The sequence below is a fragment of the Sipha flava genome, unplaced genomic scaffold, assembly GCF_003268045.1.
Source record: "Sipha flava isolate LNK unplaced genomic scaffold, YSA_version1 75_pilon_pilon, whole genome shotgun sequence".
Classification (NCBI taxonomy): Eukaryota; Metazoa; Arthropoda; class Insecta; order Hemiptera; family Aphididae; genus Sipha; species Sipha flava.
Window position 1 is genome coordinate 1074897 of NW_020273615.1, and position 72089 is coordinate 1146985.

Below are 72089 nucleotides of genomic sequence, written 5' to 3' on the forward strand. Positions count from 1 at the left end.
TAAACAAATATAAAAACAGTTAAAAATTTATCAAGACTAGACAACACAGTTTTTGAGTTAAGGGTCTGTAGAGGATGGAAGAACCATAACATCTTTTTAAAAAATTATCATAATAAATATTTTATAATACATGCACTCCAAGCACCCATAAAAATAAACATTAAATATTATTAAAGGTTATCAGATAACATTTTTTTTTTTTTTTTTATTATGAAATATATTTCATTCTGAAGCCCCTATTGATTAAAAAAATATAATTATTTTATCATTTGAACAAAACATTTATAGAAAGAAATGTAATAAAAATTATTATTATAACATTTTGTCTTAAAAAAAGTAGCATTATAACTTTTAAACAAGGAATTTTTTTTTTCATTTACTTATAAGGAAAAAACATGCAAAGTAAATAAATATTTTATTAAAATATGTGCATAATAAATCTTTGTAACTTTCAATATATTTTTTACTGGCAATCATTGAATAAATTATATGAACGATGATTATGAATTTAATTTTAAAATTTTAACTTTATTCATATAGTTATTTGTTCATAGAGATATAAATTAATATTTGTAAATTAATATTCTTCCACTCTCTTAAACCCTTAATAAGTATTTATTGTACTTAATTAATTGAAATGATATTTAACTCTAGAAAAATAACTTATACCTAATCAAATACAAATGTTTATACAAAATAGTAAATAATTTTATAATGTTCTATTGAAATCTACAAGCAAAACAATTCTAATTGATAATACAAAAACAGAAGTGGAAATTTTAAGTTATAAAATATGTTAAAACAAAAAAAATGCACATTATTAATAATGATATTTAAAACAAAAATAAAATCATAATAAATAACAAAGCCACCAAAATGAATATTAAGTACAAAAATGTAGAAAAATAGTGGTTTATATCAATAATAATAATAGTTATAATTCACATACATATTACAGTATTAATAAATATAAATGCATGTAAATTTTGTATTAAATAAAAATTATACTTGAAAAACAATAAAAGTCAAAAACTGAATTTCAAACCTATAATTTCTTTTTTTTTTTATTTTAAATTTTGGTTTCTAGAGATCACAAAAATAATTAAATTGGAATGTTTGGTAACTAGTACATAGTAGTCAATAGTATATCAATCGGCCGGACTGAATAACAGATGATATGTAGATTTTGGATGGAAAATATAGAATAACAATTGAAATTTACATATATCCTTAACACCAAAATCCAAAGATTGTATTACATTTTTATGAGCAAAAACCTTAATTTAATAACTATAATTTTAACCCAACACCAACTCTTCATCTTCGAGAACTTATTATTACGTATTATATATTATTATTAATTTATAATTAAGTACAATAGAAAAAGAATTTAACATATATTAAAAAATAAAACAATTATTATAAATATTATGATTCAAAATATATTTGAAAATTATTGTAGACTTAATCATCTACGATTAAACTTTAGGGAATGTTCATAAAGTAAGATTTAAATATGATAATAATTTTAAATTAAACTTTTTTAATAACTACCAAAGTGTTCTAGAAAAAAAGTATATATATATATATATATTAAAAATTAAAATTAATAACAGTGAAATCCTGTTTATAATAGGATAGGTCCTAAATAAATATCTATTATTCACTAGTTTGGGCATTAAAGTGTTAAAAACTAGAATTAATTTTAAATAACATTTAATAACCATGTAATTATGCATAACATAAAAATAATGAATAATAATTACAATAAAGTTAAAAAAAAAAATGTAATTTTCAGAAAGGCTACACCAAAACATGGATCTATAGATTAAAAGTATCAATCAGTATTCAATCCAATTTCATTAGATAAGATTTAACAAAATTAAATGAAAAATTGACTATTAACTAAAAGTATATTTTTAACACTAACTTAATTTCCAGAGTTAAGAAAATCTTAGCCAACCTGGATTTAAAGAACTTAAATTATTATTTTTTTATGCATTAAAGCCCGAAATAATAGAATATTCCTACTATTAAAAATATCATTTAAATAGATAATAATATCGGAATGTAATCTTTTATCAACTTTTAATCAATTTATATCAATGACTAACACACTAATTAAGAGTAGTTTCAGTAAATTAATGATTATAGGTATAAATCAACAATAGAAAAAAAAAACCAACAAAAATAAGTTTTTAATAGAAACATATAATATATATCATATTACCCAAAAATGACTAGTATTATTACTGTAAATTACTTACACCCTAAAGTAAATTTTAAAAATGTAAGCTAATTACTAAACTGCTTAACTGTTCACTGCTTAACTTATGTTTATATTTCATAAATAATATTTAGAATATTTAATATAAATAATGGTATGAAATTAAAATATTGTCAATATTTAAACAGAATTCAATTTCACACATGATAAACATAAAGAGGTAGAAACAAAAAATAGGTATAAACATAATTAAGTATTATGTTCACTCAAATATATAGAACTAATAAAAAAGGGAAAAGGTACATTTTGAGTGAATAGTTCTAAAAATGTATTATTCTCATACATTTTAATGAATATAATGAAATTCAACAATTATGAAAATTGCATTTGTTCGAATTTGAAAAATAATTAAGTGCTTAGGTACTTTTGGGACATATTTAAAATTAGCAACTTCACAATAAGTTTAAGCACCAATATTTATTAAAGTACCAAAACCAAAATGGATTTTTCACTAAAAAAAAAATTCGTATTAGTATATTATGCAAATTCATGCGGCACCTTCACATTTTATTAGAAAATGTTTTAAATACGATACAGCACATATACACTTAAAATTAAAACCAAAAGCTCTGTAACACATAAATATTAAACTAGTAGTAGTATAGTAAAAGCTCAATGATTATCATAAAATCACGCAAATCCTTGGAATGATTAGATTAAATAAATGCATTAATCTATGTGAATTATTTTGTATAAAAACATAAATGCTATGATTTGATCAAATTCTTGTTAAATGTTATTAAAATGTTGAGCACACGCACAGACGTTATATGTAAATAAATATGTTCAGTATTTAATAAACTCCATCACCTTACAATACACATATAAAAAAAGGTTTGAAATCCAAATCTAATTTTCCTACCCAAGAGTGTAAGCTATTAAAAAATGTGATTGAAAATGTTATTTTAAATATTAAAAAGTCTTAGACCTGATAAAACGCCTCATTAAAAATTCTTTGCCTGGTTCATAATAATTTTTTTTGAAATCAGCGATTTCTGGTGCTTTTCTAATGGTAGCAATAATATCAAAATCTGATTCTAGAAGAATGATTACAACCATAAGTATCATAAACAAAGCAAATACAATTGGTAGCAATGTTTGTCGTAGGATGGTTAAACTTGATCTACTGTTTTGATTTGCCATAGTTTCTAAATGTTTTTGTCCCGAATGTTGATTTGGAACTGATTGAATTAATGATGAACTGTCAGTTACTGTTGTGGTGAAGTCTAAAAAAAATATATATATATTGATACATTTTAATTAATATTATTGATAAGCATAACCAAATATTTATTATTTAAAAGCAGTAATAAATATAACTGTAAGCTGGTGTATTCGTACTCAAATATTAGTGGGTTACGTGATTTTGATACAGTTAAGATAAAATGAAACTATTTTTAATACTTATATTAATTAAATACAAATTTAATTTAGCTTTAAAGCTAAGTGAAATATAAGTATAATTTCAATAGTCTACTACGATTAAACATGTTCAAAATCTACAATAATTTATTGGTTGAACTCAATAACATTAATTTACTTTAGGACTTTAGTAAAAAAATGTAATTATAAAATAAGGAACTGAAAAATCAAATAAATAATATAATACAACTCAATTTACTATATTTATAAATACAAATTAGTCATTGAAAAATAATTAAATCAAAATGTTATAAATAAGTATAAATTTTTTTAATTTAACAATTTATATCCTTGAGTTAATAAAAATTATTAGTTAATACCAAATATAAAAATAACAGTTATTGAAACCTCATTGATTATTGATCAATTATACACATTTTTAAGATCTATATTTTAAAAATTGGTAACTGAGTTACCTCCTAAGTTGTATAAGTCTGATTTAATAGTTTATTTCATAAAAAAAAACTAATATAGTATTAACCATTTACAAGCTTTTGTTTATTTTTATTTTTTTACTATTTACGTAATACAAATTTTTTTTTTTTTTCATTTTGCTTTTGTTCCCACATTACAGCAATACAAAATGTTATTCAAACAGTTAAATAATGTTCATATTTTAAAGAAAAATAGATTACTAAAAATAGTAATACTTAGAAAATTGAAATTGAATTAAATTTCATAATGTATTAAATATTTATCATAAAACTTCAATGTACTTAAATCTTAATTCAAAGTATGGTTACACTTAGAACATCTAATATATAATAAATAATGAAATATAAACAAATCAGCGATCAAAGTGTAAAAAATCATGTGACTGGATAGAGAAATCAACATTAAATTATAAATAAAATGGATCTCATCTAAACCATTGTCTCAAGAAATGTTGATTCATCATACTTGTTTTTAATCTTAATTCAGTAGAATAACAAATCAAAGTAAATACAATACTTCAGATTTTTTTAGATTAATTATAAAATTAACTATAAAAACTTATTGTATTACATTTATTTTGATACTACAATGACCAATGGAATATTTTCAACATCATAAGTGAAACCTCTCATAGCAGATAACATAATCTTTCAATAAATAAAACTATCTTTATTTCATAACTTATAACCAGGTTTATAGAAGAAAAATCAAAAATCCTTTTTTATAATAAATATTTTTCTGAAATGAATGCAATAGTTTGGCTCTAAAAATAGTCATTATTTTACTATTTAAAAATAAATATAAGTATGTCACATTATGTACACACCATTAAATTATCTAATATCATAGATAAGTTATAAACAATAGATTATCAGGTATTTGATATACATGTGTAGAAAAATAAATTTAAGTTATACAATTTTGAATAAAACCATAAGTATAAAATTATCATTATTATTAACTATTAAATTAAAATAAAATAAAAATGTTGAATGTGGCTGAGAAGTATCTTGAAAGTATAAGTTTAGAAATAAAGACCCATAAAAACTAATTTTGGATCAATATAAATGGCAGAATATGTTGATAACAACAAAAGCTCTTGTAGAGTAATAATAGAAGAAAATAAAATAAAAAAACTTTTTTTCAAAATAAAAGAAAAGACTTTGAAATTAAAAATAATTAATTTTTGTGGTTTGAATGATGATACTTTTTATGTATACTATAAATATTAATATTTTTCTGTTCAGGTTATTCTCATGAAATTATACCTCTAAATATAAGTTACTATTAGATATTAATTTTATGAAATTTAGTATATTTAAATAATTCTCAAATGTAACTATTTAAATTCCGTAATTAATGTTGTTATAAATGTTTCCCTTATTATTGTATAATCAAATTACAATTTTAACTATTATATTATTATTTTGGATTAATTTTATAAATAAAATATTAATAATATGAGCCTTTGATTGTAAAAGTTTTTCTTTTTGATTTTTTCAAGGAGAAATAGCTTAATTTAATATTTGAATTAAACCCCATGTATATAATTATCTAAATGTATTACCAATTTTTATAAATAACAAATAAAACTTCTTAAACAAGGCTGACATAATTTAAGAATGATTCAATTCCTCAATAATTTTAATATCTAATTAGTAATTAAGCCAAAAACTAACAGTAACCCACATCAATTAATACAATAATGGGTTTTATTATAATTAAGGAGGTTTATTCTGATCTGAAACCCAGCCCCCATACAAGAGTTATCTAGCTGTTTGATTTACCAATGGTCATTGTGCTAATTTTACTTATTTATACAAAATAAAAAGTACTAATTAATCATTTCATCAAAACAAAAAATATTTGAACAATGGTTGATGTCAACTATGTATTTAATAATTATTAACTTTAATACTTGCAATAGTGAAAATACCAATTAAGTTACACAATAATTTAGAATGAAAAATAGGAAGGAGATCATTAGTTATTCTTCATTTATAATTTATAATATAAAATTTAACATAGAACTCAAAAATGTTTTGCAAAAAAATATACATACAAAATAGATATTTAGATGAAATATATTTTAAGTATTTTCTTATAATAAAATAATTTTTATATTTTATTACTAATTTTTTTATACTGGCTAGTATGAATATAATATAATAATATCAATAATAATAATTACTAACTATGCACTGTAACTAATGGATGAATAAACATAACATTGATATAAGGTGTTATAAATATATGTTCAGAAACCTAAAAGTCATTGTAATAACATATTTTAGCTATGTGAAAACACTTTCAGATATTTATTAAGAATAGAGGTATGGGTAAATACCTGAAAATTTTAACACAAAAAAGAAAAAGGAAAAAAATCATTGTAAAATTTAAAAAGATATTAATTTATAAAAGAAATTACTTTAATAAAAAAAACTTAAAAACGTGATAAATTTTAATAGATACTACCTAATCATCTAATGATTTTGCAAATTGAGAGATAATATCCATTTTTAATAACTTACTTATCATTTAAAACAAATTAATATTTTAAAAGAAAAGAGATATAAGATTCTACAATTATTTACAAGGCATTTTATAAAAATTAAAGTATTTTAAAATAGTTTAAGTGAATTTCAAATAAGCATTAAAATTGATAAAATTGATATGACTTTAATTTTGGTTAATTTTAAACAAACTAAACATTATTTATAAAATTAATTTAAATGATTACAATAAAAAGTATCAATGATTACATCACCTATTTCAGATTAATACTCAAACATATATATTCAATACTGATTAAACCATAGGTTTCCAAAGTGTGCGCCGCAGCGCCCCGGTGCGACGCAATGTCTGTATAAGGGCGCCGCGCCGTCATGAAATACTATTGGGTCTAACATTTTCCTTATGAATAGTCATGCTATGACTTAGAGAAGGGCACCTTGAAAAAACCTTAAATCAAAAAGGGCGCTGTGAGTCAAAAGTTTGGGAAGCACTGAATTAAACCTTTATTCATAATATAATTATATGCAGTAAAATGTTTTTGATGATCCATTTGATTATTTTATTGAACTTTCAATTTACAATAAAATGAATAAAACAATAAATAATCCATTTACTCTTAGTGGGTAATAGTTTGATTTGTATTTGAAACTTTGATTAAAGTTAAACCAAATACATAAATATGGATATATTATGTTAATAAAATAATTTTAAATTATTAAGCATTAATATTTTAATTTTAATACAAATTATTTATACAATACTATAAGGTAAATAAAAATTATGTTTTAAAGATGGGTTATAAACTAACAAAAAGCAAATTAAGAATACATTTCAAAAATTATTTTGGTAAAAATTATGCAATGCACTACTTATTCAAATCTGGTATATCAAATATATAATTAATAGTAAAAAAATTTGCATGAAAAAGCATGGAGATTATAATAATTCGAAAACCCATCATAATCAAATAATCAATAATCATATTTAACACTAATGAAATTGAATCATTGAAATGTAGAAAATGAATTAAAAATTTTTAAAAAAAATAACTATACTTAAATTTAATTGTAATTTTTCAATCAAAATTAACATATTTCTTTATTATTATTTTAGTAAAAATACTACGTAAAAAATTAAAAATTTGTTACATAATACAACATATTAAGTTTATAATAGAACAATCATACGAGTATTATATTTAAGAATTGTAAGATTTGTTGGTAAATGAGTTAATTATTTTTAATAATAATAGGAATATTTGATAATGACTATGTGCATCTAATGTAGTTACAATGAGTAAAAATATGAAGGTGAAATTGAACCAATTATGAGCAAAATACGACCCAATAGCTGACACTTACCAATCAGTAAATGATCATTCAAGATTTCTTCATGATTGACCTCTTCCTCAACTAAGAAATTATAATTCAAAATTTTTAATCCTGATAATTTATAAATCACTCTTCTTATATAATATTTTAACATAAAATGTTTAATATTTTTTCTATTTTTATTTAAGCTATCAACATTTTTAAGTAATAACAATAAATGTATTCAAATAATAAAAAATATATCTTACTTTTGGGTGTAGTTATCTCTTGGCCTTCTAATAAAGTCTCTAAAACAGAAGAATTATCGATTTGAGTGGATGAATCAATAGATGAATTATATTCTTCATTGGTATTTGTTAACAACCGAGGTAGACTGTTAAATCCTGCTGCAAATTAATAATTTACAATAATATAATTATTTAAAAATAATAAAAATATAAAATATATTCTAACGAAAATTATAAATTTTATATAAAATGAAATTTTTTAAGATACAGCTGAGATAGTTTATTTTATTTAAGTGAAATACTAAAACATTATTTAGTATGACTATATCACAGGACAATATTTTAAAATATTAAGTTGTGATGACAAATGGAAAGGAAAATATTTGAAAAAAAATGATCGAATTAAAAAAAAAGCCTACATATTTATTTATAGGCTTCATTTAAAAAAAAAAAAAGAAAAAATAAGAATATACATACCAACTTGATTGATCACAATATTAGAGGGAGTCACTGGTTCACTTGATGACTTTCGTCTAAGGCTACCTACTCGTGTAACAGATGGAGATTCTCTAGTGATTGTTAAATCCTCTAATATTTCACGTTCAACACGACCACTGTATTTAAATTTAGTACCCCATGAAAAGAAGCCTCCTCCAGAAACTACATTAGGAACATCGGAGCTTGAAGGAAATCTACAACATTTAAATTTACATTTTAGTCAAATTTCTTTATTCACAAATATTCAATGTAAAATATTTCACATAAATACTATTAGATACAATATATATTTTATAATATTTATCAGAATAACTTATAATAAAAATATAATTCTATACTATTAAAGAAAAGCTTACGTGAAAAATAGCATTTGTTCAACAGCACATTTCCATACATGACGACATGAAGAACCTCTAGGGCATTTGAAACCAATTGTTTGTTTTTTCTAAAATATTTGTACACATATTTTTATAACATTAAAAAACTTATATTTAAAACAAAATATTATATAATAAAATCAATTTTTTTTAATGAAAAAATTTAAATTTATTTATGGCAACAGTATGTATAAATATTGTTAAATTAAATAATAAATAAATTATTAAGGTTATGAAAGTGTACACTAATAATTAACATAATACAAAAATAGTATTATGTTATTTACAAATAAATATTAAAAAATAATATTGTTTTGAAAGTTAGAATCTTATTAAATATTATTACTATCAATAACTATCAATGATTCTAATTAATATAGACTTAATAGTTTGTTGACAGGATTAATTTATAATCTATGTATTGATTTAATAAGCTAAATTAGTAAATAAACTATTATAAATCTGTAAAAAAATCTTATGGTTTATTTAATGAATAATTTAGCAATAATTAAAAATAACAACAGCATAGAAATAATAATGAAAACAATAAATTTATTAACTGGCTTAAGATTCCTACTATTTGAAATAGAGACACACCTTATACAAATTTTCTACTGAAATTTGAAAAAGATGAACCCAAAAATTAGGGTCATTATTATTATTATTAATTATTATTATTTAGTTATTATTTACATTATAAAAATATAATTCATTTTAATAAATCATAAATATAAAAACTAAAATTGTTATTTAATTTTGGTTTTCAAATTATATTTAAATTAATGATATTCTTTAAATTTAATGTTTTTAATTTTCAATCAGTTACATTTTACAAGGAACCATACGGAAATTAGTTTGACGAGGTAACATAGCTATACTAATTTTAAATCTTATGTTGAGTGAAATAAAATAATACAACTAGATACACAACCATTAATATTAATATAAAGTAAATTACACATTTAATTAATATTCATATTAAACTACAGTAAAATGTTATTGATTATTTAGCAAACCAATAAATTAATGTCTAATAATCTTTATATTTAACTAAAATAAAGAATTTTTATAAACCAAAACTACATTTATTATGTAGGATTACAAATAAAGTTAGAAGGTTATTAATATAGTACAAGTTTATTTTACCAAATAGTGTAATAGTAAACCATGTACACATGAATGCAACAAAGCAACATAATAGTAAAAATGAAATATTAAGTAATTTTGATATTATGTAACAAAAACTATAAATAGTATTAGTATAACAATGAAACAAGAATCTAATTAATAATACTAAATGAAAGGTTGTAATATCTATAGCTTATTGGCATGTTGTTATTGCAACATTAGAAAACTAAAAGTCAAGCTAATTGACTGGTGATATAGTCAAATTGATGATAGCTACCTTATCCCACTTGAACATAGCTCACAATCCCTAACAATACTTTAAATTAAAGAATAAATATTATGTTTTCACATAGTAGAAATTTATACATTTAATTTAATACTAATTAAACTGATATATGATAATCATATGGAATAATGGAAAGTGATGTTAAATACATTTTCTTAACTATTCTAAAAATAATTATTTTACAGTAACTACCTTAATTCTCTGGTCCTAAGAAGCATGTAAATAGTAAATACATAAAAAAAAAAAAAATTAAATACAGTAAATAAACTAGGATACAATATTTTAAATAATAAATATTAAATACAAAATAAATTGAATGCAATTTAAAATAAAATACCTCATTAAGAATGACATGAATTATGAACATTTTACCCTCAAAGTTGATTTTTTGAACTTGAGACCAACTAAAATGATTCATTTTCTTACTGCCTTGGAATGTAAGTATTCCAGTATGATTAATACCCAAATAAAGTTGATTTCCTCTTTGATCCTAAAATAAAATAAAATAATTGTAAATCATAAATTAAAATAGATAAATTATATTTTATACCTTAACAGCATGAGGATCTACTCCATAAGTATCTAAAACGCATGCTTTTTTTAAAAATAAAGTTTCAACTTCAGCTGCAGTTTTTCCCTTTAAATCATTTTTATGAATCTCCATAATTTTTTCCTCTAGTTGCAATGTTTGTTTTAATAATATTTTTAATTCATTCACATAGTTATCTATATGTTCTTCTGGATTAAAATCACCAAGTTCAGCTAATGATAAAAATATTAATGTCATACAATATAATTATAATAGAATTATTATTTTAATCTTTGTAATATTGAAATTATTACCTTGTAATATATAGGCTCCTAATAGAGCTGCTTCAGATGTATTACAATAAAGTCGGCCATGTAATAAATCCCTTTTCAATTGAAGATAAATTTGATAACGAGTAATATCTTCTTTTAGACGAAATGGATTTGGTGGATAAAATTTTACACGGAAGCTAAATAATATATTGTCTGCTTCCATGTCTAAAAAGTAAATACATTTTAAAACAATACAATACAGATAAAAAATTATAAGTTATCGAACCTCTAATTTGTTTAAAAATTGATTTTGATGGTTCGAGCCAGTGCTGAAAAAATTAAAAAATAACTAATTAATAAAGGTTATAATTTATTATTAAGAAAATAATAGATACAGTATTTAATACAATTTTCTTTAATACATTACAATGAAAATTCTAATGTTAATTAAAATTGAATGGCATGAATGAAATGCATATATTTTTGCACCAACAACATTGCATTAAATAGTATATACTATAATAACAATTATCAAAATCTATATACCCTTTGGCGTTTACTATCAACATAGCGTAAACCAAAATAATCTTTCTCGATTAAATCCAATTGCTCGCACACACGATTTATCAAACTACTGCCTTTTTCATTTATCTACAAATTAAAAACAAAAACAAATATTTATTATTACTAACATGTATATATTCAAACAGCTGCACATAGATTATAACAAAATATTATTTGTATACGTTTAATAATTTATAACACTAGACCACTATAATTAAAGTTACTAATTTATTGCCCTGTTTATTGTTTATAATAATAATATAATAAATGTTATCATTAATTTTAAACTATGCAATAATGAATTAATAATGTATCTAATTATTTCCAATAATAATTGACTCTTAAAATTATTAAAAAATGGGTTGTAGGTACTTATAATATTTAAATAACAATTACAAATTACTTCTAAGATTATATACACATTTTTGATAAACAATATAAATTAAGAATCTTATTTTTTAGTCTGAATACAAACACTTCAAATTATAATTGAATATTTTTGTTTAAAATGTAGATATAAATATAAAAACTCGAAAATAATTTAAAGCTTAATTAATTTAATTTTGAAAACATTTAAAAGAAGTTATGATTTTCATAAAATATATGTTTAAAATAATTACTTTTCAAGTTAAATGAAAATAGTAACATCATCAATCAATTGTTCTAATATTATATAAGTAGTCTTATATAACTGAACCATAAATTGTAGTAGGTATATCATCATGTCGTGTTTTATAATATAGGTATTACAACTAGATATTTTGAACAGGGATTATGTATAAATAAAAATATAAAATAATCAATTTACAGGTATATATGTGGCATACAGGTTATTACTTATTCGGGACGTATAAACTTTGTAATAGAATCATTAAATAATTATAAAAACCTATTACACTAATAATGAAACCACATATTATGTTAAATTGTTAATCTTATGCATGTTATTAAAAATATTGAGCCTTCAAACTGATTAAATTAGTATGTTGATGTAATAACTGAATAAAATAAATACCTATACTTAAATTATTATCATAAATATTTAGCTACTCGTAAATAAAACTAATACATTTTAACTATGATAATCAATAATATACACATAGTTATCATGTAATACATGTAACTAAACATAACAATTTAGAGATAAGTAAAATTTAAAAGAAATATTTTTAATGATCAATTGATACAAATATAATAAAAAACTTATCTGAAACATATTTAGTGTTTTAATTAGATAAAATGTCGAAACATCATACACTCCTAATTGAATGACGATAAAATAATATCTATGATTATATTACTAAACTATTAACAAACCTACTTGCATTACACACATAAAGTTCAAACATTTTATTTATAAATAGAAATCATAATAAATGGATTCATTTGAACATAGATTAAATTATATTTAATAATGCATCTATTTAAATCTACGTTTTAAACAACACGATTTTGTGAAATCTTAAGGAAATAAATGCAATATCAACATAAAATTGACCATAATCAAGAATATTAACGAACTTGTAAATGCACGTAGGTAATAGATTTGGTATTCATAACGGATAACGGCTAATGAAATAACGATGGATACTGTGAATATCGAGTTATATCAAGTTGACCTTTAAGCAAAATGTAGGCGAATGGATGCCGAGAAAACACAAGTGTAAATGTCGGTCGTGAGCAGTTTAACGTGCTCTACGCTGTCGCGGCACACGATGCCCGTACCTGAAACTCGGTGTCCAGCAACTGTGTATCGTCCAGCAGACGGACGGTGCACTTGATGGGCGCGTTACCCGAGTGCTTGCTGCCGAACTTCATCATGGTATTGGGGGGACGGCGGAACAGAGGTCGCAAGCAATCCACCGCGGACGATCTGCGGGCAAACGAGAAAACGGGACGGAGTTAGCGGGAACCGCGACAGTGCCAGGGTCGGCGTGCAACGTTATCAGACGACGGAGCGACAATGGACGGACCGCGTAATGCGGTTGGCGGGCAGCGGCCGAGAAAACGTAGTAGTGCTGCCGGAACGGCGGCGGAGCAGGCGACCGGCGATAAATACACGAACGATTACACGGTGCCGTACGCGAATAATCGATGAGCGGACAACACACCAAGCGCGCGCCGCCCTACCCTCGGACCTCCGGCGGACACGGATACGGGAGGTACCGGCCGACTCGTGACGACATACCTGCACTACGGCGACCCCGGGGAACGCGAACGGTTGTCGACGAGAGGCGCGCGCGAAACGTTTACGGCCGGCAGACGAATAATGTTTTCGGTAATAGGATTTCGAATCGGGCCGGTTGCAAGGTCGCGGGCGCGGGCGACTACTGTTCCTCGGCTATTCGGCTGGGATCACGACGCGCACCGGAGATTACGTCAGCCTTATCTCTGGTCTCCCCCGCCCCTGTGCGATAGTGTTCCGATAATAGGGTTCCGTTTGCGCGCGCGAGAACGAGAAACGCTAAGGTAAGCGAGAAAAAAGGCGGTGAACCGAGTTTTTGGCGGTCACCAGTCGGCGACAAAATGACCGGCGGCCGGATTCCGAAAAAACCGATTCAAATACTCGATTCGACACGTTGTTTTCGGTACACCGACTAACCGCTGCGGATAAGAGTATCGGGTCAAGGATCGCGTTATCCGTTGCGATTATTTTTTATGCGGGGGCAGAGCGAAAATATGATTGTAGAGCCGACGTGCAACGAATTATTGTTCGACTCGGCGCGTGGTGATCGTGTTCCGGGACCGCAGTGGTCGTCAGAGACGTTCACGTGCGAAACGAACCGACCGACGATCGTACGCAAAACGGTTTACCAAAGCGTATTCGACGGGGCCTGCTATTGTGCACTGGACGCGTAAAGCACGCACGGACGCAATCCCGGTAGGCGGCGGCGGCGGCAGTGGAAATTAATAATAATAACAATAACAATATCGTCATTATTATTATTATTATTATTATTATTGCTGTTGTTGTTGTTGTCGGACAACAACGATAATCATAGTACTATAACGAGTCGGAGTGTTTTCCGGCGCGGCCAGGTGGCCGCACTGGAGCGTCGCCGATTGGCACCACTCGCTGGTGGTGGCGGCGCTCGCTGACGACTGATAACGGCGGGCCTCGGATCCGAGCGGCCTGGATTTCATTATCATTCCGTATCATTTGTGTTTCAACCGGCTTCCGCGATGGCTGCTTCAGTGTCCAGCGTAGTGGTGCTCGACAGAGGCAACAACACAACATGTACCATCAACTTGCACGGTAAATACCATGTCGGCAGTGTCGTCTCCGAATCAGTCCGACCGTCTTGACGTTGCCCCGACCTGGCTCGGCGATCGTACCGACTCCGGGCTTTGGTATCCTTTCTTAATAAATAAACGTACCCAATTATGATTGCGACACTTTCATCACGATTATGTGTGTGTGTGTGTGTGTGTGTGTATGTATGTAAGTGTATCTTGCCGACCAAAAATGTATTATGTACCTGCTACCTGAGTACGTATGTGAGATCCGTCACGTAATGTCTGCTCGATAATCCTTTCTGTTTATTTTCACTTTACACTTTCACCCCGTATGACCGTTCACTTTCGATTTTTTTTTAAAAAAAAATTTATCTTACAGGTGCCACCATAGTATCCTGGAGAGTTAACAATCAGGAACAATTGTTCGTCAGGTGAGTTTTATTTTATACACAGTATTGTGTTAAATACTTATACTTACGTTTTGCGTATCTAGATCTATAGTTTATATATACTTTTATATTTACTAGTTTATCAAATTATTTATGTTTGATATGTGTGACATCTTCGTAGACTCGCGGCTTATGTCTACATGTCAACTTTCTTAGACTCTAGAGTAGAATAATCGTAAAAGTTCGATCCGTGAACTAGCTCCGCACGAATTTATGCTCCTGCACTCCGTATTCATCGGTCAGTTAAATTTATGAAAATTCATAATAACTCGTAATAAGTTTTCGGCCTGTTAACAATTTATATCATTAGGTAAACGGTGTTTCAGGTCACCGCGTGACGAATATATTTTTCAGTTTGACTTGAGAATTTTTTGTTCCGTTGCTTAGTTGATAAAAGTTTAGGTACATAGAATTGTTTCTATTTCAATATTACGTAGGTCAGGTAAATCGTAATTCTACAGTGGTAGAATCAAATAATTATTTTTACTCGTTCAAAAATACTATTTTTCCGATCTTATCATCATACGTAATGAATTAAAACGGGTTTTTTTCAATTTAAATATTTTACATAATATTTGCATACTTACACTTTATCTGCTGAATATTATTTGTTACGTTTTCTATAACTGATATGCTTCGTAACGGTGGTTCGAATTCATCATTAAAATAATGGCCGTATTACCGGTTCCAACTTACCTTATCGATTGATTGTTGAGAAAAATTATGCCATTACCGTACGAGTCTTGTAAAACATCATAAAATACACAATGCATAATACACAAAAATGCACAATGTGAATTTAGCGATTGTACACATTTAATTGTGACTTATAATTTGTTTATGTTTTTATCATATAATTTGCTTTGCCCTGTCCAGAATCTTTCTTAAATGTAGTAGTTTATCTACTTATTAATTAATATTTTAAAACCGTTAATTTCGATTTTTATTTAATGAAAATAATTACCTAAATTCATATTCACTTGCTTAACATCCTTATAACTTAATTGTTACATTACTGTAATTACGTGTTTAAAAGTTAAAAAATAAACGTTTTTATTTATGCCAGCCAATAGAGAATTTAAATAAATAGATAGTCCGATATAACTATACATAATTTATGTCTACGTGTATTTTAAATAATGTCGATGACATATCGATCTTCGTTCGTCGATATTTACTTTTTTTGTTAGATTCAATTTCTTGAATTCAGCGAAACGCATTAAAGAGTGAAACTCCTAGGTCGGATCAGACTTCACGGTCGGGTTAAATACAACAGGTATGAGTGTATGATATTGCTGTATTGGTCTTTTAAATTTGAAACCAATGTATCATTTCACTCGACAAAATCATTCCAAGTGAAAGAGGATACGTTTATGTTTTAATCTTCATAAATAAAATTTCATGTAGGTAGGAAAGTAAATGACATTAAAATGTTATTATGTGTTCCTTTGTATTATCAAACAATAACTGATTTGGGAGAAATCGAAAATTTCAAGTGCCTATTAAAAAGCATTTTTTTCATTAAAATATTTCGAAACTATGACGTGTCTTTAAAATTCCGACATGAGTACTTTATAAATATTTCATGTCACTACAATTAATATTAATTGGATAACAATTAAATAGTTCAGAAATTCGTTGAAATGTCTGATTTTGTTAAAATTTCATTTTATAATATTTTTATAAAAACTTAACGTCTTTCTAGTAATTTTCTTTTCATTCACTACCTACATAGAAAATCTTATGAAAAATCTTGAATCCAATATTTTTGTCATCAGTATGAAAATTTAACGTTTATGAGCTGTATATTATAAATACAATAATGTAGCAGATTTTCTTGATTTTTATCGTAATGACACATAGCCAGGATTTTTTTTTTTTGGGGGGGGGGGGAAGTCTCAATAAATTTTAATACAATTTCCATACCGGATTGATATGTATAACCTTTTATTTATTTACTATAAACTAACAAATGTTTTATATTACAATACAATCTATTATTATTTTATGTTTTCAATTAATGTCTATAATATATATTTTTTGGTATTTTAAGCCATTATATCCGATACTTCGTCTGTAGAGGTAAACACTTCCAATCCCCTGACATAAGAGCACGTCCCGTTAAACGCTCATTTCCAGTTTTATTAAGATACAATATTTTTAAGTGTTAAGTGTTGAAAATGGTTATACAGCCAACATTTTTAATAAAAAATAAATGCTTGGATAATACTTTGCATCAAATGCACCCCAAATATCCATAATTTCAGTGGATTTTTTTCTACGTTTATCCATTTATCACACCATAATAAAAATTCAGACCTAACCACTTTTTCAGATATATGATCTTCGCAAAATATGTTAAGATTTTCTAACTTTCAAAACATCGGCTATCTGTGATAAAATAATATTCGAAATTCGACTGTTCTATTATGGTTAAATTTTGTATCACAATACAATAAAATATTTTTGAATAACACGTATTTAATAATAAATTATTTTATTTTTATTTAAATTTTAAGGATTATGATTTTATATGCCCACACACAAAAATTTCGAGGGGGGAAGCAAGACTCCATGGATTCCCCTTTGGATACGTGTTTGTTTATAGTGTTGTCAACATTTAAAATGTAAACGCCCATGAATTTTATTTTGAAATCTAGCTTAAATATTTTAATATTTTCGATATTTTTGAAAAAAAGGTAAGAAAGTATGACATTTTTAATATTCTTCAAATAACTCATAAAAATATTTTATAAATCATTTTTAGCAAGTGTTGGTTTAATTCAATGAAAATTTCAAGTTTATGATTATTATTTTTTAAGTTACGATATTAAATTTTCGTCATTTTTCGCAATTATTTAGAAATCTAATAAGAAATTTGTCAAATTATCTTCTTCAAAGTATTAAATAGAACTCATTTCCTATATTTTACTTTTTATTTTATGATGATGGTAGTAATCCTGGTCAAAATCAAATATACTGACAAAAAAAATTTCGCATGGTAAAACCAGTATATTTCTTGTTTCAATTAGGATTTTAAATATTTTAATTTAAATAATTGATATATATATATATATTTGCTTGTGCAATATACGTATACCATTTTGTCTACAAAAGTATTATCTAGATACTTATTAATGAACTCCATATAATCTCACAACTTTTAGCTATCCTATTTTTTCCACATTTTAAACAGAACATAAGTATATCCATCCGTAAATAATTTTGCCTGCTGCAGTTGTTAAGTGATAATAAAATAAAATGTAATTATAAATAATATTAACACTTGTAGAACTGATATGCTTTTGAGTACCTACTACTAGAGACCCTAAATGTACCTCTTATATGTTGCTATTATAGGCTAATTTGTTGTAAAATTCACTTCGCTCTGTTTAAACTAATTCAAAAATTAATTATAATCATTTCTTTGATTGTGAAAACTATGAAGAATTAATGTAAGCAATTAAAAAAGTAGAAGTAATGTATTTACAATAATTTAATTTTCTTAATAGATCCTTTTTAACTTAATAAAATATAAAAACTTTCTATTTGTATCATAGACTGTATAATAATAGCTGATAATGGTCACAAAATTGCATTTTATTATTATTTTGTTATTTTTAAATATTTTTATAAATAAATTATTGATGAAAAAAATAAAATATTATTAATTTCAATTTATTTAATGAAACATAACTTCAAAAAATAAATATATTTGAACTAATTCAATATTTATTTTTGATGTACGAACATTTTAATTAACGTCGAAATATCATCATTTTTCCAAATTATCTATCAGCAAATTATGGCATGGTGATGTCGATAACGCAAGTATATAATAAATTAATAAACAAATAACTTTCATATATTTGTTTAAAGTGGATCAAAACCGACTAAAGATAGAAACAAAATTATTTTTAAATTAGTTTTTTTTTAAATTTACCAGTTACTCTTCAGTACGTATGGAATAAGTTATTATTTCGACCTCCAAAATGATGTCCATACGTAAAAATGGAAAAGAATTGTTGTTGTACGAGTAAATCGGTGATTACCAGCATATTATATATTTTGAAAAGACCTTTTTAACAAACAAATCTGAACAAAATGTTAGAATTTCAAGGTTGGATAATTTTTTTCTCTTAGTCTCGTAATAAAGTTATAAAACGTGTCAAAAGACCAACAATGAGGACCGTGAAATTTGTCTGTTTCATTCTTGGGATGGTGCCTAACATAAAAGTATGTACCTTTTTTTCTTTACAAGTATGGCAATAAAATCGTAAAACATTTTTTCTTGTTGTACAAATATATTCAACTCATAAGTTATTATACTAGATGATGTCCGTTTAAGAAATAAACATACATATAACATTTAATTTTTTGTTAAACTTCTAGAAATTATGTTAAATGTTAAATTCTTCAAAATAATGTATTTACATTTTAAAAACTTCAATAATATATGTATAAATATACCAGTATTAGGTATTTTTTATAAATAATGATTTTCATAAAAAAAAACATGTTAAGACTTCGGTAAAAAATATGAATAGAACCTATAGTTCTTTTTTTTTTTAAATTAGAAAAAAATTAACTATAAAGATTATGTTGAAGATATTTTTCATTTAAATTTCCTGATTTTAATTTATTTTATTTGTTCAATCAAAGCATTATTTTTTTCTCTTAAGATTTTATTAAAAAATAAAATTCTTGTTTGATACTATTTTAAACTCCTCTCCATTATATTATCTTCTATCATGTATTCTTTAACACAGTGTTTACTATTTTTTATATTTTTATTTTAATTAAACAAAGTATATAACTTATTTAAATTAAAAGTTAATTAAATTAATCATTTTTTAATTTTTTTTTATGTATAGTATCAATTTTATTTTTTTTTCAAATACATCAGTTATATTAAGTTATATGTATTTGTTTTAATTATATGTTGAATTTAATTAACTCTTTAATAACTACTGTTCCTCAATAATCAAATTTAGTTGACATATTATAGTTAATTGTTAAAATGTTAAATATACTAATAAAATTGGTAAGTATTTTATCTAAATAGTTCTAACTGATGTTGTATTTTTTCTGAAAGTCTAAGGATTTAATTAAAATGATTACTCAAATGATCAAAGAAGGCTTGATTTCTGATAGGAAATGTTGTATAGTTATTTAATTTTTTGAATTTCTCAAACAATTGAAAAAACTGATCAATAATTACAATAAAACTGTATAATATAAGTAGTACCAAAAGGTAAAAAAAATAAGCATCTTGAAAACTTGATATTTTTACTGTATGCTTGTATTATCATTCTCTCAAGATAGTATAATTTTTAAAATATTTCAACTTCACATATGCTGTTAAGAGATATTGGTTATATTCATAGTTTTTAAGCTTTGGTGAACACAAAAAAAGTTTAACAGAAAGTAGCAAAATAATTGTAAATATGTAAGAAAATTTCATTTTTACTATATCTGGTATGTCAACGAATTTTAATAAACAATATTATTTAAATTATTGTTATTCTAAAAATGTAAATCGCAGTGTTTTGAAACATTCACTGAGTACTTAGGAGTTTACGAGTATAGGTACTAATTCGTCTAAAATAGTTTTAAACAATTTATTGAATTTTTTACTTGTATGTATAATATATATACTTTGATAACAATTTCAACTGTTTTAATATTTGAAAAGCTTTACAAGACTCTTCCGTATAAGTTGATCCTACTTCGATGTAATATTATCAAAAATATTTTAGCACAATTTATTTTCTAAGCATTTGAATGTTCAAATTTTGACAAAATCATGAAAGTCTGCATCATTTTTACTGTTTTTTTTAAATTTTTTTTTTGAATGAATGCATAACACTTTCAACTTTATTACTTCGTCCTCGATAATAGCATATAATATGTTTTACCAGCTGCTTACTATCCATTTAGAAATTATCCGAAATACCACAAAATATTTAATATTTGTTTTAAAATTAAATGTTTATGACAATATTTCAATTAAACCATTTTAGTTTAGAAAATATTATATTAATTTATTCTTTTTTATAGATAAATAATCAGCAGATAATAAGGATGTCCTAATAAAAAATTAGAAGTATTTTATTTGGAGTCTTGAAATTCGTAAAAAATAATGAAAAGTTTTTTTTATAGACAATTTAAAGCAAAATTTGTGCAGCTGGCAGATAAAGGGTTCTGTTGTTATTTTTTCACCCCTCTAAGGGTGTGGCAGTCTGGTAATGACTGATGAAGCATTTATCCCGTGTAAAGACCCTCTCTTGCTCTGTCCAAGTCATTGTCGTCCAACATCTTTTGACTGATAGCCTAGGCCCGGATCAACCCTTGAGCCTCGTTAATCAGATTATAACTCCTCCCTTTGTCCCTGAAATACTAGAAGACAAGCTCGCGAGCTTTTTAAAAGGTAATAAGGTAGAATTTTAAAAGACGCAAATCACCGGATTTTGATGGATGTGAACTAATTTCGTTATATTATCTAAGTGTAGAACTTATTAGATACTTTAATTTAAATATCACCTGAAAATAAAAACAGAACCTATAAAAAATTGTAACATATTCAAAATTGTTTACTCGTATATCATTAATTTTTATTTATATTAAATTAACTAAAAAAAGTTTTTAATATTTTTTTTACCTTTTTTTAAGTTAAAGGTTTTCATAATAATATAATAACTTTATATAATATTTAAAAATACAAGTTTCTATGTGAATTCAATAATTATTATTTTATCTATTATTGCTAAAAGCATTATTATTATAGTATATTATCAGATATTTTATATGTATCGATATCTTTTATACATCATATTTGATTATATATTTAATCATATTATTATTTATTTTAATTTAAATTATACTTTATTTACAAAATATGTTTTGGATAATTTTTTTTGTAATAATATCTCCCTAAATTAATTTATTCCATTTTTTTTTTTTGTTTAGTTTTTAATTTGTTATCTACTTGATCTTGAAATTAATATATTTATAAATCTACCTAATTGTTTAAGTATTTTTTATTTAAAATGTTGAACAAAATAAGTTTTTTTTTATATAATTCAAAATTGAACCATAAAATATCATAGGTATTCTTTTTAAATTCATACTGAATAAAATACTTTGCTAATGTAATGATACTGGATTGTGTGTTACATTTTTAAAAACGAAATGAAAAAAAATGTTGTGGAAAAACGAGGTTCCATGGGAGGTCAAGTGGCACTTGTGAATGTTTTTCCGAGTCGATAATTTCGTCTCGTCACAACTCTTTGATGTCTAAAAGCTTGAAATGACCCGGCTCGACTCTTGTTTAAATATACAGTGCTCCGACCTGAACATAATAAAGTTGAATAGCATTATCAGTGCGCATAGAACGAGATTACATTTAAGCTTTGACTTTGTTTAGTTGTTCAGTTCACCGTTTAATTACAATGATTAAATTATAGCATTGATGTTTAACATAATTTTACCTAACCTTTGTTTCCAACCATTTTTATATTCTACCCTATAAATATATATAAAAAAAATGTTAACATCATGATAATTATTTATATTTTATATTTTACTTAAAAAGATAATTTTTCAAAATTGTTTTATTATATAGTCTAATCGATTTGTTAAAACTACTAACCTTATAAATATAATGAATCTTTATTAATGATTAATATTCTTAGACTCCCTGTGACGAATAACACTTAATTTATATAGAACATAAATGGCAGTATAATCTGTAAGAATCTATTATGCTCGTTTAAAATGTTCTAAAGTTTGTTAAATCACATAACGAAAAACAAAAAAACAAAAACGCGTTTTTTCCCTAGAAATTAACATTTGAAATTTACTCCCACATCGATTCAACATTCCTGTTAAACCCTTTTTCTCTTGTGTATTCTTATTGTTCATCTGTATTGATCACTGCATTCATGTTACTATACGGTACCTAGTCGTGGTTAGCGCTTCGTGTGTGGCGATGGTTACACTTCCCTCATCCCAGTCTCTTTTCGGCCACCCCATAATGTCAGCATCGGCTAATAGCGTTAACAGCTATAATGGCTAGGTTTTTGCTTGTATCCGTTTTGTAATCACTAAGGCGGCTGTTAATGTCGTTCAGTGCACCAGTCGTATATTAATGGCCAGCGAGTAGGGAGTTTTCAGTAATTACACGGTCGCACACGGCCAAGCTAAGCGCCTTGTATATATATATAATAGTGACTAGGTTGGTGGCGGTGGTTAACGTTAACTAAGACCAGCGTGAAAAACAATCGGAGAAAACTTGACGCTGTACACAATTACTTTAGCAGGTCCCTTTGCCGCCCTCTTACCGCTTGATGATCCAAGTTTCCGAGACCCGAAACTGTTAGTTACATAAAATAAATTCACTGCTGTGTTTAGCTATGCTTTAAACTCTTAGTTGATAATTCATCGTCTTGTATGATAATCCACTTAGTAATATAGGTACTCCCAGTTGTAGATATTGAAAGGTTAAATAACTGAACTATTTTCAAATCAAATTCTCTTTTAGTGTTATAATTCCAGCATGAATCTAACTATAATTTTCGTCTTTCACGGCTGTTCGATATAATTTTATTTTATTATAAAAAAAAAAAAAATAATGTAACAAGCAAAAAGTTAAAATATTTTAATTATAATTTATTTGCTAGTATGTTCCCCTTTTTAAAATAATTTTAATTGTCCTTATATATTTAAAAATATCCGTATTTTATATTAATTGAATTATTGATTTAATCTTATTCTTATGTATAATTTATATAAATTTATATATATAATGTATACTATAAATCTTACTTCATTAAAATCATTAAGTCAAAAATAAACTGGAAGTAATAGGGATGTATTATAAGAAAATTGTAATAGTTTCATTATTTTGTTTTAATTCGTAAATTATACTAGTTAAAAAATATATTTCCCCTTGCATAACATAAAAAAATTGTAATTAAATACCTAATTTATTATTTTTTTTCTCGAGTAATATTCAATAAATATTTTAATTCTTCATTCTTTTTACTCATTAATTTAATGTAACAAATTTTTATGATAAGTTGAAGTTCATTTTTAAAATAAGATTTCTTTAGATTATATTTATGTGTGCAATATCCGAGACATTATCACTCATTCTATGAGTATAATATTTGTTTTAAAACAGTATCTGACATTTCACAATGTAAAGATACTCTGACTTAGGCATGTACATATTAGTTATAGTTTATGTATTTATATCAAACAAGTTCGATTTAGAGATGTATGTATACTCGTATAATAAATGTATTCTAAAAATAGATTTTAATCTAATTTAGTTGAAAAATAATAAATTCCAATTTATAATTTGTTATTTTTTGCAATAAAGTCATTCATATATGGTCATATTTTTACATAAATTTAGTTTTAATATATTTACTTTCATATAGAAATTGTCTTAATTATTGTGTGAATACGAGTATACTTTATATAATAACTTCAATAATTACCTATAATAAGATTTTCAATTATATTATTACTACTACGGATTCGAGCTTTGATTCAAAATAATATACATTTTATCACTGTATAATTTGAAGAAAAAAAATTAATTTCACCTATATTTAATTAGGTCGACGTAAATTTTAAAAATATCTACTAACAATTTAGGCATAATTAATATTTTGTTTTATAAATTAATTTTGACGTATTTTTTAATTAAGTCACTCTTTTTAATTACCATATTCATTACGGTCTTCTTTTTGTATGGTGTATTAAGTTAACATAAATACTAGAAAACCATTTTCTTAAATTATACTTTATACTTTAATATATAGTTTATTAAACGAATAATAAATCCTAATTTTATACTTCACATTATGTTCCAATCTTTTAAAAATGTAATTTAGTTTCAACATTCTTCAACTTCAAATAAATTCATTCTTTTGAAATATCGTATTTTTTAGTACAACAATGAAAAATAATTTGTTTTTCATTTTAATGTATTTAACAAAACTAACAGTTATATACTAATAAAAAAATAAAAAAATAAGTATCTTACTACGTTATAAAAGTTCTATAATTATCGATTATATTCATTTATTTTTTTTCGAAATCCTTATTGGCCTTTAACCCATTTACCTTTATAAATATTTTGAAAATAACTAATCCTTAGAATTACTAAAGTTTATCTTTAGTTATCACTTTAATGTCACTTTTAACTCATACAAGTTGTTTAAACTATTCTTTAATTTATTTTGAACTAATTGAATTTAAAAACTTAATAGTTTAATCAAAACCAAATTTCTAAATACATATCAATGAAAAAATACTTTATAAATGTAATATAATTTCTTATTAATACTGTCTTATACAAATATAAATAGTTACAATATACATTGTATTATATTTTACTATATTTCGTTTATTTTCTTGTAAACAAAAAATAGCTACTTGAAACATTTACCTTGAAATTATATTAACATTTTACAGGTATATTATAATTATTCTAGTAAAATGTGTGCTATTTATAAGCATATGATATCTTTGAGTTTTTACAATTTAAATCGATTATAACTTTATTAAATTTTTAATTTTTGGTTTTATTATTTAAAAATCATAACAAAACAAGAAGCAATAGCTAACTTAAATATAATAGTATTGAAAGTATATTAACCTTGGTTATACATTCTAATAATGATACATAAACAACACCTAACCTATATCAGTCACTTGTTCCAGTATCTCATTCAATGCCATACTGTATATCGAACCCGACTTTTTTAATTATGATGTATAATTTTATATTTTCAATCATTTATACCGGTCTGGTGGAAAAATGTCAAGGATTGCTTGGGGAGACTTAATGCCTCCCTCACACCAAAAAAATGCATAGCTTCTTAAAATTACTTTTTAAAATATAAGAAATTATAAGAAATAAACATAATATATTATATAATACCTGCGTATATTATAAAGTTTTGAAATTTTATATTTTGTTACTTGAAAATTTTATTTTGCAGTAAAAATAAAATAAATTTTACAATTCATTTTCTTGTTAAAACGAAAATATGTTTCGAAATATCAATACCAGTAACGCTATCCTTGCTTTGACTAATTATTACCGAGTACATAAAATAAACAAATACATTAATTGTACATATTGCCTATCACGTGTACCATATAATAACATTTATACATACTCTGTATCTATTCTAGACTGCTATTTTATTGCAATCGTAATATTCTCTTTACAATAATTTGTGTTGATTAGTATGCAAAATTAATGCTATATTATTGTTGTCTTCAAACTATAACCAATAGAAATAATATAGTAATACTTTCATAAGTATTAAGTATCCTATATTAGTTATCTCTGGCATGCTATCTCTTCACAATACCCATTTTACTTTACGACATGAATACTCCTGTATAATATATTCGTTCTACGTAATATTATCGTTATGATTTTCAGAATCTCGACGATAATTTATTACCGTAACTCGGTTGTAGTGCTACTTCTATGTCGTGTGTATATTTATATATATATATGTGTGTGTGTGTGTGAGTGAGTGTGTAATATAACGTTATATATGTGAGGGGCTGGTCGACCGCTACCCGCCCTCTTGTGAGTTGCAATGTGTCCGCGTTGTGTGTGGCAAGTTTTTTGTTGCAGTTGCCTTGGCGTGTCCAAACAGCAACAATATACCGGCGGCCACGATTGTAATTAGTGATAAAGGTCCTTTATGGATTAAAACGGGCGAGAACTTAGAGATGGTAGTGGTGGAAAAGGGAAAAGATCGATGGAATAGCAGCAAGGGATCGTGTGTAGTATGAAGAAAAGTACGCGTGAGGGTGCGAAGGCCGAGAACACTGTGGGGAGGAGTAGTTAAAGACATAGGAGGAAGAAGGGGGTCGCTGCCGTTCGACGGTTTTTGTCTCGAACGCTCATTTGTCAAGGCACACACCGAGGAAATGAAAAGGATGCTGCTTTCCTACGTGAGGCTGAGTGGACAAGGGTTAACACTTCTTTTGACCGACACCCTTAAGGTTCGAGGACAGATGCAAAAAACAATTGCGCGTGCACACAAATACTCGCACATGCCAGTGATGTAACGAAAAGAGCATATCCACAAATATTTTCTGTCTTTTTCAGTATATATTTACTTATAATATATTTCTCCTATACTGTATACCTTAAATATGCATCTTTATTCTATGACGATATGACATCATTGACGACTTATTTGCCTTTTTGTTCACCTTAAAATTAATTTAAATGTATTCTAAACTTAATTATGTATATAAAAATATAATACCTATATATGTAAATTTAAGTGACCCACTAAAAGCTAAATAAAAATAAATATATAAATTATAAACTATAAATATGATGTTTTCTATATTTCTGGAAAAACGTTGAAATAATATAATCGTTGAAATATTTATGTATTATTATTTTAATTTAATTTTTAATATTTTCATATTCTGTTGTGCATTAATACATAATTTAAAAAAAAAGTGTTACTTATAAATTAATCATTGATCGATTAATGAACAATATTTTAAAATAATTATTTTTACTGCTGTATAATATGATATTATTTGTTTTTGAGAAATTATTAATGCCAAACATTTTATTTTTATCTTACTGTATAACGTACAATATATTTTATATATTATTGATTGCTTCATTTATAAGTATTTATCCCTAGATTATAAATGTATTATCAACTGATTTGATAAATATTTTAATAATGTTTCACATCTGATTGAACATTTAATGACATTCTATAACTTAATAGAAACATAGTTATTTTATCATAATTTCAACTAAATTTTAAAAAAAATCTAAATTTAATATACTACGAGTACATTTAAATACTGAAAAACATAAGTCCTCATTTTATGAATTATAAGTGAAATACCTATATACAATAATCATTGTACTCAAAATTCAATAAAACAATTTTTGTTAAATAAGTTTTATGTGTATTTATTACTAGAATCATTTGTCTTAAAAATCTTAATTACATAACCAATAAAATACTTGCTTCCATTGAGTGAATAATATGTATTACTTTTATTCCTTGTTTAAAAAATATTATTTAAACATAAAAGCAACAAATTAATTAAATTGAAGTATAATATTATATAACTATTAAAGAGAATATTATCTTTAATTGTGTAATTTTTATTTTGTATTGATTATTTTTTAATAAATTTAATTTTGTATTATTTGGTATTATTATATAATAGTGAACATATATAACATATACTTTAAACAATCGTAACTCTCTTTTTAACCTTTTATAGACTTCAAATTAAGACATTATTGGTTTAAATTATACATAATATGTATATTAAATCACATTTTTTCTAAACCATCAATTGATGGTTTTTAGCTTTACTTCTCTATAAATCTATAAGTTTTTTTTTTTTTCATACCATTTTGATTTTTTGTGCCCCAATATTTTTTCTTTTTTTATAAATTATTAAATAGATTTAATGTCATTACAAAACTTGTGGACAAAATTCGACAATTTAAGAATTTGATATCTTCAAAGTATAAACTTCGAATAATTCTACTCTATAAATTAATTCTAAAATGTTAAGCTTTAATAAAACAATAGTAAAAATCAAAATAGAGAATTAATTTGCGGTAATTGTAGAACATTTAAGAATTGATTTATATTTTTCCCTCCCTCTCCATTCACCCAAAAAATTAATTAAAAATAAAACAGAAACTCAGAAGAAGTATTCGGTCTAAGTTCGTGAAAAAAATCTATAAAATATTAAATTGTGTTGTCAACTAAGTGGTACATCCAATTATAACATTCTAATTTTACTCCGTTATATTAGAAACAACAATGTTTTATTATTATTATTTACTCAATTAAAATAAGAGCTCTTATTAATATGTATTACAGACAATGATAATATGTAATTTTTAATTCGAACTAAATAGTTTTTAAATCAATCATTTTTTTATAAGAAATGATTTAATTATTTGGATACAATATTTATTATTAAAAGATTTACAAATTAAAAAAATTAACATTAATAGAGAAAGAAAGAAGATTTTTTTAATTTTTTATTAGAAATTATTTAATAACAACAAATTTTATAATTAATAAATTTTTTTGTACTTTATTGAACGTAAATCAATATTGTTTTAGCTCTGTGTATGAAATGCATAATTGGTATGTCTACTAAATATTTTAAAATTTATTTAATGTCTTAAAAAATATATTTACGTTAACTCAAAAAAACTTAATACGAAAAACCCAAAGCAAAGATTTAGAACGGAAATTAATTTAGGGCTAAACCTTCAAACTCTTTTTTAGCCCCTTAATTGTCATATTTTCTGTACCCATTGAACTATGTATGGTTTAGATGAATTACATTTTTGTTAATAATAATAATACCTAATAGTTCAAAATTAATTGGTTTGTTTATATTTTAATAAGATCCTTCATTATTTTTTAATTCATAGGTACATATATTTTTTATTTTATATTAAGGATTAAATTAAAATTATCTAAATTAATAGATATTCAAATTAAATGATCTAAATTATTTTTTAATGCCATATAATTATAAAAACTCTATCAAATATAACCGCTGGGTTATTTACTTTCTCGTGTAACTTAAATCATTATTTCATAGCACATATTCTTACTGTAAAAATATTGTACATGTTGTAAGTTTGTTAATGAAAAATATTTATGTATTAATAATATAAATATATATTAATTCACATTGTCCTCTTAAAACCGAGCTGGGTGGATACACTTTGCCCAGGCAATCTTGTACATTGCCCAGTCAATGTATGGCAATTTCAAATGTTGAGACGCTTGTTATTACATTACCCGAAATATTCGGACATTGTTTACAACTTGTGAAAACTATAATGAATTTATTTTATTTTTATTTTTAGTAAATTGGCTGTATTTGACGGGCAGAAATCAATTCGTGGAGGCATTCCTATAGTTTTTCGTAAGTAATAACAAACTAAATACATATCAATGCAGTATTTTATCTTTATACTATAAACAAATAGAAAAAAAATCCTATATTCGTTTGCTACCTAATGAATAATTTTTTTCAACTTTTTTTTTTTTTCTATATACAATTTGTAATTTTTTTTTTTTTACAACAAGCATGTTTGAGCAGTGTGATACAGGACGCGAAAATACGGAGTTAAAGTAGCCACCTATTAATGACGCTTTATATAGTGTATAATTTGTTAGTCGAGAACGTTACGATAACGTTCGTTTTAAATGCTTTCAGGGGTCAACTGGATTAGGGGAACTCGATGGTTTTGTATGTTAGTATTACATTTATAATTTTATTTCGGTATGTATTGTTCTATGTCGATGGAAAAGACATTATGGTAATTAATTTAAAATATAATACAGAGCTTTGGTGAATGACATTTGGATTGAAACATTTGAGTTTTAATAATATTTGAGGGCTTGGCAGCTCTGCATAACATAATGTCATAAGCTCAGATTGGTTTTTAAGAATATCTTATATAGGAGAAATTTCCTATTAAAATTAACGTGTTATGTTAATTTACAATTTTTTTTTAAGAAAATTAACAACTTCTACAGAAAAAATCTATTACTATTAGTAATTTCGATATTTACAAAATTCAAATTACATATGTATTTATCGTGTTGAGTAAAAAACTCATTGGTAACAACTCTTTGATTAATTTAATAAATCTCATCGTCATTACGCTTTAGTATAGTTTTTCGGGAAAGTGATGGTGGACATATGGGATATAAGTATGTTGCTATACGTTTCTAATTCCAGTAGAAACATTTGTACATTGCTTTGACTAGTCTGTAGTAGCACTTGATTTCAAGTCGTTGAGTAAGAAAGGGTTTGAAATTTATCATGTGACGTATGCTAGCAGTTAATTGAATTGGCCTGGTGTTTTATGATTTGACTGAACTTCAAATTAAATTTTATAAAAATTTAAATTATTGATTCAATTACCTATTTAACGCAAATTAAAATGAATTTTATGTAATCATTTAGTTATAAACACAAATAATTATAATTTTATCACAATAAATAAACGATTTCTGGACGAAATATAATACTATATTTCTAAGTTCGTTTTTAAATTAACTGCCGACGAATTTCAATAGTGATTCTCCTCGGGAATTAATTTTTCTATGCGTTGTCTTTCATCGATTTCAATACGACTCATAAAAAGATTTTTTTATATGTGCAATTTCCAGTTCAGGTTCTAAACATTCTCCACAGTTATAAATTTTAATTTTAATTTTAATATCTCATGACATTTGTGTTTTAAATGCTCTAGCTCATACAAAATCTCTTTAAGTTGCCTTTTGCAATTATTTTTAAAAAGTTCTTCAGGTTCTCCATCCAATCCCATAGCTTTATTGTATTTTTAGTTCCGAATTGGTTCCCGTTTTAATTTAAATTTTTAACACAATTTACCTAGGTACACTATTAAAAATTAAAATCCAGCGGGCCAGTGTATAGAGAGCAAAAACAAATTTTTAAAAGCTATATGTATGAAATATAGATACAATGATTATATCGATAAGATAGAGTATAGAAATATAATAGACTATAGATTACTAGAGACCTACAAATTACTAGCAAATAAGAAAGAAATAACAAATACTTGAAAATTTTATGACTGAGTACATTAATGAGAAAATTACAAGAATTGAATATATGAAGAAAGTTAGCTTTAAATTTACAAATCAGTGGTTTTAGATTGTATTTATTATATTTTACTAGCTGACCTGATAAACGTTGTTTTTTCATATAAATTATTTCTAGAGAATAATTTGCTAGAAAAAAAATAACCAATTTAATATAAGTGTATAAGGATGTGGTATATAAGTGGAAGAGGTATGGAGTGCTGTGATCGATGACGAAATCTAAAAATGAAAAAAATATTTAATAATTTATTAAAATTGATCCTTTAAAATGATATATATCACTAATTATGATAATATTAGTAAAAAACACTATCAAATCCTTAATGCAACAGAGTGTACAATATTTTTTGTTGTCCTATCTTTCGCCAACATATACAAATTGAATGGTTCTAGAGCACGTCACGTATAATTGTTCGTGTAAAAAACATGATTTTGATTGAATCGCAAGTATCAAAATCGTTTCCTCTCTATCTTTACATATAATTCGACCATGAATTGTTGACAAAGCTCACGACTTCGTAGAATATCGTTGTCCTGATTGCGTCTAATCATCAACCGATATGCATAATAATCCTTAAATCATTCTTGTTTATTTTGTCACCTGTTGTGGGATCTTGTTTTTTAATATTTTTGCAATATACGTCATTTAATACCAAAAATAAAAATAATAGTTTTTAATAGTTTTTTAATAGTTTCATTTAATAATTAATTTTCAATTGCGAAGTTATCGAACGGATTAAAAATTATTAAATTAAACTACGATTTATTAAACAATAGCACTTTTCCAAAAAAAATTTTCGTAAAAACCTTCTGGCAATTACGAACAATTAAAAAAAAATTGAGCCAAATCGGCCCAGCCGTTCTCAATTGATGAAATGTTATACATTTTTGGCTTCCTTTTTATATACATAGATTATTTTTATTTCGTACACCTAAGTGATAACTAGTTAACTTCCAAATCAACGATTTAAAATTGTATATATATTATAATTTTTTTTTTTTTTACCACAAATTAACGCACATTGTTAACTAAGCCCACTTTAAAGTTGACAGTCCTAAGCCTGTAAAATTGAGAAGAAAAATGTACGTAATTAAACGGGAACCAATTCGGCTATACCTAATAAAATACCTTTTTCAGTCGGGAACCGATTCGGTACGTGGGTTTAGAGCTCAGGAACCAATTTGGTACCAGCCGAAAACAATTGGAAAATTCGTAAAATGACCTTCCTCGAAGAACAAATTTGAACTCATTTGCTATATTTAAATTTTTATTGAATGATCAGAATAATCCTGTCAAAATTGTGTATACGAACACAAAAAATAAAAATTATAATCATATTGGTAAAACCAATATATTCGTTTCACTCAAAATCTATAATCTGAAGTTTATATTTAATTAAAATTGTAGTCTTTTGTCTGGAAGTAATACTCTCTATTCGTTTTTTATCTTATTTCCATCGTGTTTATTGATTTTATGTTTTGTAGATTATTTTAAGGTAAAATGAAATTTATTTATTAAAAAAAAAAAAAAAAAAAACTATAGCCCTATTAATTGATAAATTATTATTTCTGAATTTTCATAACATACAATAATTTTAGCCTAGCGATTCTCAAACTTTGCTGCTCCGTGGAACCCTAAGGCTCCACTAAAGGAGTCTAGGTGCTCTGTGAGCATATATTAATTATCTAAATTTAAGTATTATTAAATTTCTTAGTTATTGTGGAAAAACACTGGTAACCTGAATCGCGCAATGAGTTATACGTTTTAGTGACACCAATTTTATTTACAACTAAGACTTCTGATAATATTTTATTATTATGACTTATTATTACTAGTTATTATCATAACTTGGCTGGTATTTTCACAAAATTAAATGAAATAAATTTATCAATACAACTTAAAATGACCAAAGTTTTCATAGCGAATGACAAAATCCGAACTTTAAAAAAAATGAAATTTTGAACTGCGTGTTTTTTCTCAATATGAAATATTAATAATTATTGCTGTCTTGAAAATAAATTCCTGATTTTCGGGGCTCCGTGGACAAAAAAGTTTGATAACCACTGTTTTAGTCAAAATGATAAATATTTATATTTCTATGCTTAATATATATATATAATTTTTTTTAAATTTAGCTCATTTTGGTCAATGGGCTTATGGTCCTCAACATGGTTTCGCCAGGACGTCCAGATGGAGTGTTGAAAAACAACCAGAACCATTAGACAATGGTGACATAGAAGCTCTATTCTCATTAGTGGACAATCCAATTACCAAGCAAATGTGGAACTATAGGTAATTATTTTTTAATATACCAATTTTAATACATATCTAACTATTAAATTTATTTTCAGTTTCAAATTAGTGTTAAGAGTAATATTGAGGGAAAAAGAACTACAAGTCAGTTTCAACTTGTACAATACATCTGTTGAACCATTTCAATTTAATATGCTTTTCCATACGTATCTAAAAGTACCAGATGTACGAAAATGTAATATATCTGGTCTTCAAGGATGCATGTATGTGGATAAGGTATAAACAATACACTATACTCATAAATATGTATTTATATGTATTGAAAATTAATATGTAATATTAAATATATTGTTAAAAAATAGACAAAGGAAAATGGTATTTATCAAGAACCAAGAGAAATGGTCACTGTTAATCATTGGACCGATAGAATATATCAAAACACTCAACAGGAACATGTGATTTCAAATGTTGTGTCTGGAAGAAAAATGAAAATGATTAAATACAATATGCCTGACACTGGTAGGTGGACTATTTATCATTTCAAAATAACAAGTATATATCTTAGTACTGTTTTATTTTTCATTAGTCATATGGAATCCATGGGATGTAACATCAAATACTATGAGTGACTTTGGTGAAGACGAGTATCCTAACATGATATGTGTTGAGGCTGGTATAGTGATCACTCCTATTACATTAAATCCTAACAATACTTATGAAGGAACAATAGTCTTACAGGTTTATTATATAAAATAATAAATACATGTCATTGATTTTTCTAGTTAAAATATATCATTATATGTATTGTAGGTTATGTGAGTAGAGTCAGGAGCTGCCGTTGGCGGGGCGAGGTCTAAAGTACGTGGGGTCAATGCACGCCAACGTTGCTCGCCATTATCCGCAGACTTTAATAGGAACTCCGGCAGCTCCTATTTCCAATCCCAGACTTCACCTGTTTCAACAATGTTTAATAGACAACCAGCTGTCAATCATGGTTGGTTTACTTCTATGATGACTACAGCAGATATTTTTGGTCCCCAACGTTATCCATCGGATAATACTGTTCCACCAGTCCATCATAATTCCACATGTGGTCAACACTCATCATGCACTATATGTTCTCTCAATTTGTAAACAAAGTATTAAACATAATTTTGAAGTAAATAATTATTTTAATTATTCATTTTTTCCATTGATTATTTTTAGTTAATAGCCTTGAAAGTCTATTTTTTTTTTTTTATAGTATGTTTTAAATGTTAGTGATTTTTTTTTTTTTGTTTTTTAATTTGTATTTTATTTACAGTATTAACAATATTAAAATTTATAAACTAAAATATTTGTAATAGAAATCATAATTATAAATATGTTAAACATATTTTTGTTTTCTAATATAATAGTGTAAAGCTTCAATCATGAGGTGATTAGCTTTATAATTTTACAATGACAATATAAACCATAAATATATGTGAAAAGAAATAAAAAAAAAATCCAACTATGGGGTTCAAACCAGATTAATGTAAATGAAGTGGTGAATAAAATAGTTCATTACACTTTTGATGTTATGTTAAATATTATACAATAGATTACTTATTATTTAGTTTCAATAAAAATATTTTATTATAATAAAATATGTAAAATATGTCAATATTATTGAATCACTTGTTAAAAAAAAATCAAATATTAATGTCCTTATATTAATAGTTATATAATTATATTCTATACTTTTTTATACTTTTATTTTTGTTTATAATGAGATATTATTTTTGTTTCTTTTTTTAAACCAATTTTTAGTAAATTATGAGGAATAGAATATTTAATTATATTCTTTAAATGCTCAACACAATACAATATATTGTTTTACAAATAATAACAATAAGCTTATTTTCCATTTGAAATTATGATTATAGTGTTAGTTATAAGTAATTGTTAAGACAACAGTGTTTGAAAACATTCCATTTAAGATATTGTATTTAATTTTAGGAAAAATAAATTCTGATTTTATTTATATATTTGTCCATTATAAGCTATAATGTTCATACTCAAATTGTTTGTGGCAAAAAAATGTATTTTAAAAATTAAAATTGAATTATTATAATATTTCTGTCAGGATATTCTGACTTGTACATCTAATAACAATATCATTCCTATTAAATTCCATTAAAATGTATCGTAAATAAATCAATATGACATTAAAGACCCTTCTAACAATTTTAAACACAATAACAAATTAATGTTAGTTTAATGTTGTATTAATAATATTTTATTTATGCAAAAAACACACTAGCCTTAGCTGTCGAATAAGGACAAATGAACGTGGACGTGAGGACAAATAAACATCAAAAAAAAAAATATATATATGTATATAAGTTATAAAACCATTGATATTTTATGTTCATAATATAACTAATGGTATCGTATCATATCAAACCTTATCGAATTTTATCGTTTTGGCAATAGTAACCTTTTATATTAATATATATGACTTATTGGTTTTTACAACTTGTAATAGTTATCACACTTTATCGAAACACGGTGATACACATCTATAACCGTGTTAGTCGTGTACAAATTGCATTCAAGTGTACATGTAAGATGTCATTAATTAATTCAAATCGCGATGGTGAAGTTATTTTGAATTAATATTTTTAACATTAAAATGTACATATAATAAATTTAAATAACTTATTTATTTTATTTTTGTCCCCACGTCCAAACGGCTATATCCATTAATCCTAGATCGCTTAGCTGTAGTTGCTAATTGGTACCTCGGTTAAACTTCACTAACTCTTAAATGAATGATCACCTAGGTTTTTAATAACAAAGTAGTATGCTTTCGCAAAACAAATCATAAGTTCATATACTAAAAGACTTTTATTGCATCCTACAATTGCTGCTGGTTAAAGAAGAAAAAATAAAACATTTTCGTAAGCTATTTTGTAGTTTTTTTGTAGTTTTCATTTTATATTCATTGTAAGTCTTCCAATATAGAAAACTGTAGCCATAAAAAACTATGATAAATTGATATATGTATATAAATAAAGAAAGAATACCCATTTACCATTTAAGTAATAAATGTATGCCTATATATTGGTATTGTTTCTTGATATTAGAATACTATTTTAATGAATTTAAGTTTAGATTATAACAATTATTATATTGTGATTGTACAGTGACTACCTACATAATGTTATAGAAATTATTTGTTACTTTTAGAAATAAGTAAATTTATGTTTTATTTTAATTTTCTATGTAAATAAAAAAAAATGATAGAAACTTAAATAAATATATTTATTGTATCATAATAAATATTTCTAAAACCTGAATCAAAACTATTATGAAAGGTTTTATCACTTAATATTTTTATTAATAACAGAAATATCCTAGTTTCATTAAAATTTATGTCCCCTCCTTTAAATTCTCCAGGAGTTAAAAAAAATGTTAATACTTCCTACAATATATTGTCGCATAATATAAAATAATTACTTATAATCTTTAAATAATATAGACTTAATTGATTTATTCATCAAATCAATAGGTCTTCAGGGTGAGTAATCAGATCTTAGAATAATAAGTAACAAGTGGTTCAGGTTTTTTAAGAAAAATGTAATGATTAATCAGACAGACAATTGACAAAGTTGAATCGCAGGCCTTCTTTCCTTAATATCTGAAAAAAAATTAATAAAAATATGCATCTTACCTATATAAAACATTCATATATTTATCAGAGAGACCATAGCTAAACAATATACTAATATTAACAACATTTTTAATTGACCCATATATGATCCAATATTTAAACTACTTATAAATTTTAAATTTTTTTATTTTTAATATATTTTTTTTTAATTATATTCTAAGTATTCAAATTATTATTTATTGCCTAATAATATAGTGTTTTAATTTTTATTAACAATAATATTTGACATGAATATATTGATTATATGTTATAATTAAAGATCATAAAAAAAATAAAAAATATAATTAATAAATTGAAAATTAAGGTAGTTTTTAAATATCTAAAATATCTAGGGGAGGCTTTAGCTTTCATATCCCTCCCTTGTATCCGTGCCTGATTATATGTGCTTTATAAATAAAAATATTTTTTAAAATTTTTAGTATAGTGAAATCAGCAATTTTTATATAATTTAGTCAAAAAAATAAAATCTGTGTCAACTTTGGAAACCATCAAAACAAAATAAATAAATTTATGTAAATATGATAACAATAATATTAGTAATAAATAAACAGGTATTGTAGTTATCCTAATAAATATATAATAAAGTAAATAATTAATAATAATTTCTATTATATAAAATGAAGAATGATTAATAAATTTAAGTCACGTATCCAGAGGATCAAGTGTAGAAAATATTATTAAAACAAAATTCGAATGATTCGACTCTACTATGAAATTTTCCATGGACAAAGATCGTCTTAAATCCTCAATCTCTTCTCAAGTCAACGGGATAGTCCCGATGCTACTGTTGGCTACGTCTGCTTCAGAACTAATTTAACTAAATTAAAATAAAAATATAAACATACAACATCTGGGCCATAGCAAAGGGGAGGGTGGATCAGACGTCCCGTTTAAAACGGGATTTTCCCTTTTTTGATCATCACGTCCCGTAGTCCTGACAAACTTCGAATGGGACACTTTTTATCCCGTTTTTAGAAGATTGTTCCGTTTTAAATCCCGTTACTGCCATATTATTTATTATATAAGTTATTAATGCTTGTAAATAAAATATCTATGTATAAACAAATATAAAACAGTTTTACTCGTATATTTAAAATGTGAAACCTAAGTTAAAAGTAACAGATAAAAGTTTTCGTGGAATGAGTGTCAAGTCCCGATGCCGACGAACTATAAAATTACCGATTTAATAATTTAATAATAATTAAAAGAAGATATTTTGTTACTTAGGTTATTTTAACTAAGAAAGGGTAAAGTAAAAATAAAATAATTGTTTATGATATGACAGAGATTTGAACTTTAACTCTCGAGATTTTTGTACATATGAGTGAATATATATTGATGAGGTTTTTTATTTGGGGGGGGGAGGAAGTAACAGCTGTCCCATTTTTTTATTTTCTTAATATGGTCACCCTAGATTAGCGGTGTCCAGAGACGGATTAGGGGGCAGGCTAAAAGGCTTATAGCCTAGGGATGCTTTTTTTTTATAGAATTAATGGTTATTATTGAATTTTTAGGTATATTTATTTTTTATATTTGTCATATAAACACGAATAAAAATAATTTAAAAAAAAAGTGATTATTATTATTAAATTATCAAAAAGATTTGTTGCATTGAATTATTACAATATCTTGTAAATTATCAAATGTTAAATGTCGCCTATTAGGTATCAAAATATTTTTAAAACGGCTAAATTATCGTTTCACATCAACCGATGTATTAAAAGCATATTTCAAGTGCATACTATCAGAAGGCGATAATTCCAAATTTTTTAAAGGTTGTCTGCCATTCATTATGTCATTGATTGTTTTAAAATCAATATTGCCTGGAATTTTTTTCTGTAACAGCATGAATTTTCTTTTTTACGACATCTATCTACGAGTTTTAATCGCTGATTCAAAAAATTTGCATACTATCATTTGGGGACATATTTTTTATCAATAATTTTGTTAAATTATTTTTAATTAAAATTAAATTATTTTCAATGTTTCATTTTGCATAATATATTGAGCTTTTCCAATAGCGATAAAAATTTCTGAAACTAATTTTGAAATAATTTCTTGTATTTTCGTACGAAGAAGACGTATGAATGATGAAATGATAAAAATATGTTTAAAAATATTTAAAAATTAGTGAAATATGTAAAAATATGTAAAATAAAAGTATCATAATTTTAATAGGAATGATTTAAATCATAAACATTTCTTATCGAATCTTAAATATCTCGTTTTAATAAAAATATGCATTTACATATAAATCCGTTCCCTTGTTATAATAATATATTAATATGTAAATTGTATGATGTCTACCTATAGGTTATAGCAGCGGTTCTTAACCATAGGGTCGTGACCCAATTTTGGGTCGCCAATAATAAAAATTTTAAACGTTGGTATAATATTTTTATTTTTAAGTCTTATAAATAATAAATGAAACCTCATGTACATTGGTTATTACGGGGAAAAGTTTTAACGAGATTTTTTGAATTAAGAACTGAAATAGAAGTATTTTTAAGAGAAAAAAATTCACTGTTATCCGACCATTTTCAAGATGTAATTTGGTTGACAAAAGTTACGTACCTATCAGATATATTTTCGTTATTAAATGAGTTAAATTTGAGTATGCAAAGGCCATTAACTAATATTTTTAAATGTTATAATAAAGATATTAACTACACTGAAACCTGTATATAACGGACAGTCACTGGACCAAAATAATTGTCCGTTATAGACAGGTTTCAATGTTTTAAAAATTACAATTTTTACGTTCATTTGTATTATTTTATATTTTATAATATGTATTAGATATAATTTATTAATATTATATACACATATTCACATACATTATAAATTTAATTTTAATTATTATTTTTATATTACATTCATACATATTATAAATTTGTTATACTATACTAAATATATATATTTATATCAATTTATTAATTATTTCTTAAAAAATGATTCTATTAATGGTTGTTTTTTGAACTTCGATTTGGTAATTTCCAACTCGTAATGAATGAGTAATTCGCTCACGGGAGGTGGCATTGCTAAGGAAAAGATGTACAACTATGACTGCTAACCCATAGAAACTGAATAAAAACGTTTGATATTCATGGTTATCATTTATACGTATTGCAATTTATATCTGGATATATTTCTGTACAAATTTCAACTTTATAAATTTTATAAACTTTATAACTTATAACTTTATAAATTAATAGGTACTTGCAATTAGCGTTATCGTAATCGACGATAATGTAATTGGTCGTAATCCGTGTTTTCACTGAATGACCTAATATGTATTTTTGTCCGTTATGAAATTGTCGGGTTAAATATTAGTGTTCGTGTCCGTAATAGGAGTCCGTTATAGACAGGTCGAAATACATTAGAATGCCTATCTTTTTGTCGGGACCTGGTCATTTTGTCCGTTAAGAGAGGTGTCCGTTAAGTCAGATTTCACTGTACAATCAAAACCAAATCAAGAAACAAGCTTGATGTCGAACCGACGATGCGTATTTCACTCACTAACTCCATAGAAGCTCAAATTGATTCATTGGTAAAGCAAAATCAAGACCAAGGAAGTCATTAAATTAAAAATTATTTAAAAAATATGTGCAATAAAATTATTAAAAGAAATGTTTATTTTTAAATATAATTTAATTAATATTATGACTTGTTATAAATACAAGTAATATGAGCAAAAAATTTTATTAAATTAAGAGTACCAAATAGTTATTTTTTATTCTGCCATTGAATATTATTTATAAAAAGATCGCAGGAAAAATTTGGTAAATATTTTGGATCGCCACTACACAAGGTTAAGAACCACTGGGTTATAGTAAGAATATTACAATTATTATTAAAATTTGAAAATATTTCATTTTTAATAAAATAATTACAGTTATTTATTAATTATTATTAATAACTTATTACTACCTACCTATGTACTTAATGGGAACATTCGACTATCTGAGTATAGGTATTTTCACATCTGGCTATTTATATTTCCGTTATGTAACTGTATAAGCATTGTTCATTTGTATTAGTAATAATGGTATATGAAATAAAATAATAGACATGAAATATTTTATTTTTAGAAGTTTTATATTTAATATTTTTGCTTTTTGATAAAAAAACTGAATAAAATTTGAAGAGAAGGATTTAAGCCAAATATTGTTGGTTCTTTAGTAGAGTGATAGGGGGGGGGGGGCAGAGTGATTAAGCATAGGGGCGCCAAAACGCTAAATCCGCCACTGGAGGTGTCTATGTTCCGGACGCTAATCCCGGGAGGGCGCAAAAATGAAAAATTTCCGATTTAATTGTTACTTATAAGTAAAGGCAATATTATGTATTTATGTAATTACTTATACCTATAACTTATAAATATTAACCTATGAACCTACTTATAATTATAATGTATATTAATATTTTAATAGGTTATTGATTTAAATAAAATTAAATAACGCTTACATAATTATAAGGAAAAATTATTATTTATATTACATATATAAAAAATATTCAGTTTTTTTATAAGTTTTTTTATAAATTAAAATACTTAAAGGTGTATTATGAAGTTTCGCCCCGGCGCAATATTTGGTTGCTACGGCCCTGTAGAACATACATTTTTGATTTGTACGAAAAAATTTGGCATTCGTTTTGCACAATTACAAATTTAACCCGATCCCACATATCTATGGTATTTTATAAAAACGAAGTATGTTGAAAGAGCTTAGAAAATATATTTATTTATTAAACGTTAAACACATACGAAAACAAAGGCGTAGCCCGTTTCACCCAAATTTTGATTTTATAAGATGCATGTTCAGACTAGTTTAAATACATTTAAAATTAAGTTGGCAATAGTTATTTTAAATTATATAATATTGTAATATTTGGGTATCAGAAAACACTTCGAGGAGGTGATTATTATTTAGGACTTAATACAACATTTTTATTATAATACAAAACTAAAATTGGTTGGGTGGAGTACAGGAGTACTTTATTTACGATATTATAGTCTGTGATGATATCAACCAAAACGTAATGTCAAAAATACCCCTAGTACTGCAATTTCGGAGAATTTCGCAATTGCTATAGGTAAATTTATAACTACAAGGTGGGCCACTGAAACGGTCGATTTTCAAAGATAAATTTCAGCATTAAAAAAGAATCCTGTACGAAAAAAAAAGCCGATCGCTATCTGGGCCGTATTTAGGGAGGAGCTACAGGGTGCTACTGCCTTGGGCGGCTGAATATGAGAGGGCGGCTAATTTTTATATTTTCAATATTTAATGATCTAATATTTTTGAAGTGAAACTTCTTTACAAAATAAAAAGTGTATCTCAAAAAAAAATCACGACGTTACAACAAACGCACACACACACACACATACATGCTCGGTAACGGTTGAGTATTGTCGATACATCCAAAGATTTACAAACAATCTATCCTTATGTAGACATTGCACTTTTTGTGTGCACCAGCAACAAATTGTTCTTCAGAAAGATCTTTTTTAAAACCCGCAGAAATTTGTATTTGGTATAATGAAGCGTTTTTTATTATTGCCCCCTGGTGTCAAATTCCTAAATACGGCCCTAGTCGCTATGTAAAATCCGACGTAGACTTCTTCTGGACAAGTTTAACGACAACCCATGTTTTCGTGCAGAACGTTTTGGATTCTTTATGAAAGCGGTCCATAGGCGCAATTAGGGGGGCTTGAGGGGGCTTAGCCCCCTCAGTTTAATCCATAGCCCCCCCAGTTTTAGAAAAAAAAATTTACTTGGGAACTTATTAAAGTTATTAAGACCATTTAATAACTAGGAATTCTATAAGTATATACATATCTACTAAAAACAAAATAATATGTGTTGATGTTTTTATAAGCCGTCAGCGTGCCCATTGGCAATTACAGATTGTCAGTTTTAATTTTCAATATTATATTTATTTTTAGTTCTACACCCAAAATACAGATAAATCAAAATAGGTTTATGATCAGTTTATGCAATAAACAATTTTATCGAAAAGAACATCTACATCAACAGCTTTGTAGAATGGGAAAACCCCAGTTTAAATCGGACAACGTAGATAAAAGTTATATGGATAAAACGAATTGTATAAAATGTAATGTGCATTATTCATTTGTATTATTTACTGTCAATTGACAATTATTGAATTGTACTGTGTAATAAGTTTTTTTTTTTTATAATGAATAAAATAAAAGTATTTGATATTTTTAAATCCCGTCAAGTCAATAAAAAAGAAGATTTTCCACTTGCAAACAATAGAAATATTTAAGATCAAAATGATTAACTAGTTGATGATCCAGATCCATGTTGTACTCAAATAGAAAATGTTGAAAACAAACTTGTTGGTAAACCTTTATCAGTTAAAAACTCAACATTTTCAAGTAGTTTAGAATGTTTAGATTCAGATCTTGGGGATATAAACTCTGATATCTACCTAGGGTTACCATACGTCCGGATTTCGTCCGGACAGTCCGAATTTCAAACATCTGTCCGGATTGGCGTCCGGATTTTACAAAGATAATCGTTTAACATGGTTATATTGATACAAAATGTTATATCAGGTGATAGATTTTCGTGTTTACTCTGTATAAATGTACAATATATAATTTTTTTTTTTTTTATATATCATATTTGTATTGGTTTAACATATTTAACCTAATAACTCTTATGTAGACATTTTATTCATAGATTTAAGTAAAATTGTATTAATGAAATAACAATATTGTTTATTTTCAATTTTTACCCCCCTCCTCCTCCTCCCCCGCGAATCGGAACTGATGTCCGGATTTCGTATAAAAATATTATGGTAACCCTATATCTACCCCAATTTGTACAAGTTGTTACAAATTGCTATGACCATTCCAATAAGTTTAGCTACGTGCGAACGCTAATTTTCCTCGATGAGGCGTATTAAAAATTGGCTGAGAAATAGTATGGGAGAAGAAAGATTTAATTATTTATCTATTTTAAATATGGAAAGAGTTATTAGTAATTTGATTGATACTCAGGGTATTGTTGATAGGTTTTCAAAAATGAATGGACGTATTACATTAATATAAATTAGTAATTATGCGTATTATTCCATTATGTATATAATATATTAAGAACAAAAAATAAAATATAAAAATCTGTAAATCTACTTATATTATTGTTTTGGGCTTTGGTCTCATCTCTCTTTAAAGAAATCCTTTATAAGTCACTACTAGACAATGAAGGGAGGGGGTAGAATATTGTTTGATTTCATATAAGACTTGTAAAAGTTTTAAGTCCCCCCCACATTTTTGACCCTAGTTGCGCCTATGGAGCAGTACCGCAACTAGAATTTTTGAGCCCTAGGACAAAAGATTATTTAGGGGCCACTATCTAGCATCACTACACCAGGGTTTAAATTAGTGAACACATTTATTGGAGTCAGATAAAATTCAACAAACAAACATAATCTTTATTAAAAAGTATTTCATACATGTAAAACATAATTTTTAGTAAAGAACAACACTTTTTAATATCCATCATATTAATTTATTATAAATAAAAACACATGAACAAATAAGTTCATTATAATAGAATAAAGTTATACAATTTATAAAAATAATATGATGTTAATATTTTAAACAAATTTCATCTTTCTTGCTTTCAAATTAGAGAAATCTTTAATTAATTTGTCTGTTTTTAATTTTGAAGTCCGCTTTTGTTCTATTTTGAGTATAGCAATGTTTGAAAGTCGATTTTGGCTACAAGAATTTCTTAAATAATTTTTTATAATTTTTAATTTCGAGAATGACCTTTCAGCCGTTGCTACTGTAACTGGCAGTGTTAAAAATATTGTACAAGCTACTAAGATTTCCGAGTAACTTGTTGCTATATCATTGGTAAGTATAAAATTGGCCATTTCATTTATAGTTTTTAAATTTTTATTTTTTATTAATTCTTTTAATGATAAAATCTGACCAGTAAAATCAGAACTAATGTCATCTTTATACATTTGAATAAAATCATATGACTCCTTTACAATATTATCTTCTCTTAAACATAAGAGATTATTTGGATTAAGAAAATCAAATGTAGTACATACATTGTCCATTGCTTTAAAACGAATATTAAGTTGCATTAAAACAGTATCTATAATAGGATAAAATACTTTGATTTTAAAGTTTTCTGTTGTTATAGTTAATCGCCTATCTCCATCGACTTCATCAAAATGTTTTTTTGCATATATCTGACGAGGTTCAGTATATGTAACAGGTAAGCTCCATCTCAAACACAATGACTTGGCATTATTTACTATATCTTCATAATTATTTCTCAATTCATTTATAAAATAATAAACATCTTTTAATCTGTCTCGTGCATTTTGTAGATTCATATCTCGTTGTTGTAACATTTTTGAAACACCATGAAGTGGTCGTAATATGTTTTCCCAAACACTCAACATCAACACAAATTGAAAAGATTTCATTTTTTTTTTTTGTAAAGATTGAGCTTCACTTCGTTCGTCAGACTTCTTACTGATTAAACTTATGTTAATCAATGACTTAAGTACATCAATATATCGTTGTTTAAGAGCTGAGACTGATTCGTGTCTGGCTTCCCACCGAGTTGGACATATTTTTTTCAATACTTTCTTTCTAATTTTGCAAGCAAAGTCTTCACTGAAAGCTAACGTGGCTCACCGAGGAGCGCTAGAACTAAAAAAGTTAAAAATAGCTTGAACAGTGGCAAAGAAATGATTTGCTACTTGAGTGCTTTTGGCTGCATCAGAAATCACCAAATTCAAATTATGTGCGCAGCAATGAACAAATGATGCATTTGGTGCCACTGACATGATACGTTTTTGGACTCCACTATTACTGCCACTCATAACAGATGCACATCGTATCCTTGTCCACGACAGTTTTTCATGTTTAGATCATAAGATTCCAAAATACTAAACAACAGATTTTCATAGTCAGCAGCACCATGTTTTTTTAATTCAAAAAAACCTGAAAAAGATTCTTTTATTTCAATAAATTTTTTATGGTAATCAATCACTATATAACGTAATACAACACTTAATTGATCTTTTTTTGTAATGTCTAAAGTAGAATCCATTATAATAGAAAACAATTTTGAATCTTTTATTTCTTTACATAATAAACGGCGAAGTTCAACAGCTAATAAATCTATAATTTTGTTTTGAATTTTCCAACTTAAATATTTTGTTTTTAGACTCTCATTATTTAACAATTCATATAAAATTGGATCAAATTCAGACATCAGTTTGACAGTTCTTATAAAATTACCTTCACTATTGGATTTATTTTTTCCACTACCTTCGTTTCCCCTGAGTGCTGTATTACCTTCAGTCAAGTACAAAATTATTTTGATTATTCGGGTTAGTACATTTTTCAAAAAATCTGCTTCTTTGGAAATTTGTTCTTCCGTATGTCTATTTATAGTTTTATTCTCTGACCAATGAAGTCGAACACTACTGGCATAAATATGTGTTTGGGATTTTTCATGATCATTAATTTTGTCATTCATGTGATGCCAGTCATTTATCCCTACAATCCAATTGTTTTTGAATCCTTTTTGGTTTCTGTTTGCAAACAACCAACACGTCTCACAATACACACGGTTTAATAAAATAGAATAACAAAGCCATAATCGAGGAATTTGTAAACCTGATTTTGTTGTCATATTGTAATAACTGGCTGAAAATTTTCTTAAAACTCCACTACCATCTGGTGGTGAGTAAGGAAAGTTAATAATAGGTCTGCATGGACCATAACTCATTATACTGTATTTCATATCACTGCTTATAATATCTTCAAAATGTCCACGATCAGTAGGATATTCAGTTGAAAAATCTAATCCTAAAAAATTATTAGTTTATTTATCATATTCTGAGGATAGTGGATTTGTATCTAAATGCATATTTTTATAAGTGTAAGAGAGGCCCGGAACAATTGTAACATTTTTCATAAAATTGCTTATATCTGCAAGAATTTTAAGTATTTTTTATTTATTTTACTTTTAATATTTAAAACAAGTTGTTACCTTTATAAATATGTAAGTATTAAACCTAAAATTTTTCAAGTTTTTACATAAATGAAGAATAAAAAAAAAAAAGTTGTTACAATTGTACCCCGAAGAGGGACAATTGTAACAGAGCTAGGGACAAATGTAACATATTTATATTTTACTTTTTTATTATTATAAAACTATTATAATTACCTTTAAATAATATGAAATATATCTTTGGTAACATTATGGTTTAGTAACATAATTGTTGACTTTTTTTATAGCTCTTATAACATAACTAGGTATATATAACAAACATGAAAATGACTTTTTTTAATTTAAAATTTAAATAAAAACATAACATAATATCATTGAATAAAATGAAATATAACATTATAACTTAGTTTACATAATGGTTTAAAACATAATTGTTGACTTTTTTATAGCTTTTATAACATAACTAGGTAGGTAGGCACAGACCTATACCTAAACCTAATATAAAATGTTACAATTGTACCCAGATAAACTGTTACATTTGTACCCAATCAATATTTGTCTAAATACTTAATTCTTAAAAAAATTACTGATCATTAAATACAATATAATTATTGAATATATTAAATAAAAATATAAATAAATAAAATATAAATATTTTGAGAATATTAAAAATAGTATTAACTATCTCATGGTGACCATCAATAATTATGTATTTCTTACTAACCTATGATATAAATTTCTATATTAATTATAGTTCATTAAATACAGCCATATAATTACCTTGGGTTGACGTTGACTCAAGTTGGTAAGAACTATCTTCGAATTCTACAGATATCGAGTTTGAAATAACAGTTTCAGAAACTGGAGATTGAATAAATGACAAAATACTTCTATTCCCTTTAATAGATTTTTCTTTCTGTTTCAACATTTTTCTTGCTCCACCGGACAATCTAATTTTTTTCAACGGTTGTTGAGAAGATTCCATTATTATTATTATTAATGTACAAGTGTACAACATACAATAATAGTGAAGAACAGAAGTCAAACTAGTCACTAAGTAAATAACTAAATAACTAATAATAATAAATAATAAGTTATATAGGTAATCGCACAGTCGCACCTCGCAATGCTCGCTGTACGCAAATGCCAAAGAAAGAACGCGATGATTTTGTTTAATACTATTCCGAGTGTTCCTACAATGCTAGCCACACTTGCAGTCGTCATATTATTCATTTATAGTATTTATACACAGTATGTCGTATGAATAGTTCTTATATAGTTATATAGGATTATCAGCGCGTGGCGTACTGGCGTGTCACAGTCAAAACAAACAAATCGCTAGATAGTCCGTCGTGGTGACGTAAATAGCGGGATTCCCGTTAAAATTCCAACAAACGATAATAATAAATCAATGCCGGACTATAATAATTTTCAGTCATCAATATTTTGATAATTACTGTAATAGTGTAATAGAACAAACATTTTTAAAATTAATTTTATCTTACACAGTATACACAGTTGTCACAAATTCTCACAATTCAGTAGGTATTGCTGGATATATAAAAATTAAAAATTGTGAAAATTATAAATAGGGGCCACAAAATAGGAATGGAGGCCGTTCCCCGGGGCATTGCCCCGGCTGCCCGGGTGGATGTTGCGGCACTGCTATGGAGCGGTCCTAACAGCAACGACGTTTTCAGGTGTGCGAATGCTTTTTTTCGTACATGTTTCTTTTACTGAACCCGTTTCTTCAAAGTTGATTATCCATATTTGAATAGCCTAGTCGATCGTACCGAATTATAGCATTTAAGATTAAAATGAAGAAATGAACGCTGTGCAGCTACGTAACAGCCATTATTTTTGTAAAATGGTTTTATCGCATAAGCACGTTGACAACCACTCCACTGTTCCATGTTTACTAAATGGCATTAGTCTTGCAACTAATAATATTTAGTGAGAATTCTCATATTAATTACTAGTGAGAAAATTTATCTTTGAAAATCAGCCATTTCAGTGCCCCACCCTGTACTATGATTACTCCATTTTAAAGAAATTATAATTTATCCATCATAGCAAATTAAAAATGTTTATATTTATATTTGCGTTGTGTATCAAATATTGTAAGCTAATATAATGTGAACACCCCCGAAATGAAAATTTCTCGGAAACTGGTTACAAATTGTTTGATGTCGGTTACAGTTAGTCACCAAAAGGTTACTAAATTTAGTTCGGATTCGATTGGACATAGTCGGAGGGCTAACTTCGCGTACATAAATATGGCGTTCGTGGAAAACCCGAAGACGCCAAAGGTTCGGTAGTTGCTTTGATCATTACAAACCGTGTTCGTTCGTCTGGGATCGTTCGTCCGTGTTCGTCGAAGATGAATTGTTTTGATACGCGTTCGACAGAGTCCAAAACAGTTGTGAGCTATTCCCTATAGTTACGGTCTCGTAAGACCAAATCCCGTTAACTGGCCACGGAACGAGCAGACATTTTTCGATCGAGCAGTGTAGCCGTGTTTGCGCGTATGATAGTTGAAGGAGAAAAATAAGGAGAAAAAAGAAAATTGATAATCGTAAATCTATGGTGTGCACCAACGGTTAGCAGTTTATTGATGAACACATTTTCATAACAATCGATAAAAACGAACATTTTAACAACAATCGCAGTAAGTACACAATAAAATACATTTCTCCCCCCCCCCCCAGACCCGCTTGCGTTTATTTTTTATTTTTATCTTCCGGTGGAAATTACCCGCTTTATGCATTACATGCAATATACGTCTCTACGAACCGTAATAGTATCGCGTTGTTCGAATGTCTACAGTACAGCGGCGTTATTTTCTTTGAATTTCTATCATTTGTACACCTATACCCAAGGCCGGATTAAACACTTATTGAGCCCCGAGGTTAAAATTTTATATGGGCCCTTTTGACAAAACATGCTTCACAAAGCTGCTCGTTACGCTCGCAGTACAATACATTTTTTTTAACTATTTCACAAATTGTCAATTGCATTATAAAATTATAAAATAAATAAGTATATAAAATTTATGTCTATAAAACTACTAATTTAAGTATGATAAAAAATGTGTATCGACTTAAAATTTTAGGCCCCTTCCACTTGAGTACTTGAGAGGGCTCCGGGGCTACCACCCCGGCTAGACCCCCCTTAATCCGGCCTTGCCTATACCGGTGATTCTTGCGAGTCCTATCGGACTGTATATCGTTCGCGATGTGCACATGGTTGCTGGATCATTGGAAAAGTATGCGTGCGAAATTAAAAAACCATCTGAATCGTCTTTTTAACTTACATAAATTAATACTATTTACACTTTATTTCATACAAATCTGAAATAAACTAGAATCAATTGATTATCGGGTATTGAATCTAAATTTAGCATCAGTTTATAAATGTACTTCTTTGGAGACGATGCTAGTTTAAAAATATTCAAAGTATATGTATAATAAATTATAAAACTAAATTATTTATAGTATTATTTAAACTAATTTACATAAGTTTCTCTCAATGTGACATGAAACATATTATTAAATATAGATATATTTTTTAATAAATATTTAACAAAATCAGTTAGTTCCATTTCAAGCTTAATTAAACATATTTAAATAATGAGGTAAATTATACGTTAAAAATGAAGTCAAATATAAAAAAATGTAGAGGAAGGGGCGTCAAATATTGTTGTCTTAGAAGTCTTAAAAATTGTTATTATTGGTAGTTAGATTGGCACTGCGTACTTATGTTATAATTTACGAAATTATTTTGTGATTAATATTATTACAGCCAGTGCCGTATATAGGTTTTCATTTCAGAGGGGGGCCGATTATGTATTTGATTTTTGGGTGGAAGGGAAGGAGGAAGCACACTATTACAAAAAAATTACTTTAATACTATAAGACTTCTCGACTGTCTTTACACTATCAGAGAAATAAGAAACTGAATTTTTTTAATGATTTATTATTTTTTTAAAGTATAAAAACTACATTGTAATAAACAAATTTTTTATTGGAGTCACTCAAAACTCACATCATATTTTCTTAAAAGAATAATATTTTATAAACATAAAATTTGAAATCATCGCATAAACAACATTCTCAGTGTCGCGATAAATTTTCGGAAACCCCCAGCATTAAGACACATTCATGTTAAAAATAACAATCTTTAAAAATGGTGTTTTTCATTTCGGAGGGGTCCCCTATTAATACGCCCCTGATTACAATGACTGAAATATTGACGTATACAATAATTCAGTTATTTAAAAATTTCAATTTCTATACAATATGCCATTTTAAACACATTATAGTTACTCATGAACAACATCTTTGGAATGGGTACCAAATTAGTTTTTTCGATAAAGTTTCGGTTTTTAGAAAAATTAACATTATAGCAGTAAAGCCAATAGCTATTTAAGATTTAACCTGTGCGGAATCTTGGAAAGGAAAAAATCATATTACCTCGTGTCTAGTTATAATGAAAAGAAAAATTGTTGACAATACGATTTACGGGCAGGGCCGGATTTAGAACAAGTGCCGCCCTAGGCCCTTTTAAATATGCAGCCCCTACCCAAAGAAAAAAAAAATCTTGTAATTATTTCTAATAAATTTATTTAATTTTAAAGAAATTAGATCAATAGTCGTTATAAACAAAACAAATAATTATCAAATTATCAATTCTAATTCGTCCTGTGCGATGTGGATACACAATATCTCTAACCAACTTCTATGTATATTATATTATTATCGCAATTACTTTTGGAAACAACTTACATTATGTACTTCGGTAGGTATCTTATCTTTATAGCTCACATTATGAGAAAATTGATTTCGTGTTATTGACATTTTCAGTGTCATGCGCCCGTATATTTTACACACAGATATCTATACTATAATATTAAATATTATTTATATTAGTATTAAATATTATATAAAATTAATTTACGCGGTTACATAAATGCATAAAATATTTAAATGATTTTTTTTTATTTCTTACAAAATTTGCAGCACTAGGCCCGGGCCTCACGGGCCTAGGCATAAATACGGCCCTGTTCACGGGTAATAATAAAAAAAATATATATAAAAATAAAACGTGTAATAAAATTTACGAATATGTAATATACATTGATTATATTGTATTTAACTCGTGTATGCATTATAATAACGGCCATTACTAGGGTTGTCATACATTTATAAGGCGAAACCGGGACAAAATAAACACAATATTGAGTAATATACTTTTTATATAATTTTTAATATATAGAGTGGGCGTATAAAAGGGGGGGGATGTGGAGGTCAGATCCCTCTAGGCCTTTTTTTAAATGTTATAAAATAATGTCCTAAGTGTGAGGACGGTAGAAATGTAGAAAAAAAAAATAATGATAAAATAAACATAATGATTTGTTTGCAAATGATTCCCCCCCCCCCCATACAAAAGTTATGTATACGCCACTGAAGAGGACCATTAATAGCTGGCAATATAATATTTATAAATATTTTTGTAAAATAAAATATACAAATAATAATTTAATAACATAATTTAATTTTGTTTTTATTATATATTGTTAATCGATTACGATTAAAAATGTACTTTGAGATATAATGATCCAAATTAAAAATTAAACAATATTACATTTCTTCTAAACATCTAAGCCAGGACATATGGACGTCCCGAAAATATTTTTCGGGACACCGGGAAGTGAAGTCCAAAACTGGTGACAATCCCGGTTTTCCGGGACGTATGACAACCCTAGCCATTACTAACACATAAGTAACAGTTTTCAATGTATGGAATCATGGAATCACTAGAGTGCGCGGTGTATACCGCATGACGAATTAATTAACTGATTCGTGTTTGTAATGATTAAATACCAGATTTTTATACACACATTTATGTTCACGAAAATTCAAAAATACGGCAAAAATATTCTTTATTATATGCTAAAAAAAATCATTTCAGATATATTACATTGTATAAACTATTACAATTTACTATTGTTTACATATTACGAAATAAGTAATAATAATAATAATTTATATAAATTCAGAATAACAACAAAAATATTAATTTTGGAACTAATACCAACACGAGATATTCTTTAACTAAGCATAAACGATCGTCACATAATATAGATTTAAATATTCAGAAAAACTTATTTCTAAGTCACTATTAGCACACAATTAAAACAAGATTCAGGTGACAATTCTAAAATACCTTAATTTTTGTCATTTATTTCTTTGGTTTTATTCCACAAATTGTTTTAATTTGATAATACCCAGGATTTTTTGGACAAAACTTGCGTTAGTTTAAATTTAACAAATTTTATGCATATTTTTCCTTTTTTTAAATAGATACAATTAAAATATTTTTTTACTTCTTATTTATAAAATATTCATTTTTTTTGGCAATTACATAGGAATATGCAAAATATGCAAAATCATAAACTATCCATAGGAATATATACAGTACGAGAGGTTTACAATTAATGAAAATCATTCTAGGTGCATTGTAGAAGAATATGTATTGCATAAAAATTTGGGCCATAGTAATGAAGTTCGAGTACTGTAAATACTTTAAGACAGCGGTTTTTAACCTGTGGTCCGCGGCCCTCTAGGGGTCCGCGATACTTATGTCGGGGGTCCGCGGCAGCCCTAACACATAACGTATGTACATCAATACTTGACATGAGTGCATTATTATAATATTGTTGGATTAATATTATTAATATTTTTCTTCTTAATTTTTTTATTTTATAATAGATAGATTTTATCATTATACGATGTTATAAGACTTGTGTCCCAACCATTGTATTAAGCTAATAAAAATTAAATTTTAAGATTATTAATAAAAAAGAAATGAAAACTAAAATAATTTAATTTAATTTAACTGAAAAATTAAGTGAAATAAAAAAAATTATAAAAATGTATGTTTTGTTATGTCTATTAATGTAATTTATTATAAAAAATAATTATTATAATTTTGATTTCAATAACATGAGATATTTTGTAAAAAAAAGTATTCGAAAAAAAAATTAGTCAAATTAGTTAAAATAAAAAAAAGGGGGTCTGCAATTTCTAAAAATCTCCCATCAGGGGTCCGTGATCTAAAAAAGATTAAGAACCGCTGCTTTAAGATATTATTATTTTGAAAATGCTGTCATATCTTTTAATCTTTTAACTATAATGAGATCATTATATTAAAAAAAAGTTGATGAAATTCTATACTGCCTTATTTAAATATGAAGAGAATAGTTATAATAGTAAATACTTAGTATAATAGAAATATTTTAATGACATATGACATTTGTGATATTTATAAACACTTGAAAAATTCGATTTTTTTATAAAGTATAATCGGTTATGGTTTGATAACATTTTTAAAATTTGGTTTGAAAATATAAAAAAGTTATAAGAAATTCACCATAAGTTTATCACATTTTAATGAAAAAACCACGGTAGAATTTTTCTTATTAGTATTTAAATGTCTGAATTTCGACTAAATTCAACTAAAATCAAGAAAATTTAAATTTAAACATCTAAAATTTGAACATTTAATAAAATATTCTTCAAAAGTGGTTCATAATAATAAATATTCAATAAAAAAACAAAAAACAACGAAAAGTGAATATATTTTATTGAGCATTAATAACCTTATTTATGAACAAAAAGTGTATAACTTTTACTATTTTGCACGTATGAAAGATGAAAGAAACATACATCGGTATCGAATTTTCTATTAAATTAGTTCAATCATTATCCAAAGGATGTAGGTATTAATACCAATTTGATTTTTTTTTTTTTTATAAGAGTTGGCCTTAAAAAAAATATTAATTATATTAATATAAACACTATAATTATAGCTTATACTTACATTGTCATGTAACTATAGTTGTACAAAAAGGATATATCTTTTAAAAATGTATAATTATGATTGTGTAACATATTATGTTATTTATTACCGTTTAATATGATTTCTCGTTATAATATAAATCAATCTAACCTTACGCACTTAAATAGAGCAACAAAAAAAAACAAATCAAAGTAGTGTTTAAAATTTTGCTCGTATCACTTTCATCCTTAGGTATATAGTGTTTATAAAATCATTTTTTGCCCGATATAGAAAAAATTAAATGATCTTGACTCCTGTTGGCCCTTACCAAGTTGCGTATACAATTTGTTATATAGTATAAGTGCATATTGTTAGTCTATTACGATTTTTTCGTCTATCTTTATCTGTTTTGAGTACACACTGATGTCGGTCAAAATTCAAAAGATAAAAAAAAAAGTGGAAACATAAATAATGGGAACATAATATAATTCTTATACTCGGTGATGATAATGATGTCGGACTGAAGAAATTCGTTTAATCTGATAACAAGTGTATACTATTTTATGTATGTGTGTCAGCCTTTCTGCCAGAAACCTACTCGCGCGATAACACTTAAAATATAAAAAATATAATAATAGTAGCAGTACCTTCGTATAAAATAAATAATCCCGTATTTATGATAATAACTATTATTATTATATAGCGTACGCACGCACTCATACAGAATCGTTTTATATTTTACCAAATTTAATAAGCAGTCTAAAGGTTTCAATGTTAAATATACTATAATTGTGTTTACATAATAGTTTATAGTACAATAAATTGATGTTTATTGAGTGCTTTAATTTGTTTAAAATCATTGATATTTGAACAGTGGATGGTAAAATACAATAAAACCTAGTAGGTATGCTACGAGCCACAACACATTTGTGTGCATTACAATCGATTTTTTAAAATCACAAATAAATACGTTAGTTATTCTAATCAATATTCATTATTTAGAAATAAAAAGGAAAAATTAGATCTATTTCACTTGTTAAAATTACTTAATAATTTAATTGAATGTCCTGAATTATTATGTATAATTAGTTTTAATGTACCTAAATTTAATTTAAGAAATGTCAAATTATTTTATTCGTCTTTAAAAAGCACTCTTCTAATAGTATAAAATGCACCAATTAATCGATTTATGAGTATAGCTAATAAATGTAATGTTAATATGTACAATATTGATCTTTTTGTTAATAGTTTTCGTGAATTTAGCTCTTAGCTGTGGGATAATTAATCTACGGGTGAATTATAGGATAAAAAATTTTTATTGTAATTGGACCTAGTGTCTGTATGAATTGTATAAATAAATAATTTAGCAAACCTTTTTGTCACGATAATCATCTACATAAAACTACCGTTTTTTCGCGTTAAAATGGATTACAATAAATAATATTATTATGCTTGATCCGTCTCGCTTTATAATGATTATTGTAGTACCACATATATATATATTAAACTAGATAGCCGACTCCTTTCAATCATTGAAGTCTGGCAGCCATATGCAGTTTGGGCAATGTTTACACTTTGTTATCATTATTGATCATAGTGATAAATAACTAATTATAAAAAATCGAATTTCAAATATTTAATTTTTAATATTCTATTGGTCAAAAATTAATATTTATTATTGTATAACACTCAAGTACCATTACTGATTAATTATTTTCTTATTGAATCTACGTTCTGTAGATTTTTTACCTCTATTTTTAACAATATTTTAGAATATTTCCAAAGTTGTACCATCAAATTTTTCCATTAGTAACTCATCTGCTTCTCTTTCAATAATTAATAATTAATTTCTTATTTTTCGATACTTTTAATAAATCTTTTAAATTTTTGATTGAATTTTCTTGCCATTTAACTCGTTGTAATGGTTTAATTTTTTGTTCAATTCAGCTTTAGATGGAGAAAAACTAGGGCGCTTTGGTAGATTTATATTAAAGATGAACGGGCACATGATACTTTAGATGGAATGATTAATAACAATGGTACTGATGAATTTTGAGTTAATAAGATACATTCTTAAATATTTGAGGTTGATTTAAGCGGTGATATTATTTTGACTGAAGTAGTATCATCATCAATAACAGAATCACTATCATTACGTATTTCTAAAAAAACATGATGTAAAATCTTAAATAATTTCAAATAGGTATCAATAAACATTTTTAAATTATATAAAAGTATTTATAAATTACCTGATTCATTAATTTCAGTACAAGGAATATTAGCATCCACCTACTTTAAATGGGTCAATCTCACTACATTTTAGCTTTTGTTATAATGTCTGAGTAGTTTGAGAAAATTGAAAGGACAGCTGTTATCTTGAGTTTTAGCAAATAACTACAACCAAAATTTTGTTCAAAATTATTTTGATGGAAATGATCACTACATACTTTGCTATATTTGGTCTGAATAAACTCTTTGCGGCCAACTGCACTAACCCATTGTTACGTTCTTTCTGCATTTTTCAGTGGGAACCTATTTACATATTTACAAAAATCCCCTTAACAAATGCTAATTTGATATGTATAACATAATATTTTGTTTTAATTGAAATAACAAATTACTGAGAATAGTTCAGCCACTAACTTCAAATGAAAGATAATTAATTAAATAATTTACTTTGATGAAAATATACCTAAAACTATATGTTTTGTATAACACTTGTTTAATAAGTTCCATATTATATATTAAATAAATAAAATTTCTATCGTATACCTAAAATAACTAATGATTACTTACGAGAAAAAGTATAGTTTTGACCGATGTGTACACAAATGTACACTGCAGGTGCACACCATAATGTGTTTGGATATAAAAACTGTACAATAAATATAATTCAGTAAAGTTACAGCAAAACAAGACGACTCTCGAGTCACGAAAGTTTACCGTTAAACAAAAAAGCAATTTGAATTTTGATTAATTGATATCACGAGGATTGATAACATCCTTATTTTGTAAATATTACCCAACCTGCATATGGCGATTAGGCCTCATATTTGTATGCATAGTCTATATATAGCCGGCTATCTAGTTTAATATATATATATATATATATATATATATATATATATATGTGTGTGTGTAGTACGCAGCAAAATCACGAAGAGATAATAATCTCATACAATTTTATATTTTATGTCAATTAACTTTAACCTAGTTTCAACATTGTTATTTAGCTGAAAATAGTATCGTTACTATGCTGTTTATCTGACAAGAGATAACAAATTTGTTTATTACATTATTCGAAAACTAGTTGTTAACTTAATAATTTTGATCTAGGGTAGAACTTTTTTAATTATACTCATATATTTTATTATATACTCACATTTATATATTGAAAATAAAATTACCGGCGAAACGTGACTAAATATTTTATCAGTTGAATAAAAATCGTATACATGCAATACATTCAACAGTTACCACTAATCGTACATTTTTTTATATCAAAAACTCGAAATAACAATTCTCTCCCAGGGTTTTATTATTCACTTTTAAAATGTAATTTACATAGCTTGAAAATTAAACCACGTCTTGCATAATTCTAAATTTTATAATAATTTAACTTCGAATTAAACAGAAAATTATTTTACGAACTCTAAAACCTTGAATAGTAATATGGTGTCAACACTGATGCAATAATTCCTTATTTTTGTTTCATTGTACTATTTTTTTTGAAAATTACTTGTGATGTATCATTTATTTGGTGCACTTTTATGCACTACGAAAAACATTTGGAAAATAATTTTTTTGGTCATATTAACCGTGGAACCTGGAATGAGTGTACCTACTAATCCAGTTCATTACCGAATTTCAATTCTAACACAACCGTGTAGTACGCAATCCTAATCGAATAAGTTATAACGAAACGCATGCAGCATTAGTTCCGGAGTTACGGTGAAAATCCAAACGAGAAAATAAAAAATATTCTCATATAGATCTTGTCACATGTTAACAATAAATGTTCCATTAAAGTTATATAATATGTGAAACATGTGTTACGTTTTATATAAGTTAGCAGAATTGACGGCGGCGGCGGAGACGCGTCACGGACCATCCTCCGTGGACCATATTTCGCCAGTTATTTCTCATATGTAACATAACGAACGACCCTCTGGCGATTTATATTTCACCTGTGTCGTCACCAGAGCCCTCGCGCACATAGTTGCTCATTAATCATTTTACTCATGCCGGCCAACGGGCAGGCAAGTGGGTCCGAGCGCCTATGCGCGTGAACGTGTTTTTTTTTTTTTTTTTTAGGATTTTTATTAAAAAATAATAATACATTATGTTCGTATACGTACGTGTAATTTCGTAACTGTCTTTCGCGCTCAGTCTTTATTTCATCATTAGTCCCCTCCTGAATTACAGCAAAGGGATAAGATCAGATCGTATAATATGTAATATGTGTTCGTCCGCAGATGCCCAAGGAATGCATTCCCAGACCTTGGTGGCGTACGGAAATATTTTATATTGAATCGCGGTTATTCCTGTTTTCCCGTTTTTATCATCCCCACGCGTGTACAAAATATATGGACATGTCTGTTTGACATATGCAAAATTCGAACGAATTACCCGTGAAATCACTTATTTTGAAATGACAAAAATATCGGTAATTTGTCTTTTTTTAATGCACCCTAGAGACACCGTCGTCGCCGATTTCACTGTATTACCCATTTTGATAAAAATCAATGAGCCAATAAGAATATATCAAATTTAAATATATCCTACCCGTTATTATTGTGTTCATCTTTTACAATTGAGATATTATATACATTCACATATTTAAATCTACTTAATTTGTGTACAGCATATTGTACTTGCAAACAAAAAAACATGTTGATATCACTCTTTTTACTGTTTATTTTTATACTTAAATTTTAGTCGCGCATAAAAAAAACTAAAAATTCAAAAATTCATCAGAAAATAACATTTTTTTTTTTAACAATGTTTATAAGAAGTTACAATAGTTACAATAGTTCTTACTTATATAATGACACCAATATTATTTTGCATGAAATATATGAATTTAAGAGGTCGACCAGCGACAGTAATTCTGCGGGCATTTTTTATTATTATTATTTTACTTATGTTTTTTTTTACTTATGGACCATGCTAAGCTTGTTCGTCAACTAAAAAATTCTGGGCCACATTCGCTTAAGTCTCCTAGTAATATTACCCGGAAGGGAGTTTGAGGAAAAATAACAAAAACGTTAAATTGTATTGCAGAACAATCGTCAAAGCGAGGAAATACAATTCATCTCGCACCACCGTTGTACATTCAACATTAACTGATGTTTCAATTATATTCGTTTAGTCTTCAAATCAATTAATGTGTGATATATGATAAATTATTTTTTGATTTTATAAAAGTCTCAACATTAAACCATACTATGTTAAACAGAACTATGTAAATTAATATATGCGATTTTTCTTAGAATTAATTATCAAACAAAATAGTGAAATTAAAAGTTATATTTTATTGACCGTGTTTGATAATAAATAAAATACCAAGTCTTCGTAATAAAAATGGTATATAAACGTTATCAAACACACGTAGTTACTTGGATACTAATCAATATTAAGGTATAAAACTAAAATAACGCATATTTTTTTTAAACACATGTGTATGCATTTTTCAGTTATATTACTTGTGACTACATAGTATGTTATAATTATCGAACTCACGGTTTGATGTGCCCGATGTTGACAGTGATCCTTTAACCCCCTGGGGAGCATGCGTCGGGTACATTTTATACTTGAACAACTTCATTATATAACAGGATAATAAAGAGAGAACAGCAAACCATAAGGCTAACACATTCTAATACATTAACAGCCGTGAAATGACAAAAAAAAAATGCTTAAATGCTTTGTGGTTTAGCGTTGATGCGAATCGAACTACCCCAAAGCATTTTTTTTTTTTAATTCTCAAGACTAGTTTTTTTGCACACTTTTTACCCCTAAAAACACTTTAGTTATTGTTGCTCAGATTCTTTTATATGCTATATATATAATTCTCCGCTGCCGGAAGGAAATACGTTTTAAACGTACAAAAGGTTCTTATACCCAAATGCAATCCTATTACGATACGTGCTAATTCACAAAATATTCTCTAACCGTAAGCACACTATTTTTATTTTCTTACATTGATCAAAATACTTGCGGTAAAAAGATGCATTCACGATAAAATGATTAGATTGTAATATAAAAATCGAACTGCCTAAGAAAATAATCACAAATGTTTGTTTAGTAGTAATATAGGTATAAGTACGTTTATTTTTTAAAATTTATAAATCATATGTTTATACTATTAGGTACTATGTATCTTGCTATCAAGCATTATAAAATATTCATATACTTCAACGGTGAATTTTTGATTTAAAAATGTTTACAAAATATTATTTAATATGTATTCAAAGCTTAAATTTCGTTTATATCAATTAATATTACAATTTGTACGATTGATTTGAATAAAAATGAGTATCTTAGTTTAAAAATAAAAATTATAATATTTCCATAAATACAATTAAAACTTTACAGTAATACGTCTAATTATTATACCTTATTATGTTTACATATTTTTTTCATTGCATAATGTGTAATCAAAAAATAAAAAATAAAACAAGAAAATAAAAACTAATAAAACTTATAGTTCAAAATGTAATTTATTAAGACGATACTCAATAATGACGTTTATTGCAAAATATATATTAAAACAGTAAAAAATTTGTTAAAATTAAAAATAAGTAAGTGGTTAGTATTCTTAAATTATTACATAAATAATTAAATAAATAAATGCTTAACCTTATTATATTTTTAATTCTAAACCGGTAAAATTTTACAAATTGTAATAATACTCCAGACTAAACATTTATTTATTTATTTATTTATTTCTATATATATATATAAATTATTTGGTTATTTATTTATGTAAAAAAATTCAATACAATTTTTAAACTTAAGCTTAGGTCCACATTAAGCTTAAACTTTTCCTATGTGTACAATTGCAGCATAATTGTAGTGTTTTATAATGTAAAACTAAAAACTATTCCTATAATAAATTAAATAGAAAAATAAAAAAATATATTTTGAACATTAATAGTTTGAGTATGGAATAAATTAACATAACGTAATATAATTAGAAGATGCTATATCTAGATGTTATCAGATATATTCTAATACAATAGAATATTATGCACTTCGATAAAATTCGTAGTTTTTAGATTTTAAGTTATAAGTATGAGTACAAGTTTAGCAATATCATGTAATCTATACTTATACAATTCAAATACCATTCATTCACTCACTGATCGCTACACCCCAAAAATTAATCAATGTATGAATTTGAAATTTGATATAGTGGTTCTTCGAGTACTTTAGATGTACAGTCTAGAAAAAGATTTTTCGAAAATCGTATTTTAAATGGTTAAAATAGTTTTTAATTGAATGATTTTTTTTTTTCTATTTTCGGTTAATTAAGAAGTATTTTGTTTTTTAATATGTTGAATTTACATTTATATGAAAATGAATATTATATAAATTAATAAAAAATGAGTAGAATATTTCCATGTTGTCTCAATCTACATTTTTTACAACGAATTAGTAACTACTCTAATCTAAAATAGTATAATATTTTCCAAACAAGGATGGGCAATTCAGCTAGTAATATTATAGGTTTAATAGCTAATTTATAATAAATAATTAAAGAATGTCAATTAGTTTTTCACAATAATATATAATTTCCATACAATTCGGTAATTCGATGACTACTTGGTATTTTTATTTCCAGTTACGCGATAATAATATTTATTTATTTATTTATTTATTTTTTTTTTTTTGATTAAGTATCAACTACTGCAGAATAACATTGCATTATCAAAATATGCTGGGAGGAATAAAATAAAATGTCTGCCATGTTTTACATCTGGCAAAGGGGTATTGTAATGTAGGATTATATAGAATTACCCTTTACGTAATGGTACATAATCCTTGCTAGTAACAAGATGTGCTCAAATAAGCAACAATTTCCACTTCATTGGTCATTATCATAACCATTATTGTAAAGAAACCCATCAAGTCTTTGGATGTATTTCGAGAAAATATCCGTTGTTATGAAACATTGTAATGGGTAGTATTAACTGAACGGAAAATAATCATAATATAGTTACCAATAAAAATGTAATTTGAACAATTTATTTACCTATTATCTTTAATACTACAGTGTATTTGAGTAGCAATGAAATCATAAACTCAATGTATATATGTTTTATAAAAGCTAAAAAATAAAATACTTTTTAGACCATTCGATGATTATACTAGAGCAAACCATGTTTAAAATGCATCGATTTTTATTTAGTGATAAAAAAAATTACACACTTCATCAAGTATAATTTTGGAGGGTCGAAGTAGTTTTGAAATTAGTATTCAAGAAACATAACAATAACACTAAAATAAATTATATAACTATAAATTATAATTACATTGACTCTTGTCGTTTATAAGTTTGAAGCTATTTTTAGCTTCGTTTACTCGATTTTTTAATAGCCACCTAACCCCAATCTGTGTAATTATAATTAACGAAAATAATAAACAAATTATCTCGATGCTATTTTAAAAATTTTGTATACTAAAAATTCAAGTGTATATATATATATATATATACAAAATATACACTCCATTATATAAGTGAAATGTTTCAAAATAAATATGGATATTTATTTATATTTATTTATTATTGAATATGATCTACATAATATTTAAAACTATGATTCTTTAATGTTGTTTAAAGTTAAACGTAATAAAATGCTTGATTAATACATATAACTTAAACAATATAGTAAAATATTATTTTATTTTTATAACTAATAGTTAATTATTTGGTTTATCAATTTTTAAATCACTATTGAAGATTAAGTCATTTTGTCAAGTATGTGTAATAACTGTGTAATAATAAGTGTTTTATACTTTAAATTATATTACTTGCGTTAGCTGTTTCTACAATTTATATGTCGTATACAGAACATTAGTGTCTGCCAATCGAGGGGAGTATTTATTTAATGGAACGATTTTGACCACATGATACACGTTAATTGTTTGCTTTTACGACCACCTCAGTATAATTTGACCCCTGTGTGGTTTATAAGTTTCCTCGGTGTATAGAATTTATTAGCTGTACAAACGGTACTGTGTAATAATGCCAAATCAAATATCATTAAATATATAATCTCAATTTTCCAGTGGTTCTTTGTTCGAGAGAATTGTAGGAGTTATTATAATTTATTGAAACAGATCGAATCAAAAATGCTTACACTTTGATTTAAGTGTAATAAAAGTTTATCAAATATAAGATCATATCTTAGTAAAATTAATATATATTATTATTATATAACCGCTGCCAATATACGGAATATTGAAAGAAACGCTTTAATTGGCTTTATTACATTTTAGTAAAATATAATGATTTAGGGCTTATATTATTATAAATAGTGGTGTGGCAAATTGGTATTGTTTCAATATGCCTCAATTCATTAATACACTAACTATATCGATTAAAAAAAAATTAAAGGTTTTAATACATTTCATAAGGTATAGTCGAATAAATGCAATAATACTATAATTTGATATCAATTTAATCGTGTAATCTATATACTTTATTAAGTATAACTGTTTAGCAACGAATTATAAGTTAATGATAACGATTAACTGCAGGTATACAATAGTTTGTTAATTAAACATCGCATATACATAATATTGGTGTTGCATAAACGTGTGTTACAATACCGAACAGAAAATGTTCAAATAATTGCTAAAATCCAAATAAATCCCTTTAGAATTGAAGATACTGAGGAAATATATCACTACAGTTTGCAACGCTTACGTAATAATATTGTGATTTTCGTATAATCACGTGAAATTGAACCGTAAAAATTTAACCAAAAAATTAATATAAATACAAATAAAGTTGTATAGTTAAAAATTATTATCTTAATAACTATAATCTCAGAACACACGAGGATTTTTTTTTGTTTTTGTTACTTCGCAAATTTTTAATGTCTTGCATTCAACTCGTTCCAAAATATATGTTGTTTTACATTCTTTCTAGACATAAACCTTACGAAACCTCTTCTATACTTAACAGTTACCATTATCTTATCAGCATTTTTCATTATTAATACAACTGGTTTTGTCATCACATCTTATTATTAAATTATTAATTGTGGTTTATCGTAAAAAGAGTAATATATATTTGTTATATGTATCTACATTAAACATAATTTATATTTAAATATTATGTATGTATTGAATTATTAATAAACAATAAAACATTATCTTCCTAATTTCGTGTATTCATAAGTATTAAGTCAAATGCAATTTTTGAAATGTAAATATAGAGATATTTTTTAAGTTTTTTTTTTTTTTTGTTAATTAATTAAATCCTCAGAAACTTTGGTCGTTGAAGTTAATAATACAATAATTGTATAATAACTTCAACAACCAAACTGTAATTATTACAGTAATATTGCAGTTAAAATTGAACGCGAAATTACAGTTTTATATATTTAATATTACTTTAGTATCACGTTAAATCACGTTTATTTTTGGTGATGCTAATTTGATGATGTCAGGCGTTTGAATAAACAGAAAGTCGTAGAATATATATTTATAAACACATTACATTTTTGTTGTACTTATAGTGTATTGCAAGTTAAAAATGTCTCCATAGTAAATCCCTGTTTATTACAAGACAACGAGTGGTGTGCACACAAACAGAACGGGACAAAAAGCCAGCCAAAACTGCATAACAGGCAACCAAACATTCATCACGATTAAAATACATCGTTTAGCGAACTGTAGTAGGTGCGGTGTATGATTGTTGCGTACTATACATTATTTGCTGGCTTTATCTTTCTGCCCCGTACTGCATTTACGCGTACGTGTACGGTTTAGCGGTTTTTCCTCTTTTAAACATCAGTCAATGTAACATCATCATTGTGGGATTATAAGGTTAATAACACATGTGATAATAACAACAGTGATAGCGGTCGTGTTACACAATCACTTATGTACGCCCGGCGCAATGATCCACATAATATTGTAATATATACACCTATACACGGGTTACACAGGTTCGACGATCGCGTGACGACGGGATGCGGTCGACACTCAACACGTATTACATACTACGAACAGTAATAATAGCATAATATGCGTATTCAATGCGAATAGTTGCACGACATGATAATAACAATAATAACGACGATAATGATCATAGTTATGCCGATGCTTTAGCTCCAAACTGCTACGGTTCAAAAAAAAAAAAAAAATGATACATATCAGTAGTGCAGCTCATCAGTTACGCGTGTAAGTGTAAATGAAACCAGAATACCAAGACGTTATTCGGTTTTGACGTCTACATGATGATATTGTCGAAGGATATTTCTAAAATCAGTCTTTATACTGTTCCGAAAAAAAAAAACAGTGTTATGCATAGGGTTATTACTATATACTTTCACTTCTTCCAGATTAAATCTATTAAAATCCGGGATGACATTCAACCGTTTAGAATATAAGATATAAGATTTTATTTTAATCATGTAAAATATTGTAAAATATATAATTTTTTTTATTGTAATGAACACAACATTTTTTTGTTTATAAGTTTAATAACTATATATTAAAATAAATGAAACTAATTAAATTGTTTAAATCAAAATTATTAACGTTGACGAGACAGGTCAGGCATAAGTTATACTAATTTAACTGAGAGAAAATTATAATATATTGCTCGGGTCTGCCATGTTAACACGAATGTTATAGTATTTGCGTTAAGTACTCGAAAAATATTAAGATCGCTATATTCAAATCAATATAAAGTATTAAAAAATAATAAGTAACCAGATAATATGTACTTTTTCACAACATGGTCATTGTCTACGATAGCTCAGGTTTTAATTTAGTAAAATAATAACACTCTATTAATATTATTTCTACTTCATTCGCTAGTTCACATATCGAGCGGCTACGACGCGTACGTTACATGGGTACGGTTTTACTGCGACTGAACAACGGCCGAAAGCCCGTCGAGTACCGGACGTATCTTATTTGACTTTAAATTATATTATACACTATACAGATAATCTTTACAATATTTCCCAATTATATAAGTACAAAATATTTCGCGTACGCAACAGTCAAACTTCAGCATTGCAGGGTCGCTCACAGTAAAAACCATGTACTGTGTAACAAAAATATAAGACATTTTCTAATACTTTGTGCAACTATCAATAATTTTACTGATGCGTCATTACATGTGCAATACTTATAAATAGAGTTCGGAAGTTATAGGAGTTGCATATTGTTTTTTTTATGCTCTCGATTTATACCAGACCAAGCTAGAATCCGAGCTATGCAATTTTGAGTTTAAAAATTGAAAATCAAAAATGCATATTTTTAATTTTTCATTAATTTTAAAGAAAAAGTGCATATTTCGTCGATTTTCATTGATTGTCGCATATTTGCATACATATTTAATATTTTCTAAAAAAATTTATTTTTTCACTCTTAACCAATTTATTTTAAATATTGCTACTTAACACAACGCTAATAACGTGAAAAATTTGCATCATATAGAACTCAATATTATTTTTCGTAGTTATTTATTATTATTTTTTATTGTCTATTACGAATTTAACGAAACTATTGGTGGTTTAATGCAATAACTTAACAGATATTATAAATCATATATTTATTTCGTATTTCACAAATAATAAAAATATATTTGTTTAACTATTTTTTCAGTTCAATAAAATCTTAAATACCAACCGGTTATGCGCTATATTTTAGTTTTTTATTATAGATTTTTAGATTTTACTTATTCACTTTTAACAAGTAAATAAATATATTTTTTTGCATATTTTACATTTTTCATGTCTTATTTGGCTCTTATAACTTCCGAATCTTTTTTATAAACATTAACTTACAACTGATATAAGTACTTGTATAGGATTTTTAACGTTTTTGGATTGCAACAACCAATATACGAGCATATGTAGTGCCTGAGTTGTATGCACACACGTTGAAACCCAACATATTTATGGATTCACGGTGCCTGCGAAATCGGAAGATTTTGTGATTGCCGCAGCTTATACAATAAGAAAGGTCGTGAAATAGAGGGATGAGAGGGTGGGATGTTATTACTCACACAGACCGGTAAGTCCGATCGGGTCGATAGATCCACCACAACGTACGTGTCCTAGGTCTAGAGGAGGCAACGGTAACAGCCAAAAGCTGGTTGCAACTAGCTGGGACGTCAGAACGAAGGGTGCGATGTGATCGGGGCGCGATTGTCATCACTGGAAGTGTCGGACGGAAGAGTGAAGGGGGGGAGGATGTAATCGGCGGCCGCCGGGACCGTTACTTACGTGTATCACGATACTGCACACAGGCAACACGTCATCGTACAACAGGTAAAAAGCGGCGCGCGGCAGGTGTGCACGGGACACGCGTAAGTATACGTTGCGCACACACGGACACGCAAACGCACGCACACATACACGGCTGGGCGTCGGGCGATAGGCGGAGCGAGGCGTCGTGGTGGTGGACGGCCGGTGAACGCCCATCGGACGTGCGTACGCCGGCCACCGCGACACCGCCGTTTATCAATGATGCGTTGCTGCCGGGCCACGTATCAGCTGCTGCATCAAGTCCGTTCGCGCGCGCGTGTACAAAAATCGAATAAACACGACAACGACCACAACAGCCGTTCAATAACGTAATTGTGACAACATTTTTTAATAATAATAGTAATAATAATCGTTGGAACAATAATATCGCGTTACACCGCGTCGTTTTCGCCGTCTCCGTATCGATTGTACGTCCGTCCGGCAACAACCCCCCATCTCCCCTCTATCTTAGATGAAAACGTTTCTGTTCCGCCGAAACGTCGTGTCCGCCGTTGCTCGCCTCGTCGTCGCGTGAACTCGTCCGCAGTGCCGCTGATCTCTGCCGTTCCGTCGCGTGCGCGCGCGCGCGCGCGCCGAGTGTATTCGACCGTCAGATATTGCCGTTCGCGCGCGAAACGCTTACAGTCACCGCCGTTCGTTGGACTCGCCCTGCAACCGCGTGACATCACACGTCGCCCCATCATGCGTCGCAGTTTCGGTCGGATTCGTGAACCCGCTGCGTGGTAAGTGGCATCCCCGTCGTCGTTCGCGAATAGCTGACCGCGGCGTGTTCGCGCGGGTGTTGTCACGTCCCGTTACACACGATAGCAGGCCCGTAGCGGCCACATGCACGTAGAGTTGGACGGCAACGGTGGTGGCGGCCCGTCACCGTGGGCCGCGGCCGCAGTGCTCGGCCACCACCATCATCACCATGGCGGCGTCGATCACCACCACCGTCACCACCACCACTCCCACCCCCATATACACCCTGCCGCGGCGGCCGCCGCTGCCGCCGCCGCAGCAGCCGCCGCAGCCGCCAACAGTTTTCACCCTCATTCCGCCCACGCGCCGATGGACCTGCACGTGCCGCAACCGTTCCCGTACTACAGGTGAGTCGTTGAAAAGCGCTTCGAGTTATTCACCATCGCGCACGTGCGTAACAATATTGTTCTCTATGATCGTACTCGATTGTATTGAGCTAAAAAATTTGCCACTTTTATATTTCACGATCATTATCAAGTAAGTGTTAATGTTTGCCGTGTAATTCACGGTCAAAGATTAGTAAATATTTCAATATACGTTTTGAAAATCAATTTCAAAGAATTCGTAGTAAATTAAGAGTAACGTTCTTCTTTTCTATGTTCAGTGCAAATCAATTTCATGATATCTGTTTATATTAACAAAGATTTTTTTTTGTAACGTCGACGAATAATATTCTTTTTTAAATACAATTAAATTTCGTTGCACAATCACACTTCACTTTTGAACTGTTTCTCAACTACTCAAAGTGCATCGTAGAACACACTATTTTAGGCCCTATGGTGTACATGATGTAAACATAAAAAAATCGATGTACTCTAAACGCGTTCCAAATTGATTATAGCGATTGTTAACAAAATAGTGAAGGTCAGTATTGCTTCTGGAAATTTCGGATGCAACTTCATGATCTACGCCGTGTTTATCAATGGGTAAGTTGCGTCCTAAACGATGATAACCAGATCATTTTGAATCGAGATCATCTCGTTGATGTAATCTAGCACCTATATAAGAAAATAAATGACATGATGTTGTATCATCCTTATTTATTAACTGAAAGAATTTTGAATGTTAGTAAACATTTAAAAATTAAGCTTTAAATAATTTTTAATTAATAATTCCTTGTTTTCGATTAGTTTATTAAGTTTGGTTGTTTCACTCATAATTTCATAATTTTCTTTTGATCTTTTGTTCTAAAATAACCCTCACAACTTTTTTTATACATTTCCACCGTGGTATGTCTTATTTAAAACGATTAAATTACTATAGAGTTTTGAACTGCACATTTTAAGTTTCCATTTGAATTTAATTCATACGTATTACATTGCGTAGCTGTACTCGTGTAAATACGATTTTGACTCATATTACAAAACTACAATTTGTTCGTAGATGAACTCGTATGGTTTTCAGATATTTAAATATTCTCTTCGCTTTGTTGTAACAAGATATTTATCTTAATTTAGTAGTTTCTTACTTACAGATGACATATTATAGCGATACGATATGAAATTTTTGTCTGCTATATCAATAAATGCGAAGTAGATGTGTTGAATCCAACCATAAGGAACGTATTAAGACTGTCGTTAAATTAAAAATTCTCAACAACAGTTGTAGTAGTAGTGCAACCTAAACGTATATATTGTAAAGGAACGTAAAATATCACGCGTAAAATTGTCGTGTATACCATTACATTTTTCACACGTTTCCAATTGATTGTTGTTTTATTTTTTTTGTCCGCATACATACAGAGATTATAATAATATTAT

At 26.9% G+C, this 72089-nt stretch overlaps 3 protein-coding genes across 6 annotated transcripts in view; 2 read left to right on the plus strand and 1 right to left on the minus strand.

Moving 5' to 3' along the window:
• Nucleotides 1–1649: 1649 nt before the first annotated feature.
• LOC112692586 (FERM domain-containing protein 5) lies at nt 1650–14712 on the minus strand. 4 transcript variants are annotated; one of them, XM_025567307.1, is made up of 12 exons: nt 13596–14712; nt 11853–11957; nt 11593–11635; nt 11349–11531; nt 11056–11267; nt 10843–10995; nt 10698–10712; nt 9071–9159; nt 8694–8908; nt 8238–8372; nt 8020–8070; nt 1650–3513 (listed from the first exon to the last, which is right to left on the minus strand). In XM_025567307.1, the coding sequence occupies exons 1-12, from the start codon at nt 13689–13691 to the stop codon at nt 3200–3202; spliced, it is 1611 nt and encodes a 536-aa protein (XP_025423092.1). In that variant the 5' UTR covers nt 13692–14712; the 3' UTR covers nt 1650–3199. The 4 variants fall into 4 exon arrangements, with proteins under 4 accessions (XP_025423092.1, XP_025423091.1, XP_025423095.1 ...); XM_025567306.1 differs by having other exon boundaries at nt 8238–8375; nt 13596–14706; XM_025567310.1 differs by lacking the exon at nt 8020–8070 and having other exon boundaries at nt 8238–8375; nt 13596–14704.
• A 171-nt stretch (nt 14713–14883) lies between these two features.
• LOC112692587 (putative glucose-6-phosphate 1-epimerase) lies at nt 14884–35729 on the plus strand. The gene is made up of 8 exons (XM_025567311.1): nt 14884–15126; nt 15487–15538; nt 30492–30550; nt 34399–34555; nt 34615–34792; nt 34879–35035; nt 35103–35254; nt 35327–35729. Exons 1-8 carry the CDS (start codon nt 15054–15056, stop codon nt 35333–35335), a joined length of 837 nt encoding a protein of 278 aa, XP_025423096.1. The 5' UTR covers nt 14884–15053; the 3' UTR covers nt 35336–35729.
• A 34684-nt stretch (nt 35730–70413) lies between these two features.
• Nucleotides 70414–72089, plus strand: part of LOC112692584 (protein trachealess) — a 136209-nt gene continuing 134533 nt past the window's right edge. Inside the window, exon 1 of the mRNA XM_025567303.1 lies at nt 70414–70676. Within this exon, the coding sequence (XP_025423088.1) occupies nt 70414–70676 (263 nt within the window). The remainder of the gene's footprint in view (nt 70677–72089) is intronic.

What these genes read in the sequence shown, in the direction of transcription:
- LOC112692586 (XM_025567306.1), bottom strand. Translation starts at nt 13,691, where the DNA reads ATGATGAAGTTCGGCAGCAAGCACTCGGGTAACGCGCCCATCAAGTGC. An exon ending in TGCTGGACACCGAGTTTCAG is followed by an intron (nt 11,958 to 13,595) that starts GTACGGGCATCG and finishes TTTAATTTGTAG; the next exon opens with ATAAATGAAAAAGGCAGTAG. An exon ending in GAACAAATGCTATTTTTCAC is followed by an intron (nt 8,909 to 9,070) that starts GTAAGCTTTTCT and finishes TAAATGTTGTAG; the next exon opens with ATTTCCTTCAAGCTCCGATG.
- LOC112692587 (XM_025567311.1), top strand. Translation starts at nt 15,054, where the DNA reads ATGGCTGCTTCAGTGTCCAGCGTAGTGGTGCTCGACAGAGGCAACAAC. An exon ending in ATGTACCATCAACTTGCACG is followed by an intron (nt 15,127 to 15,486) that starts GTAAATACCATG and finishes TTTATCTTACAG; the next exon opens with GTGCCACCATAGTATCCTGG. An exon ending in AGGCATTCCTATAGTTTTTC is followed by an intron (nt 30,551 to 34,398) that starts GTAAGTAATAAC and finishes TTTTAAATTTAG; the next exon opens with CTCATTTTGGTCAATGGGCT.